The sequence below is a fragment of the Erythrolamprus reginae genome, chromosome 2 (genome assembly GCF_031021105.1).
Source record: "Erythrolamprus reginae isolate rEryReg1 chromosome 2, rEryReg1.hap1, whole genome shotgun sequence".
Classification (NCBI taxonomy): Eukaryota; Metazoa; Chordata; class Lepidosauria; order Squamata; family Dipsadidae; genus Erythrolamprus; species Erythrolamprus reginae.
In genome coordinates, this window is record NC_091951.1 from 179,783,706 (window position 1) to 179,844,653 (window position 60,948).

The 60,948-nt window shown below is 40.9% G+C and overlaps 2 protein-coding genes across 3 annotated transcripts; one reads left to right on the top strand and one right to left on the bottom strand.

The window, feature by feature from the left end:
- Window positions 1-18,344: 18,344 nt before the first annotated feature.
- GLS2 (glutaminase 2) lies at window positions 18,345-55,375 on the top strand. Of its 2 annotated transcripts, XM_070740619.1 has the most exons (18): window positions 18,345-18,640; window positions 23,568-23,667; window positions 25,052-25,173; window positions 26,690-26,819; window positions 28,679-28,758; window positions 30,591-30,754; window positions 34,914-34,972; window positions 36,904-36,936; window positions 38,041-38,099; window positions 38,687-38,753; window positions 39,047-39,097; window positions 41,270-41,446; window positions 45,014-45,145; window positions 47,970-48,062; window positions 49,134-49,195; window positions 49,302-49,378; window positions 51,310-51,373; window positions 54,002-55,375. In XM_070740619.1, the coding sequence occupies exons 1-18, from the start codon at window positions 18,438-18,440 to the stop codon at window positions 54,156-54,158; spliced, it is 1,830 nt and encodes a 609-aa protein (XP_070596720.1). In that variant the 5' UTR covers window positions 18,345-18,437; the 3' UTR covers window positions 54,159-55,375. The 2 variants fall into 2 exon arrangements, with proteins under 2 accessions (XP_070596720.1, XP_070596721.1); XM_070740620.1 differs by lacking the exons at window positions 49,134-49,195; window positions 54,002-55,375.
- A 950-nt stretch (window positions 55,376-56,325) lies between these two features.
- SPRYD4 (SPRY domain containing 4) lies at window positions 56,326-60,493 on the bottom strand. Its single transcript, XM_070740646.1, has 2 exons — window positions 60,375-60,493; window positions 56,326-57,852 (listed from the first exon to the last, which is right to left on the bottom strand). Exons 1-2 carry the CDS (start codon window positions 60,466-60,468, stop codon window positions 57,305-57,307), a joined length of 642 nt encoding a protein of 213 aa, XP_070596747.1. The 5' UTR covers window positions 60,469-60,493; the 3' UTR covers window positions 56,326-57,304.
- Between the last annotated feature and the right edge of the window lie 455 nt (window positions 60,494-60,948).

The window sequence follows — 60,948 nt, forward strand, 5'->3', positions numbered from 1 at the left end:
TACTATTTAGAGGAGGGAGAAGGTCTGAAATTCATATATGTTTATGTTTTGTTTTTAATTTTCTTTTGTTGACATCTGATTGGCTATGCAAGGTTTTTTTGGCTTATGAAAAATGTATAGAGAAAGAAGGAAGCACTTTGGCATAATGGTTAATAAGTTAGAAATATAATTGGTGTTGCACTTTTTGAAGGAACATTAAAGAGGAAATTTAATTAAAAGAAAATGAATGTAACTGGATGACAAAATTAGAAAAAAAAAACTTTTGCAACTTTTTTGATGATTGATATTAGTTACTAACAAAATACTGCATTTTATTCATGGAAAATTAGATGGTACACTGTGTTGTTTGAATGTATGTTGAGAGAAAATTTTAAAAAAATTACCCCCCCCCAAAACAGTCCTTCCTTTCTCTGTCCCTCCATTCATTTCATTCTTCCTTCCTTCCTTCCTTCCTTCCTTCCTTCCTTCCTTCCTTCCTTGTTCCCTCCATTTCTCCTTCCTTCCTTCCCTCCTTCATTCCTCTCCACTTCTCCTTCCCTCCCTCTCTTTCCCTTTTCTTTCTTTCTCTCTCTCTTTTCCCTGTGTTCTTGTCACTCACCGGCAGGCCAGATAAATGGCCTCAGTGGGCCGCATGTGGCCCGCGGGCCGTAGTTTGGGGACCGCTGTCTTTAAAGGGTTTTTAAAGTGATAGCAAGGGCTTGGTTATGGCACCCAATTCTGCCAACACTATTTATCAAATCTCTAAGAACAGTTGTGCCAAAGCAAATCTAGGTAGCAAAAGGTATTAAAACCAAATTTAAAAAATAAACAACTTTTCAAATAAGTTAATGAAACATTAGAAAGATAAAAGCAGCACCCTCTCAACATACATACATACATACATACATACATACATACATACATACATACATACATACAGCTTTCCCATCTGTGACCCACCATCCAAACATAACCTAAAGCTTGGGGGCAAAACTAAGTTTTAAAGGCTTGCTCGAATGAGGTTAGAATAGGGCCCACATAAATCTCATGGGGTAGGGAGAAACCTTCCTTTTAATCAAGATGAGCAGCTAACTCAGGTGTGTGCCTCTGACTCCAAGGTTTATATTTCTGGAGTCAGAATAGCAGCCCTTTGTAGAAAGCTGCTTTTTTTAACTTTTAGAATTATGCTGTGCCAAAGATCCCTAGGTATCCCTAGGTATCTTTTTTCTCAAATACTGTAAGTCCCACTGTATTCAGTTAGCTTTACTAGAAAGCAAATATGGAGATTTATTTATTTATTTAATTTATTTATTAGACTTCTATGCCGCCCTTCTCAAAGTGACTCAGGGCAGTGTATAATGAAAACAATATGTATGAAGAAATCTAATTATTGTTAAAAAGAATTATTTATAGAATTGTAAAAAAAAAAACCTATGCAGTCATTCCCAGTCATTCAATTCAATCATTCACAACATCGGCTGAAGACAATCTTGTCTCTCATAGCCCCCATGCCTGCCGGCAGAGGTAGGTCTTCAGAGCTTTACAAAAGACCAGGAAGGAGGGGGCAGCACGTATCTCCAGAAGGAGTTCGTTCCAGAGGCCCAGGGCCGGGGCCACCACAGAGAAGGCTCTTCCCCTAGGCCCTGCCAAACAATATTGTCTGGCCGACGGGACCTGGAGAAGGCTGACTCTGTGGGACCTAACTGGTTGCTGGAGTGTACGAAGCAGGAGACTTTCCCATAGGTAGTCTGGTCCTAAGCCATGTAGGGCTCTGTAGGTCATAACCAGCACATTGAATTGTGCCCCGAGATCAATTGGCAACCAGTGCAGCTCATGGAGTGATGTTGAGATGTGGGCAGATCTTGGGAGCCCCACAATAGCTCGTGTGGCTGCATTTTGTACAATTTGCAGTCTCTGAACACTTTTCAAAGGCAGCCCCATGTAGAGAGCATTGCAGTAATCAAACCTTGAGGTGATAAGGGCATGAGCGACTGTGAGAAGTCACTCCCAGTCCAAATAGAGCCGCACTGGCGCACAAGGCATACCCATGAGAACACCCCTCTCGCCACAGCCAAGAGATGGTCTTCTAAGCTCAGCTGTGGATCGAGGAGGACACCTCTCTGACTCTCTCTGAAGTGGGTAGAGACACCCCCCCCCGGGTGATGGACAGACAGGTGGACATGTCCCTGGGAGGCAAAACCCACAGCCACTCCATCCTGTCGGGGTTGAGTCTGAGCCTATTAACACCCATCCAGATCGTGACAGTGTCCACCTGCCAACACCAACTGCGATCGGCCAGAGAGGTAGGAGGCAAACCACCGCAAAACGGTGCCTCGGATCCTAACCCTCCCAGTCAGTGCAGAAAGATACCATCGTCGATGGTATTGAAAGCCACCGAGAGGTCAAGAAGCACCAGAATAGAGGATTGAACCCTATCCCGGGCCCGCCAGAGATCATCCGTCATTGCGACTAAAGCAGACCAAAGTATTGTAGGCGGGCCTGAATCCTCACTGCCGAGGACCCAGATAATCAGCTTCATCTAAGGACCGTTGGAGTTGGAGCGACACCATCTTCTCAACAACCTTCCCTATAAAGGGAAGGTTGGAGACAGGATGATAGTTGTTCAGAACAAGCTGGGTCCATGGAAAGCTTCTTGAGGAGGAGGCGCACAACTGCCTCCTTACAGAGAGCTAGAAAGGGCCCCTCCTTCAAAGATGTGTTGACAATCTCCTGGACCCAGCCCCATGTCACCTCCTTGCTGGCCGAAACCAGCCAGGAGGGACACGGATCCAATAAACAGGTGGCGGAACTCACAGCTCCCATGGCCTTGTCCACTTCATCAGGTGTTACCAGGTCAAACTCCTACCATACAACAGGACTACAACAAGCCTCTGTCACCTCGACTGACTCGTTGTCAGCCGATACTGCATTCCATTCGGAGTCAAGGTCTGTCTTGATCTGAGCAATTTTATCTGTGAAAAACTCATGAAAATCGTCAGCCCTACCCTGCAAAGTAGATGATTATAAACTCAGTTTATTATTTATTTATTTATTAGATTTTTATTTATTATAAAAATAATAATATATATTATTATACCAGAAGTAAACCCAGTTTGATACACTGAAAAAAGAGGCACATGTAAGAAACTAGTCTAAGCAATGTTATGCATAATTCTTTGGATTTAATGATGCTAGACTAAAATTATACTCCAATTGGACATGGGCTGTATATTCCTAAGTAAATAAATGACATTCCAGCAATACATGGTTTACTAACTAATCAATGATTGGTTTTTACTCATTAAATTATGAAACTAGCTATAATGGCTAGTTTGCTCAGGATGCTAAACCAAAACCAAATCACTACATTATCAATTAGGCCAACTGATGAATCAGCATTGTGTGACAAATATTGTCAAGTAAATTAGATTAAAGCTGAGTATCTTTGAATACATTTTAGGGGATGAAACATCTCACTGGCCAACTGACTGAATTTCCATTTTTAAAGCCTGCAACTCTGGAGCTGGACAAATTGTTAAGTTTTATAAAAGTGGGACAGGGATTTGGTAGCAAGCATCAGTTTTTATGTTAAACTAAAGCAATACAGTAGCAAAAAGTGGGATATAAATCCTACATATTTACCAAACATGGTTTACTTTCTCCCTTTTTGTAAAGCTTATCTTACAATTAGAAGCTAACTTGCAGACCTCTGTGGTTTGTAGGCCAGAGAGGGTTCTTTCGCAAGACTACAGTTCTCAGTATTTCCTGGGAAGAGAAGGAAATAACTATTAAGTCAATGTTAGCATTTGCATGGCGAGTTACACAAACTTTAATTATACCTTCACTTTTTAAAAAAAAAACACCATTATTTCAGCCTTGCATGACACAGACTCACAAACTAGCCAGCCACATTCCAACCCAGGTTGTTTTATGAATCCAGTCTCTGTGGTTAGGTCATGGTTTGTTGTGTAAGGCAGACACATAAGTTGGGAGAGTAAACCACATCTTTCTTACGGACACCCGTCTGGGAAACTCTGCCCTTTCATTCTTGATTTACGAGACTTGGCTATGATGGTGTAGCCTCGCTGGAAGGAAACTTACTAGGATCTGCTGGTGCTTATTACTTCTTAAGATTTTTTCATGTGCCGTTAAATCGGTTCTGGTGCTGAAGCCAACCTAATCTCTCTAGAGCAGTGTTTTTCAACCAGTGTGCACACTAGTGTGCCATGAGACATGGTCAGATGTGCCGCGAAGCTCAGAGAGAGAAAGAAAGCAAGAGAGAGAGAAAGAAAGAGAAAGAAAGCAAGAGAGAGAGAAAGAGAACAAGAGAAAGAAAGCAAGAGAGAGAGAGAGAGACAGAAAGAAAGCAAGAGAGAAAGAAAGAGAGGGAGGGAAGGAGAGAGAGAGAAAGACATAGAGGGGAGGTAGGGAGGGAGAGAGAAAAAGAGCAAAAAAGAGAGGAAGGAAGGAAGGAAGAGAAAGAGGGATGGAAAGAGAGAAAGAAAGAGGAAGGAAGGAAGGAAGAGAAAGAGGGATGGAAAGAGAGAAAGAAAGAGGAAGGAAGGGAGAGAAAGGGAGTGAGAAATAGAGTGAAAGGGAGGAAGAGAGATTTTTTTTGTCCAAACTTTTTTTAGCCCCCCCCCCCCCCCCCGCCCCACTCACTGTGCCCCAGGGTTTCATAAATGTAAAAAATGTGCCGCGGCTCAAAAAAGGTTGAAAATCACTGCTCTAGAGGCAGTGCCTTGTCCCAAGAAGGTCCTTACTTTTACCTTAAAGGGAAGCCTCCTCCTCCTCCTCTCCTTTTCCCCCTCCTCTCCTAAGAGTAGAAAGGTTGAGATCTGAGCAACCGTCAGGCCAAACAGCTTTTGCTAGCGTCACAGCCTCTAGTTTTCCAGCTGGCAAGACTGTCCATAACTGCAGATGTGTTGGATACCAGCCCAACTCTTCATGAAGGAGGGGGCAAAATGGTTGGGAAACATGTAGCCAGTTTGTTTTGGCTGAAAGACCAGTTTTCTGTCCAGGCAGAGAAGAGAGGAGAGAGAGAGAAGAGAGAGAGAAGGGTGGGTCCTATTTTGAAGTGACCCCAAGTGGTTGACTTCACAATATGTTGCCAGAGATGGGACTTGAAGAAGATCTGGCTTCAAGGGAACAACAGCAAAACAATGGCAAAACCCAGACGTTATTTTATTTAATCCCTCTACAATTGCACTGCTTCCCAGATAAAGGAAATCCAGGCCAGGAGTCACATTTAAAAATATATATTATTGGTTGTCTGCGTTTCTTGGCATGGAAAAGCAAAGGCTGGTATGTGTACTGTATAGGCTTGCCTGAAATAGGGGCAAAAAAAGCAGGCAGCATTTTTTTTAAAGTCTTTTGAAAAATTAAGCACATTGTCAACTTTAGAAGAAACACCTTTCAAATATTTCCTCTTCGGTGCTGTATTGTACCAAATTCTGGAACTCCAAAAGAGGTCTTTGCAGGAGTTGGAAAAAGAGATAAGGATGGCTGGCTATTGTGTCGTAACTCAGTTTTGGAGGCAAAGATCAGCAATCAGGCTGAAGCATAAAAATGAGAATTATCACAGATCATGATATTAAAGTGTATCGGCAGAGACGGGCTGAAAAGTCGACAATTTTAGCAGTTTCTTTGGCCACGATTTGTATATGGCTAAACACATAGCTTGCAGTGAAAAAGTGAAAAGCAGTAATGAGACTTCCTGTTTTCAGGTATATATTTTTAAGAATATATCACAAGAGGAAAAATAGTTGGGAGGGATGGGGGGGGGAAGTGCAGGTTGAGAATTCATTTAAGGGCTGTCCTGGGTTCATCCTATTCAAGAAAAAGAAGAGCTAAGAGATGCTGGCCTTTCAATGCAATTATAGTAGTGCAGCATTGGCTGCATTGGCTGTCAATTGGTTTCTGGACTCAATTCAAAGTGTTGGTGATGACCTATAAAGCCCTACATGGCATGGGACCAGATTACTTATGGGACTGTCTTCTGCCGCATGAATCCCAGTGACCGGTTAGGTCCCACAGAGTTGGCCTTCTCCAGGTCCCGTCAACTAGACCAGTGTTTCCCAACCGTGGCAACTTGAAGATATCTGGACTTCAACTCCCACAATTCCCCAGCCAGCATTCGCTGACTGGGGAATTCTGGGAGTTGAAGTCCAAATATCTTCAAGTTGCCAAGGTTGGGAAACACTGAACTAGACAATATCGATTGGCGGGTCCTAGGGGAAGATCCTTTTCTGTGGGGGCCCCGGCCCTCTGGAATCAACTCACCCAGAGATCCATACTGCCCCCACCCTCCTCGCCTTCCGCAAGAGTCTCAAGACTCACTTATGTTGCCAGGCCTGGGGCCATTAGATTCTTGCCCCCTGGTTGATGAATGGATTGAGAGAAACTGATTGAATGGGAATGACTGGGTTTTCTTAGGGTTTTCAGTTTTAGATTATATATTTAATTAATTGGACCCGGAATGTTATGTATTGTATGTTGTGAACCATCCTGAGTCCTTGGAGAGGGGCGGCATAAAAGTCCAATTAATAAATAAAAATAAAATTTTTCTGCCATAACCTGACTGAATCAGCAACTGAAAAAGGGCAACTGAAAAAATAAATAAAATAAAATAAAATAAAAAATAAAATAAAATAAAATAAAATAAAATAAAATAAAATAAAATAAAATAAAATAAAATAAAATAAAATAAAATAAAATAAAATAAAATAAAATAAAATAAAATAAAATAAAATAAAATAAAATAAAATAAAATAAAATAAAATAAAATAAAATAAAATAAAATAAAATAAAATAAAATAAAATAAAATAAAATAAAATAAAATAAAATAAAATAAAATAAAATAAAATAAAATAAAATAAAATAAAATAAAATAAAATAAAATAAAATAAAATAAAATAAAATAAAATAAAATAAAAAAATAAACAAAACAAAAAAAATAAAAAAAATAAAAAAATGAAATGAAATAAAAAAAATAAAAAAATGAAATGAAATGAAATGAAATAAAATAAAATAATAAAAGCAATGCAAGTCCTTGACTTGTAACCATTTGTTTACTGAGCAAAGTTACAACGGCCCTGAAAAAAGTCACTTATGACTATTTTTCACTCTTGCAACCATTCCCGAATCTCCATGGTCACGTAATCAAAATTCAGATGTTTGGCAACTGGTTTATTTTTATGAGAAAGTGCGCGACACTGTTTCGCTCGATTTGTCTTTATTGGGAATCAGCAACTTCAACAATATAACGGTTTGGCTTCGTGGCTAACACATGCAGCTTGCGGTTCGGTTTTTTTCTTTTTAAAGGGCTTGGTGGTCGTAGGCATGGCTTTGACAGCCATTTGTATTTTCCCGCCTGCAGCTCTGCCAATCACGGCTGTTCTATGCAAATGTACAACTTCAAATAATGATTGACATAACCTATTTACATTGGTACAGAGCAAATTATTTCATTGGCCAGGTGTGATTGGACACACAAGGAATTTGTCATTGGTACATATAGTAACTATTGTGGCAAGAAAAGTCATAAAACACAGTAAAACTCACTTACAACTTCTGGCTTTAGCAACAGCAAATTTGGGCTTAGCTGTAGTTGTAAGTCGATCTGTATTTGTTCATATCATGTCTAAAAGCCCAAGAAACAAAAATCCAAATAGGAGGGGCAAAAAAACCCAAGGATGATTCCCAGTATTTGAGATCTCTTATACACACAGAGACACACACACACAGGTTACAACACACACTTTTTCACAGTTGACCTTTTTCCCTACAGAGGGTTGCAGCCGTATAGATTCTAATCACAGAGAAGAAATGTTGGGTTAGAGAAGTACTGAAGTCAAATCAATATAATGCAACTATGGTTTATTCAATTTGCTAGATTTGCAAGACATACTGAATTATGAAGTGTCATACACTATGTGGGATTTATTAACACCATCTTCTCTCAAAAAAGATCATGGATCTATAATGCACAAAGTTTTGGATTTTCATGAAAAAGTGAAATATGAAGCACTTCACAGGAGCCCGGAAGGAGTTGGGTGGTAAGTAAGTAAATAAGTAAGTAAGTTAGTAAGTAAGTAAGTAAGTAAGTAAGTAAGTAAGTAAGTAAGTAAGTAAGTAAGTAAGTTCGATTAAGAGTAAGTCAGTAAGATTAAGATTTAAGATTTATTAGATTTGTATGCCGCCCCTCTCCAAAGACTCGCAGTAAGTAAGTAAGTAAGTAAGTAAGTAAGTTAGTTAGAAAGTAAGTAAGTAAGTAAGTAAGTAAGTAAGTAAGTAAGTAAGTAAGTAAGTAAGTAAGTAAGTAAGTACGATTAAGAGTAAGTCAGTAAGATTAAGATTTAAGATTTATTAGATTTGTATGCCGCCCCTCTCCGAAGATTCGAAGTAAGTAAGTAAGTAAGTAAGTAAGTAAGTAAGTAAGTAAGTACGATTAAGAGTAAGTCAGTAAGATTAAGATTTAAGATTTATTAGATTTGTATGCCGCCCCTCTCCAAAGACTCGCAGTAAGTAAGTAAGTAAGTAAGTAAGTAAGTAAGTAAGTAAGTAAGTTCGATTAAGAGTAAGTCAGTAAGATTAAGATTTAAGATTTATTAGATTTGTATGCCGCCCCTCTCCAAAGACTCGCAGTAAGTAAGTAAGTAAGTAAGTAAGTAAGTAAGTTAGTAAGTAAGTTAGTAAGTAAGTTAGTTAGAAAGTAAGTAAGTAAGTAAGTAAGTAAGTAAGTAAGTAAGTAAGTAAGTACGATTAAGAGTAAGTCAGTAAGATTAAGATTTAAGATTTATTAGATTTGTATGCCGCCCCTCTCCGAAGATTCGAAGTAAGTAAGTAAGTAAGTAAGTAAGTAAGTAAGTAAGTAAGTAAGTACGATTAAGAGTAAGTCAGTAAGATTAAGATTTAAGATTTATTAGATTTGTATGCCGCCCCTCTCCGAAGACTCGCAGTAAGTAAGTAAGTAAGTAAGTAAGTAAGTAAGTAATGCAGTCCCAGGCTGCATTAATAGAGAGAGAAAATCATTTGAAAATGTTAATACCACTTTATAATGCCTTGGTAAGACCACCCTTGGAATACTTCATCCAGTTTTTATTGCCACAATAGAAAAAAGTTGTTGAGACTCTACAAAAAGTGCAGAGAAGAGCAAGAAAGATGATTGGGGACTGGAGGATGAAACACACGAAGAACAGTACTTCTAGTCTAGTGAAAAGAAGGACCAGGAGAGACATGATAGCAGTGCTCCAGTATCTCAGGGGCTGTCACAAATAAGAGGGAGTCAGGCTATTCTCCAAAGCACCTGATGGTAGAACAAGAAGCAATGGATGGAAACTAAACAAGGAGAGAAGCAATCTAAAATGAAGAACTTTCCTGACAGAACAATTAAATCAGCGGAATAACTTATTCCCAGAGGTTTTGTGGGTATTCCAAATCTAGATGTTTTTAAGAAGAGACTGGGACGGCCATTTGTTTAAAATTATATAGGGTTTCCTGCTTGAACAGGGGGTTGGATTAAACATCTCCAAAGTCCCTTCCAACTCTGTTATTCTGTGCCTGCTTAATTAATTTTTTTCATTTAGTTCCTGTAATTCTGGAGCCCTGCATTGTCCAAACTCTTCAGAACTCTTAATAAAAGATACTTGTCAATTGATTGGGAAGCAGGAGAACTATCACCATCTAGTGGCATGTCTCAACGCAATAGTGAATGACCACACGATTTTAAAAATATTTCAGTGGTTTCAGAAAATGCTCACATCCCCTCCACTACCAGATGTTGCTGAACTATAACGTGTAATCATAACCCCAAACAATATGGACAATGATGACGGATACTGACGTCGGTTTTGTGTTGAAATAGGATATATAAGGAAATAAACACTTAGTTTTATTATGTTAATTCAGACAAGTTGAGTAAAATAGAATTCAAGAACAGTTTTTTTAAACCAGCCAAGAACAGGAGCAAATGGAAGGAGAAAATGGATGTGTGTCAAGATGATTAAATACACACTAAGTTTAAATACGATTTACTTTGTTTTTCCTTTAGCAGATTGTGTGAACCTAACCAATAGTGGATTGAAAGAACATGAGATCACATTTGGAATACTGTGTTCAGTTTTGGAGACCTCACCTACAAAAAGATATTGATAAAATTGAACGGGTCCAAAGATGGGCTACAAAAATGGTAGAAGGTCTTAAGCATAAATCTTATCAAGAAAGACTTAATGAACTCAATCTGTATAGTCTGGAGGACAGAAGGGAAAGGGGGGAACATGATCGAAACATTTAAATATGTTAAAGGGTTAAATAAGGTTCAGGAGGGAAGTGTTTTTAATAGGAAAGTGAACACAAGAATAAGGGGGCACAATCTGAGGTTAGTTGGGGAAAAGATCAGAATCAATGTGAGAAAATATTATTTTACTGAAAGAGTAGTAGATGCTTGGAACAAACTTCCAGCAGATGTGGTTGGCAAATCCACAGTAACTGAATTTAAACATGCCTGGGATAAACAAAGATCCATCCTAAGATAAAATACAGGAAATAGTATAAGGGCAGACTAGATGGACCATGAGGTCTTTTTCTGCCATCAATCTTCTATGATTAAATACAGGTAATCCTTGACTACTATTCATTTAACAAGGCTAAGAGTTATAACAACTTCAGAAAAACTGACCTGTCCTTGAAGATACAACTGTCATCCCACCCCACAATCACACAATCACCATGCAGCATCTTATGGTAATGTGATTGCAATTTGCAACTTACCCAACTAACTTCCAACAAGCCAAGTCAATTGGAGAAGCCGGATTCTCATAACAGTTGTGTGATTCCCTTAACAACCACATGACTCACTTTACAACCACATTAACATTGTTGTACAATTGGGTTTAGTAATGTGATGGCTTGCTTAACAACTGCCTCATTTAGGAACCAGATTTCTAGTCCTGATGGTGGTCATAAGTGGAGGACTACCTGTAAAGCTCACACCATGAAAAGTATGGTCTATAACGCCAGGTACAGCTCTTTAAATCACAGGAGGGATTGGCCATTAATCCTGATTACAAAAATATGTCACACTCAAATAACATTTGAAGTTGTGGGGATGAAATCAGCCCTTGAGCCCAAGTGACCTTGGTCTCTGGCAGCCAAAAGGAAGCAGGGAAATAAGAGATGGGAAAAGGGGGGGAAAGGGATTTTTTAAAAAGACAATATTTATTTATTTATTTATTAATCTATTAATCTATTAATTAATTAATTAATCTATTAATTAATTAATCTATTAATTAATTAATCTATTAATTAATTAACCTATTTATTTATTTATTTATTTATTTATTTATTTGTTTATTTATTTATTTATTTATTTATTAGATTTGTATGCTGTGGCAGTGGGGATGAAAAGGAGGCAGTTGGGCTGCCACCATTTTTACATTAGGTCATCTCTATTTCTGTTTTCCGTCTTATTTATTGATTGATTTGATTTGATTTGATTTGATTTCAATGCCGCCCCTCTCCGTAGACTCGAGGCAGCTCACAACAGCAATAGAACAATTCATAACAAATCTAATAGTTTAAAAGCATTTAAAAACCCCCATTATTAATCAGACATACATACAAACATACCATATATAAATTGTATAGGCCTGGAGGAGATATCTCAATTCCCCCATGCCTGGTGGCAAAGGTGGGTTTTAAGGAGTTTACGGAAGGCAAGGAGTGTGGAGGCAGTTCTAATCTCCGGGGGAAGCTGGTGCCAGAGGGTCGGGGCCGCCACAGAGAAGGCTCTTCCCCTGGGACCTGCAAACAACATTGTTTAGTCGACGGGACCCGGAGAAGGCCAATTCTGTGGGACCTAACTGGTCGCTGGGATTCGTGCGGCAGAAGGCGGTCCCGGAGATATTCTGGTCCGATGCCATGAAGGGCTTCCCCACTGCTAACATGGTTTCCTCAGAAACAGGGGTGAAATCGTCCCAGTTCACTCATGCCTGTCGGTCATCGAAGAGCCGGTTGCGAAGGGAACGTGAGGCTCCGTCCACCTGCCCAATTGGATTCTTTTACCCACTGCATATGCATGGAACGCTTTGTGCATGCGTCGAGGGTAAAAGAACACAAATGGCGGCATCTGGGCAGGTGGGTGGAGCCTCACACTCCCTTTGTGACCAGCTCTCCAGTCACTAGCGAACTGGGACCATTTCACCCAGTGAAGGGTTACCAAAATTTTTACTACCACGCTGTGGCCGTGGCTTAAGCAGGACGCCCTGCATTTTCTTTCAACATCTTTCAGTGGAAATTGGGTGCTCTGGGGTGGAGCTCCATTTTTGCTACCCCACTGCGTGTCCCCCTGTACGGTCAGTAGCCCACCCCTGATTTTACCCCTGCTTTTGAAGCAATTGGTCTATCGACAGAAACCCCCCCCCCCTCATTCATTTGATGTGAACCGTGAAGAGATACTAAGTTTTTTCACAATATTCCTCCCTAAGGACAGAGTTAAGTTTTTGTCCCTGAGTGATTGTAAAGTTATAAACACTGGTTGAATGTCACTAGAGTATGTTGTTGCCCCCAATTTTTATTATCTGAATAACTGTTTATATGAGTAAGCATCTTAAAGAACTGAGACATCTCCCCCTGCCTATGTAGTTTTTGTGCATGATATGACTGTATGTATGTTTTTTATGTTGGGGTTCCTTGCTTTTAGATTTTTAAATGTACAATTGTTATTTTAGATTCTAATTATTCGATTTGTCATTATATATTGTTTTTATCACTGTTGTGAACCGCCCCGAGTCTGCGGAGAGGGGCAGCATACAAATCTAATTAATAATAATAATAATAATAATAATAATAATAATAATAATAATAGTAATAAAGCAACTTAACATAGTATTGGAAATGACACTATTCAGACCGAATTATCTTTTCAGGCATTGACATTTTGATTATAAGCAACTGCAAGATTTTGTGTTACGTTTTAAAGCCAACTCCTCACCCGAACTGTCCTTGTCTTTTGTCTCAATATAGGGAGTCCTTAACTTATGACAACTGAGCCCAAAATTTATGTTGTTAAGTGACACATTTGTTAAGTGAGGTTCACCTCATTTTACAACCTTTCTTGCCACAATTGTTAAGTGAATGACCGCAGTTGTTAAGTTAGTAACACGGATGTTAAGTGAATCTGGCTTTCTCATTGATTTTGTTTGTCAGAAGATTGCAAAAGGGGATCACATGATTCCAGGACGCTATGAATATGAGTCAATTGCCAAGGGCCTGAATTTTGATCATGGAGATATTGCAACAATTGCAAGTCACTTTTTTCAGTGCTGTTGTAACTTTGAACAGTCACTAAATGAACTATTGTAAGTCAAGAACCACCTGTACTGGATATTCAATACTGTAAGTTAAAAAAAACAAAGCTGCTTGTAAAACAATGGATGTTTAGTCTCTAACTTCCCTCTTCTCTGCATCCAAAAGATTTGCAGTGTTTATAAATGTTTAAGCCCTCTTAAAAACCAAACTATAAATCAGAGGTCTTCAAACTTGGCAACTCTAAGACTTGTGGACTTCAACTCCCAGAATTCTCCAGCCAGCAGAGAGAATTCTGGGAATGGAAGTCCACAAGTCTTAAAGTTGCCAAGTTTGGGGACCCTGGCTAAATGTTTGTATTTGCTTTGCTGTATGATGGGCTGTATGAATAGAGCCACTCTTTCTTGAATTTGAATAAGCTTCAATTGTGAACATATGCTGAACAGTTAGTCCTTGATTAGCAGCACATTTGTGACCATGATTTCTGTTGGTAAGCAAGGCAGTTGTTAAGTAAATCATGCCCAATCTTACATTTTTGCCATGGTTGTTAAGCAAATCACTGCATGGGTTATGCAAATGAGGAGGTAATTAAGCAAATCTGGCTTCCCTCATTGACTTTACTTATCAGAAGCCATCTGGGAAAATCACAAATGGGAACAATTGACCCCAAGATGCTGCCACCATTGTAAATACATACTGGTTGCCAAGTGCCTGAATTCTGATCAGATGACATGGAGATGCTGCAATGATTACAATAGCAATAGTACTTAGGCTTATATACCCCCACCCCCCTCGCCTTTCGTAAGCTCCTTAAAACCCACCTCTGCCGTCAGGCATGGGGGAACTGAGATATTCTTTCCCCCTAGGCCTTTACAATTTATGCATGGTATGTTTGTTTGTAGGTATGATTGGTTTTAAAATAAGGGTTTTTTAGTTGTTGTAGTATTGGATTTACATGCTGTTTTTATTATTGTTGTTAACTGCCCCGAGTCTGCAGAGAGGGGCGGCATACAAATCCAAGAAAGAAAGAAAGAAAGAAAGAAAGAAAGAAAGAAAGAAAGAAAGAAAGAAAGAAAGAAAGAAAGAAAGAAAGAAAGAAAGACAGACAGACAGACATACATACATACCGCTTCCCAGTTTTTTCAGTAGAGGTGGATTCTATCAGTTCAGACCGGTTCTATAGAACCGTCAGTAACTTGGTGGTTTGGATCATTGTAACTGGCAGCAGCCTAGACCTTCCCTGCCTGAGTTGGTTCTCTTAGTGGTGCCATAGGCGCCATCTTTGGGTTTTTTTGCATTGTATATGCACCCACGGGGTGCACAATGAGTGGCACCCATGTGGTGCATTCCTGAGCGAACCGGCAGTAGCAGAATATGGAACCCACCCCTGCTTTATCTGTCTGTCTGTCTGTCTGTCTGTCTGTCTGTCTGTCTGTCTGTCTGTCTGTCTGTCTATTGGATTTCTATGCTGCCCCTCTCCAAGGACTCGGGGAGACTCACAACATATAATAAACAATATACAATATCCTGGCTCCAATGAATTAATTAAAAATCTTTACAGCCCTAAGCGCTTTACAGAGTCAGCATATATTGCCCCCAACAATCTGGGTCCCCATTTTACCGAGCTTGGAAGGATGGAAGGCTGATTCAACCTTGAGTCTGATGAGATTTGAACTGCCAAATTGCTGGCAGCCGACGATTAGCAGAAGTAGCCTGCAGTACTGCACTCTAACCACTGTGCCATAGCAGCTCTTCTTAAGGACCAGTCATGTAGTTTTATTGCCATGTTTTATTTTATTCACATTTTATTCACCATTGGATATTATAGAAGTTGTATCTTTCTTCCAATGTTGGGCAAAGTTTATCACTGAAACTGTGTCTTTCTCAGCGTCCCATCCCCCTTTTCTTTTAGTAATTAAAAATACAGTGGAGACTTCTGTATTAACTTCAGAGATCTAAAAGTTCATGTTACAAAATAATTCACCATAATTTGCAATTTGCTGATCACCGGCTGCCAGCAGTTTGGCAGATTGAATCTCAGGAGGCTCAAGGTAGACTCAGCCTTCCATCCTTCCAAGGTTGGTAAAATGAGGACCCAGATTGTTGGGGGTAATAGGCTGACTCTCTGTAAACCGCTTAGGGAGGGCTGTAAAAGCCCTGTGAAGCAGTATATAAGTCTAAATGCTATCGCTATGTTTAGGGATTCAATGGTTTGGCATCCTAGCAACATGGCCTGCCCAGCATGTCTGAGCTTTCATCAGCAGGATGGGAATCAGTGAAGGGCTACCAAAAATTTTACTACCACACTGTGGGCGTGGCTTATGCAGAATTTTCTTTCAACATCTTTCAGTGCAAATTGGGTGCTCTGGGGTGGAGCTCCATTTTGGCTACCCTCCTGCCTTCCTCTCCGCCCCCCATCTGGGCAGAAGCTCACCCCTGGTGGGAATTGATGGCGGGCCTGCTCTGGAGAGGACCTCGGTGTCAAGCACCTTATCCATAGGCTGTAGACTTGGAAGCCGAAAAGCATCTATCAACCTACACTGAGCCAGCACAATAGAGCAGAATCCATTGCCTTCAATGAAGAGACTTTCAAACCTGTAAAGCCGGCTGAATGACTTTGAGCCAGTCACACACACACTCTCTCTCTCTCAGACCAACTTACCTATTATTTTGGGGAAAATACCAGTGGGAAGGAATATTAGGTAAGTTTCCCCACCTGGAGTTATTTATAAAAACAAGGAAAGCAGGATTTTTTAAAAACAAAAGTCTAAAAAGTAGAGAAGTTTTATATATCTATCAATTTCAATTGCTGTCTCTCTACCACTATTAAAATTAGCACTCTATTAATGACTCCTCAGCAAATGTAAGTACAGAAAAAAGAGACAGCTTTATACAAGCTTCCCCCACAACATTCCAAGGAAGTATTCTGTTAGTAGTACCTATAGAATAGAATAGAATAGAATAGAATAGAATAGAATTCTTTATTGGCCAAGCGTGATTGGACACACGCTTGTATTTATTTATTTATTTTATTTATTTATTTATTATTTGGACTTGTATGCCGCCCCTCTCCGAAGACTCGGGGCGGCTCACAACAAGTGAAACAGTCACAAAATCCAATTAATTAAAATAATTAAAGATTTAAGAAAAACCCCATGTAATAACAGACACACACACAAGCATACCATGTATAAATTAAACGTGCCCAGGGGAGATGTTTAATTTCCCCATGCCTGACGGCAAAGGTGGGTCTTAAGGAGTTTACGGAAGGCAGGAAGAGTAGGGGCAGTTCTAATCTCCGGGGGGAGTTGGTTCCAGAGAGCCGGTGCCGCCACAGAGAAGGCTCTTCCCCTGGGGCCCGCCAACCAACATTGTTTAGTTGACGGGACCCGGAGAAGGCCCACTCTGTGGGACCTAATCGGTCGCTGGGATTCGTGCGGCAGGAGGCGGTCTCGGAGATATTCTGGTCCGATGCCATGAAGGGCTTTAAAGGTCATAACCAACACTTTGAATTGTGACCGGAAATTGATCGGCAGCCAATGCAGACTGCGGAGTGATGGTGAAACATGGGCATACCTAGGTAAGCCCATGACTGCTCTCGCAGCTGCATTCTGCACGATCTGGAGTTTCCGAACACTTTTCAAGGGTAGCCCCATGTAGAGAGCATTACAGTAGTCGAACCTTGAGGTGATGAGGGCATGAGTGACTGTGAGCAATGAGTCCCGGTCCAGATAGGGCCGCAACTGGTGCACCAGGCGAACCTGGGCAAACGCCCCCCTCGCCACAGCTGAGAGATGGTTTTCTAATGTGAGCTGTGGATCGAGGAGGACGCCCAAGTTGCGGACCCTCTCTGAGGGGGTCAATAATTCCCCCCCCAGGGTAATGGACGGACAGATGGAATTGTCCTTGGGAGGCAGAACCCACAGCCACTCCGTCTTATCCGGGTTGAGTTTGAGTTTGTATGTATGAGTGGTTCTTTAAATTAGGGTTTTTTAGATTGTTTTTAATATTAGATTTGTTTACATTGTCTTTTTATATTGTTGTTATCCGCCCCGAGTCTTCGGAGAGGGGCAGCATACAAATCTAATAAATAAATAAATAAATAAATTAAATAAATAAATTTGTCTTTGGTGCATATGCTCTCAGTGTATGTAAAAGAAAATATAGATTTGTCAAGAATCATGAGGTACAACACTTAATGCTTATCATAGGGGTCAAATAAGCAATCGGGAAACAATCAAAATAGAAATGTTAAGGATACAAGCAACAAGTTACAGCCATACAGTCATAAGTGGGAGGAGATGGATGATTTATTTATTTATTTATTCATTCATTCATTCATTCATTCATTCATTCATTCATTCGTCCAATACACAAATACATAGGAAGAAAAATAGACATGTAGTAATATATATAAGGGGAAAGTGAACTTAGAGGAGAGGATATATGAAAGAAAGAAAATATATATGATAAGTGAGAGAAAGGAAAGACAATTGGACAGGGGACGAAAGGCACATCAGTGCACTTATGTACGCCCCTTATAGGAATGATGAGAAAAAACTACTAGTAATAGTAGTGCAGACTTAGTAAATAGTTTGACAGTGTTGAGGGAATTATTTGTTTAGCAGAGTGAGGGTGTTCGGGGAAAAAACTGTTCTTGTAGTCTAGTTGTCTTGGTGTGCAGTGCTCTGCAACGAAGTTTTGAGTATATTATTCTATTCTATTCTATTCTATTAGTATATTATTAGTAGTACAGTACATGTATAATGAATCCAAAGCCAATGAAAGATGCCTATATCATAATTTCCCTATATGATGGGGTCTACTTTTAGAAGATCTCCAAAGCGTTGTCTATATTTTTCCTACCCTACCTTTGCAGGAGGGGAGGAAATACAAAGCGCAGCCAAAAAGCCCCTTCCTCCCGCCATTCCCTCATTGGTTCTCTAGAGTTCCTTAAAAATCGTTGTTTCGCTGATTGGCTGGAGTTCCTCCTCGCCCCTCCCTCCCCTTTTGGAAACTGCCGGCCTGATGTTTCTTCCCTTTTAAAGGGGCAGGAGCGGCGGGGGCGGCAGCCTTGCGCTTCATTTCCTCCCCGTGTTACCTTCAAGGTGCGCTCCCCACCTGGAGGAGCCGGGGGCATCGGCCCGCAGCCATGGGCGCTCTCCGGATCGTGACGGGAGCGCTAAAGCCACGGGAGATCCGGCGCCGCTGGAGGAGAGGGTCGTCGGGACACGGTTTAGAGCGGGTCCTTCACGCGGCTTGGGGCAGAGCCCCCTACACCGCCGGAGGGAGAGAGGCGGGGTTGAACGGCCGGCACCAGCAGCCGCAGCAGCCTAAACAGCGCCTCGCTGACCAGTAAGGTCTAGTAGCGCTTGTCACGCTGTAGTTTGGGGGATCTTAAATTGTTTATTTTATTTATTTTTATTTGTTTGTTTGTTTGTTTGTTTTGTCCAATACTCAATAATACACAATGAGGGTTATAGAGGATATCATCAGGTAGAATGTATTAAAGGGAGAATAGAGGAGAAAATAAAGGAGTAAAATATAACTATGAGAGAATAGCAGAAAAAGAGATAGGGATAGAACAGAAGATTTAGGAGATATGGGAGAGACTATAGGACAGGGGACGGTAGGCACTCTGGTGCAGTTATGTACGCCCCTTACTTGGTGAGGTCAACCGTGGATAGTCTAAGGGTGAAGTGTTGGGTGTTTGGGGATGATACTACAGAGTCTGGTAGTGAATTCCACGCTTTGACAACTCTATTACTAAAGTCATATTTTTTACAGTCAAGTTTGGAGCGGTTAATAATAAGCTTGAATCTGTTGTGGGCTCTTGTGTTGCTGTGGTTGAAGCTGAAGTAGTCGTTGACAGGCAGGACGTTGCAGCATATGATCTTGTGGGCAATACTTAGATCATGTTTGAGGTGTCTTAGTTCTAAGCTTTTTAGACCCAGGATTGTAAGTCTAGTTTCATAGGGGGTGTGTATGTCTGTGTGTGTCTGTCTGTCCATTCCCAATGGAGAAATGATCAGTGCCTGGAATGCACTGCCTGACTGTGGTTTCTTCACCAAACCCCAAAAACTTTAACTTTGCACTGTCTACAGTCGACTTCACCCCATTTCTAAGGGGTCTGGAAGGGGCGTGCATAAGCGCACCATTGTGCCTACTGTCTCTGCTCTACTGTCCTGTTGCCTAAATTTACCTGTACTTGCTTTGCTAATGTTTATGTTTATACCAACACCTGCCATCTTTAGAATAGAATAGAATTCTTTATTGGCCAAGTGTGATTGGACACACAAGGAATTTGTCTTTGGTGCATATGCTCTCATTACACATAAAAGAAAATATAGATTTGTCAAGAATCACGTGGTACAACACTTAATGATTGTCATAGGGGGTCAAATAAGCAATGAAGAAACAATATTAATAAGAATCTTAGGATACAAGCAACAAGTTACAGTGATACAGTCCTAAGTGGGAGGAAAAGGATGATAGGAACGATGAGAAAAATTAGTAGAAATAGAAGTGCAGACTTAGTAAAAAGTTTGACAGTGTTGAGGGAATTATTTGTTTAGTAGAGTGATGGCGTTCGAGGAAAAAACTGTTTTTGTGTCTGGTTGTCTTGGTGTGCAGTGCACTGTAGCGACGTTTTGAGGGTAGGATTTGAAACAGTTTGTGTCCAAGATGCAAGGGGTCAGTAAATCCTTTCCCCGCCCTCTTTTTGACTTGTATTTGCTTGACAAAATAAGTAAGTAAGTAAGTAAGTATACGCAAGATCAGTTTATTCATTCATTCATTCATTCATTCATTTATTTATTTATTTGTCATACAAATATAGTATTGCATTGTAGTATGTTTAACATAATACAAGTATAAAGTAGAGATAGAAAAGATAAAAAGACTTTAGGACAGGAACGGTAGGCACAGAGGTGCACTTATGCATGCCTCTTTACTCCTTTAGACTAGTGTTTCCCAACCTTAGCAACTTGAAGATATCTGGACTTCAACTCCCAGAATTCCCCAGCCAGGGAATGCTGGCTGGGGAATTCTGGGCGTTGAAGTTTAGATATCTTCAAATTGCCAAGGTTGGGAAACACTGCTTTACACTTTACTCCCAACCCTTGGAGTGAAGCCTCTTGCCTTGGACTAGCCAAGTTTCTCCGTTTGATAGATCCAGTGGGTGTGAGCCCAGACTTTTTTTTCCTCACATTTCCCCCCCACATTGGTACCCATTGGCTTTCCTGCTACAGGTAGTCCTCAACTTGCAACAGTTTGCTTAATGGCCGTTCCAAGTTACTGAAAAAAAGTGCCCTGTGACCGTTTCCCCTCCACATAGTTACCACCTTTGCAGCATCCCCGTGGTCATGTGATCAAAATTCAGATGCTTTGGCAATTGATCCATGCTTACGACCATTGTTGGCTTCTGCGTCGTGCGATCACCTTTTCTGACAATAAAAGTCAGTGGGGAATCCAGATTTACTTAACCACTGGGTTACTAACTTCTCAGCTGTAGTGATTTGCTTAACAGTTGTGGTGAGAAAGGTCATAGGGTGGGACAAAACTCAACAAGTGTCTCATTTGACATCATTTGGGCTCAATTGTGGTTGTAAGCTGAGGACTATCTAGACTCCGGCTTTATTTATTTATTTCTTCAGTCAAATAAATGAAGTAGAGTGGCCAAGGAGATGGGGCTGAAAAGGAAACCTTGCCCAGAGCAGAGGGTCAGCTTTTTTATTTCTTTTATTCAGTGATTCTTTTTTCTCCATCTTTTTAAAAAAATGCAACTAGAGCTTCATACTGCTTGAGCAGGCACAATTGGAGAGTTTTCAGTCCACGTCACAAAAGAAACATTAAGAAGTCATTGACACTGTCTTTTGGTCGGTGCCTATTGACTTTTTTGGCATTTCATGTTCTATCTATGAATGCTAAGCATCTTTAGTTCTACCAGTAAGAACCGAGGCTATTCCCAGAGGAACTACTGGCTGCCATAGAAACATCCTCTCAGCAGCGGAATTGCTTCTGATCCAAAATGCAACTATGGAAAAGGATAAACAAACTGAGCCTTGGTGCTATTTTATGATCTAAAATATATCAGGCAAGGTTAATACTTTGGGGGATTTTTTTCCAGGGCATAAAATCTCCACCAAGTACTAAACCACAATGATTGTGTTTCTATAGGATTGCATGAGCGTAGGTTAAAACATAGAAATATGTATTTTACTTTTGAATGCCTTTTTCTAACACTCAAATAACATTTGAAGTTGTTGAGAAACATTGGAGGGTTCTTTACACATAATCTTTCTTGTGCCACTTGTTGTGCAAAGCTGTTATTCTTGATATATTGACTTCCTTTTTTCATATTTGATGCGGAATACAAGGTGCTACCTGAATGTTTATTGATTAGTGTGTCCATTGTAAATATTACAGTAGCATGCTTCTTTCTTGTTAGAACCCATGCATTTATGAAAATAATTTTAAATAGCCTTTTTTTGTTTTAAGCTCATTTATTTAGAAATTATTTTTCCTTCAGACTAATTTTAAATAATAAATAGTAAAATAATAGCACCTAGAGATGTTGTTTTTTTCTAGCATTGGAACATAATGAATATTATTCATTGCATAATTTATATCTCTAAAGTTTAATTAGAATCCCAGAATTCCTGAGTCAGAAGTAACCTAGTTAACTTTGACTCCATGAAGTTTCAGTTGTTTATCAAACCTCAAATATTCATTATATGAAAATATTATAATAAATAGTACTTTAATGATATTATATATTATTATTATTATTATTATTATTATTATTATTATTATTATTATGTCAGTACAACACAGCAAACGAGATCACTATGTTGGATTTTGTATTTCATCACCAGTCAGGTGCTTCCCAAGCACCTAGGACTGCGTGATGTAGCGGCGAATTATGTTTGCCGATCCCAGTAAAGTGGCCTTTTGCAATTGATAGATGGAGATTTTGTCAATTCCAATGGTTTTTAAATGTCCGCTGAGATCCTTTGGCACTGCGCCCAGCGTGCCAAGTACCACTGGGACCACTTTCACGGGCTTATGCCAGAGTTGTTTCACCTCGATTTTTAGATCTTCATATTTTACTAATTTCTCTAGCTGCTTCTCCTCAATTCTGCTGTCCCCTGGGATTGCGATGTCAATGATCCATACTTTCTTTTTCTCCACGATCACAATGTCTGGTGTGTTATGCTTCAGAATTCGGTCAGTCTGAAGTCGGAAGTCCCACAGTAGTTTTGCTTGCTCATTTTCGACCACTTTTTCGGGCTTATGATCCCACCAGTTCTTTGCCACTGGTAAATGGTAGTTCCAGCACAAGTTCCAGTGGATCACCTGTGCCACAGCATCATGTCTATGCTTGTAGTCAGTCTGTGCGATCTTTTTGCAGCAGCTGAGTATGTGATCGATTGTTTCATCTGTTTTTTATTAGTAGTAGTATTAGTATTAGTATTAGTATTATTTATTAGATTTTATGCCGCCCCTCTCCAAAGAATCGAGGTGGCTCACAACAATAATAGAAACAATATAACAGTGAAACAAATCTAATATTAAAAATAAAACATATCTAAAACCCCAGCAATTAAAACCATACAAAACATACATACCAAACATAAAATATAAAAGCCTGGGGGAAGTGTCTCAGTTTCCCCATGCCTGGCGATAAAGGTGGGTCTTAAGTAATTTGCGAAAGACAAGGAGGGTGGGAGCCGTTCTAATCTCTGGGGGGACCCCTTGTACAGTCCCATCAACCCTGCTCTAAACCTCTCCTGATGCTGGTGACTGCAACTTCAGTGAGGGGAAATCTACCATACTTCTCTTATTGTCTGAGTACTGAGAAGCAGACCCGTAGGAGCTAATGAGGAGAATAAATTGAGTGTGGCATTATGTTTTCCTGTGGGGAAAATGTTTCCTGTCTCTCTTGGTAGCATGGCTTTAATTTGCCCATATTCTTTTCTTTTAGGAGATACTTCTCTTCCCAGGAATTAATTAATTTTGCTGTGTATAGGAGCAGAGAGACCTACAATAATTCTCCTTTAGGCATGGAAGCTGGTTGGGTGACTTTGGCCAGTCACATTTTCTAAGCTCTAGAGTGGGAAATTTTTAAAAAAATATCCAGCCGCAATGCCCATACATGGTAGATTATGATCTACATAATCTTCAATGAAGAAGGATATATCTTGCTACGGGATGAGATGAGGATGGAGGAGGATGGAGGAAGGATGGTGATGCTACATATGTTGTTCCCATCTTTTTCCAGGGACCTCTCGGTGAATGGGATGCTGCCACGTCTCAGTGATCTGCTCTTCTACACAATAGCCGAAGGACAGGAAAGCATCTCTGTTCATAAATTTACCACTGTAAGATATGTCCTTAAGAATGGCCAGGATTGCTTGGGTGGAAACGTTGGACTGCCATCCTGATTCCTAATACAAATGAATATATTTCAGTGCAAATTTTCCTTTAAATTGGATGTAAAACCTATAACTTTCCATTAACCTAAAAGTAATGGGTATGTTTTTTGTTGTGCATTGCTAATTGCATCACTTCATACAGCCAGCTACACTTTGCTCCTCGCGATTGTATGATTATATTATATGATTGGTAATGCTTTTAAATCACAAATTTTGGTGAATAGGAAAGAAAGATAAGCACTAGATAAGCATAGGACAAATATGGTGGGCATTGGATAAATGTAGAATTCCTGTGAACCTAAATTATGTACAAAATTATGTCTGGGTAGATCCTAAGGATGTGCACAACCTCTGTGTAATCTCCCCAATTCCGCACCCTCAGAAAATAAAATAGATCTCATGGTTTGAAATCCAGTGGTTTGAGCATCCAGTGTGACATCAGACACTGCGAGAAAGCCTTTGTGGTGGAAGGCTGGGCACATCCTTTGCAAAGAACCTTGTCTGCGATGCTACTGTCACAATTTCTATTCCATAGGAAAGAAACATTTTGCAATAATATCTGCTATTCTAATATCAATAGAAATGGAATGCCTGTGGGATTTACCAATACTGTAATACAATTTATTCTCACGGTTAATTTTTCTGGGCAACATGCATAATTTTTCATTGGAGCCTTCAATTTCCTCTTAGTAGAGATCCGTCCACCCTCTAAAAATTTAATTTGATTTAATTTGATTTGATTTGATTTGATTTGATTTAATTTAATTTCATTTCATTTCATTTCATTTCATTTCATTTAGATTTGTATGCTGCCCCTCTCTGCAGACTTGGGGCGGCTCACAACAAAATAGTGACAGTGTATTTATTTATTGGATTTGTATGCCGCCCCTCTCCGTGTGTAACTAGTGTAACTACAGTGTAACCAAAAACAACATGGGAAGTTTTCCACACATGTAAAAGCATATGCATGCATGTACCAAAGTGTAATTAAGAATTCCCCCTTCATACTCCTGAGTTCTAAAGTACTGGTTAATGCATCCAGTTCTAGTAATCCTAATCTTAAACCGTGGTGGCGCAGTGGATAGAATGCAGTACTGCAAGTTACTTCTGGCTGACTGCAACTTGGCAGTTCAAATCTCACCATGCTCAAATTTGACTCAGTCTTCCATCTTTCCGAAGTCGGTAAAATGAGGACGCTGATTCTTGGGGGCCATAGACTGATTCTGTAAACTGCTTAGAGAGGGTTGTAAAAGCAACGTAAAGCGGTATATAAGTCAAACTGCTATTGCTGTCTTGACATATATTCATCCATGACTGGTTCTTAATTCAGGCCTTACAGCGTACTGGCCTTTGGACCTCAGATCCACGTCTTCGGGATTGCATGAATCTGATGCGGACCGCAACCCAAGGAGCTAGCAGTGGCGGAATGCTGAGTCGAGAACTTTTTCGGAGGTAGAAATCACATTGAAGTATCCCTGGTGGTGTTCTGTTTGCTCCTTTGCAAGTGGAGCCTTGGAGCCTATGTTTGTTTAACAAAGCATATCAGCTTCTGCAGGCAAATTTAGTTTTCGTTCATCACATTGCACACAAATTTTGTTCTCTGAAACAATCGCACCCCGATTTACAGGATTCCCTATATATCTCCTGTTTGCATCTCTTCCTACTTTGTTAGATGTTCTTCCCCTCAGCCCACCACAATTTTTCATAGCCTAAAAATGTGAGTACTGTACTACTTTGGTTAAGCAATATACATGCTACAGTGTTTAAATTTGCATGTTCGGGAACAGCAACTGCATAATAGGGATAGTTTTAGAATGTTAAAAAATGTCCAATTATTTTGAAAAACCTCAAGTCTTTATTTGGATATGCTGAATTCCTACGCCATTCTTAACATCTGATTGAATGGTAGCTGCATTTTTAAAACAACATACAGTGATACCTTGTCTTACAAACGTAATTGGTTCCGGGATGAGGTTCTTAAGGTGAAAAATTTGTAAGACGAAACAATGTTTCCCATAGGAATCAATGGAAAAGCGATTAATGTGTGCAAGCCCAAAATTCACCCCTTTTGCCAGCTGAAGCGCCCGTTTTTGTGCTACTGGGATTCCCCTGAGGCTCCCCTCCATGGAAACCCCACCTCCGGACTTCCGTGTTTTTGCGATGCTGCAGGGGAATCCCAGCATCGCAAAAACAAGTGCTTCGCTGGCAACGGAAGTCTGGAGGTGGGGTTTCCAATGGAGAGGAGCCTCAGGGGAATCCCAGCAGCGCAAAAACGGGTGCTTTGCTGGCAACGGAAGTCCGGAGGTGGGGCATCCCAGCGGCGGCGGTGGGTTTGTAAGGTGAAAATAGTTTGTAACAAGAGGCAAAAATATCTTAAACCCCAGGTTTGTATCTCGAAAAGTTTGTATGATGAGGCGTTTGTAAGAAGAGGTATCACTGTACTGTACTGAGTTTTCATGTGGTTTTTTTCAATTGGGCTCTTTGTTAAATGAACCCAATCAGGATGTTTTGTCAGTCATAACATAGCACATTGTTTGAACTCATGTAACTGTGATCCAGCAAACAACCTTCAAATAGGCAAACCATATCACAGTGCAGTATACTATTCAACCAATATATGGGAATGGAAGGTTTATTCTGTGTCTTCTTTTTGCTCTGGACTTCAACATGTGGCAACTACAGACTGCAGGAGGTTATCTTAAAAATAATTACAGAGAAAGATAGGAGATAAATCAGTTAGCATTTCAAAACTGGGAGCTTTTTTAAAAAAAAATTGGCTAACCTGTTAGCTTTAGATGTTCAAAGGGCAAGAAAAGAGAAAACATATTTTTGAGTCATTTGGTTGGTATTTTCAAGGTGAAGGAAAAGATAAAATAGTCATTACAATTTTCATGTCTGCTTAGTCACTAAATAAGACATCTTATCCTATGTGCCATTTCAATGTTTTATCTATAAATTTGGCTTTCAGGTGTGTGAGTAGCAATATAGTTCTCTTGACCCAGGCTTTCCGGAAGAAATTTGTCATCCCTGACTTTGAGGAGTTTACATCACATGTGGAGCAGATCTTTGAGCGTACCAAAGGACTTAGGGAGGGCAAGGTAAAAAGATCTGATTGCACATAGCAGAGGATAAATGATATGATTCCTCTGCTATCTTCCCAAAAAATCTGTATGGAAAGCTCCCCAGTGCTTGAGTAGAATATGAGAGTGGCAGATAAGAAGGCAAAGAGAGTGACTAGCCAGCCTTAGAATTAATGAGAGAGGTTGTCTTATGCAACCTGCATAGGAAAAAGGAACTTGAATACCTCCCCTTAAGTACCGTATTTTTCGGAGTATAAAATGCATCCTTTTCCTCCCTAAAAAAGGCTGATAGTTTGGGTGTGTTTTACACTCTGAATGTAGCTTTTCCCCTCTCCCCAGCCCTAACCAGGTGATAACAATGTTCTCAGCTCTTACCAGCTTGCAAGCTCTTTCATTGTTACTCTTTGCAAATAATGTTTTCCAGGCCCTAAGTCTTTGCAGGTTTTTTTTTCATTGATCTAACTTGCTCCAAATGTTTCTTTCCAGTCCTAACTAGGTGCTAATGATCTCCCCAGCTCTTACCAACTTGCAGGCTCTTTCATTGTTACTCTTTGCAAATAATGTTTTCCAAGCCCTAAGTCTTTGCATCTTTCCATTGCTCTACTTGCACTGATATTTTTTTCCAGGTGCTAATGATGTTCCCAGCTCTTACTGGCTTGCAAGCTCTTTCATTGTTACTCTCTCCGAATAAAGTTTTTTTAAAGTCCTAAACAGGGGATAAAATAATGTGCTGATTAAGGATGCTAGCCAATTGAATACCTGGGAAACAGATTCTTTTCTCTATTTTCATCCCCAAAATTTAGGTGCATCTTATACTCCAAAAAATACGGTACCCCTAACTCTTACTAAAATCCCTGCAAAATGTTTCTCAGTACTGTTGTAACTTTGAACGGTCACTACAAATGGTTGCAAGCCGAGGGCTATTATCATAAAATAAAATAAAACCACCGATGTATGTGGCAGTCTAGGATTTCTTCCTCCGCTGCTGATTTTATTCATTAGCACACTCAGGCAGGCTGCTTCTACCGTGTTTCCCCGAAAGTAAGACAGTGTCTTACTTTTTTTTTATCCCCAAAAGCCCCACTATGTCTTACTTTCGGGGTATGTCTTATATTGGAAAAAACGGTGCGCGCTGGAGTCAGAAAAAGACATAGACAGACGGGGAGGGAGCCGGCCGGCCGGCGAGGCCCGGAGTGCGCTGCCAGCTGGGAAGGAAGGAGGGAGGCGGGCCCCCTCCCCCGCTGCTTTCGCCGCCGCGCCGCTCCCAAGCGCCTTCCTTGCCCTCGCCGCCGCCGCCTTCTCGCTCTCCAGGTCCAGCTAGATGAGAGGCGATGGCAACGGTGGCGGCTGCACGGTGCCCGTTAAGTTACCTCGTTGAGCAGGAAGGTAGCGCTGGAGTCAGAAAAAGACATAGACAGATGGGGAGGGAGCCGGCCGGCAGGCGAGGCCCGGAGTGCACTGCCAGCTGGGAAGGAGGGAGGGAGGCGGCCCCCGCCCCCGCTGCTTTCCCCGCCGCGCCGCTCCCAAGCGCCTTCCTCGCCCTCGCCGCCTTCTCGCTCTCCAGGTCCAGCTAGATGAGAGGGAGGCGGCAATACCCCGTGTTTCCCCGAAAGTAAGTCATATGTCTTACTTTCGGGGTATGGCTTATATTAGCCGACCCCCCTGAAACCCCCGATACGTCTTACAATCGGGGGTGTCTTACTATCGGGGAAACGGTATGAGTTTCAGTTTAATCCCACAATCTCACTGACGTAGGACTAACAGAGGCCGAGGGAAACTTCCTCCACTGCCCTCTGTTAGATGGGCTGCAAAGGGTTAGTTACTGTTTCCTTAGGGCTTGTCCCACATCTGAACAATTTCTCTTTCCCTTTATATAGGTAGCAAATTACATTCCACAAATGGCGAGATCTAATCCAGACATCTGGGGTGTATCTCTCTGCACAGTGGACGGACAACGGTGGGTATAAAGAATCAAGATGCAAAAAGGGTATTTGTATGGGAACATTATAGAGTGGGGAAAATATTTTCCCCAAAACAACAATTCAGCGAGGTGAGTTGGGCTTAGAGAGAGTCACCAAGCCAACTTTCTTCCTGACGGGGACTGAAAACCATCTTGTAGTTTCTAACCGGGCATTTTAACCATCAATGCAAACTCAGTGGGATTATAGTACAGGTAGTCTTATATTTGGGCCCAATTGGGTCCAACATTTCTGTTCCTAAGTGACATGTTTATTAAATGAGTTTTGCACCACCTTTCTTTTCACAGTTAAGTGAACCACTGCACTTGTTAAGTTCGTAACACAATTGTTAGGTGAATCTTCCTTCCTCGTTGACTTTGCTTGTCAGAAGGTTGCAAAAGGTGATCTCATGACACGCATCCACACACAGGGACATTGCAATTGTCATTTTTGTAAAAAATAAATTTTATTAATTTTAATAATAATAACAGATACACACTACAGAGATACGTGCTCCCACCACCCAACATCATTCATTCAGACCCCTCCACCAAAACAAGGAGGTTCTTTTTTATATTATTTTAAACCAAGAACATTACCATATTTACAAATTATAGAATGATTCCAGTTTATTCTTTATAACTTGGTCTCGAATTCTACTAACTATAAAACCTCTAACCCTGTCCCATCTTCCCATCAGTTCTCGTAATTTATTTTCATTAACCACATTCATCTTTATATCCATAATTTCAAACTGAATGTGTTCTGCCATGTACCGGTATCAATTTTGTATTGTCCATTTTGTTACTTCCTTCCAACCTAAAACTATTACCACTTGGGCACTTTCTATAGCTGCTTCTTTAATTTCTCTGAATTCACCCATATCACTCCTTATTACTAATACTGCCATCTCTTTTGTAATCACCCATTTTATGTTAAACAGCCTATATGACATTGCAATTGTCATTAATATGAACCAGTTGTTAAGCATTCCTCGGAGTCCTCGGAGAGGGGCGGCATACAAATCTAATAAATTATTGCTGTTGTTGTTATCATTATTATTATTTTATTATTTTATTTATTTATTTATTGATTGATTGATTAGATTTGTATGCCGCCCCTCTCCGTAGACTTGGGGCAACTCACAACAGTAATAAAAACAGCATGTAAATCCAATACTAAAACAATTAAAAAACCCTTATTGTAAAACCAAACATACATACAAACAAACATACCATGCATAAATTGTAAAGGCCTAGGGGGAAAGAATATCTCAGTTCCCTCATGCCTGACGGCAGAGGTGGGTTTTAAGGAGCTTACGAAAGGCAAGGAAGGTGGGGGCAATTCTAATCTCCGGGGGGAGTTGGCTCCAGAGGGCCGGGGCCGCCACAGAGAAGGCTCTTCCCCTGGGCCCCGCCAAACGACATTGTTTAGTTGACAGGACCCGGAGAAGGCCCACTCTGTGGGACCTAACTGGTCGCTGGGATTTGTGCAGTAGAAGGTGGTCCCTGAGATGATAATAATAATAATAATAATAATAATAATAATAATAATAATTATTATTATTATTATTATTAAAATTTTGATCATGTGGCCATGGGCATGCTGCAATGGCTGCAAGTGTGAATAACAATCATAACTCACTTTTTTCAGTGCCTCTGTAACTTTGAACGGTCACTAAATGAACTGTTGTAAGTCAAGGACTACCTGCATAAGACAAGTGCCAATGTTTTTGGAACAGCATCCCAGCCTTTGCACAAGCATCGGGTCACCACCTCTTTGTCACGGAGTACGAAAGGGCTGATGCTGTTTCTCTCCCCCATCTCCCTAGGCATTCCGTGGGCCACACCAAGGCTCCCTTCTGCCTGCAGTCATGTGTCAAGCCCTTAAAATATGCTGTTGCTGTCAGTGAATTGGGCACAGAGAGAGTCCATCAATATGTGGGCAAAGAGCCCAGTGGGCTGCGTTACGACAAACTCTCTCTCAACGAAGAAGGTGAGTAGTGGAGAGGCGCCCGTGTGCAGAGGAATAGGAGACCACCCAAATATGGACCACCTTTGCAAACCCAGTTGTAACACAAGTACTGTCTTTTGTAAGCCCCTTTGGCAAAAGTCAAAGCCTTACTGTGTGAAACATCGGTATGCCTCCAATATGTGAACTAGGGTGCAACCGCTGTTGAAAGACAAGCCACAGTTTGCTATTGTGTAATGTGTGTGAAATACTTGTTTTAACCTTCCAGGAGGGTAACATTATACAAGCCCTAGTATACTGAAAGGTGGTGTAGAAATGCTTGTCATAAAATATTCCCATGGAAAGTAAGAACTTTTCCCTGAATCTTCTATCCCATTAAAACTTTTCCTCTTTCAGTCCACTTTAAATTCTATGCAAAATTCATAGAACATATGCAAGGGAGAAATGAGAACAGCTCACAAACAACATGTTTATTTTTCTATGGGTTCGATCATTGGGTAGATGTTTAACAGTTCATTGGTCCTACTTCTTATTATGGTTTGTATAGATTAGATTAGATTAGATTTATTGGATTTATATGCCGCCCCTCTCCGCAAACTCGGGGCGGCTCACAACAAGGTAAAAACAATACATAATAACAAATCCAATACTCACCAATCCAATTACAATGTTAAGCTAAAAAATTCATAAAAAACAACCCCAGAATATTAAAAAACACGCATACAATCAATCTAACACCAGAACAACATGTGCAAGGGGGAGATGTTTCAGTTCCCCCATGCCTGACGGCAGAGGTGGGTTTTAAGGAGTTTGCGAAAGGCAAGGAGGGTGGGGGCAATCCTAATCTCAGGGGGGAGCTGGTTCCAGAGGGTCGGAGATACCACAGAGAAGGCTCTTCCCCTGGGTCCCGCCAGACGACATTGTTTAGTCGATGGGACCTGGAGAAGGCCAACTCTGTGGGACCGAACCGGTCGCTGGGATTCGTGCAGCAGAAGGCGGTCCCAGAGATATTCTGGTCCGATGCCATGAAGAGCTTTATAGGTCATAACCAACACTTTGAATTGTGACCGGAAACTGATCGGCAACCAATGCAGACTGCGGAGTGTTGGAGTGATATGGGCATACTTAGAGAAGCCCATAATTGCTCTCGCAGCTGCATTCTGCACGATCTGAAGTTTCCGAACACTTTTCAAAGGTAGCCCCATGTAGAGAGCGTTACAGTAGTCGAGCCTCGAGGTGATGAGGGCATGAGTGACTGTGAGCAGTGACTCCCGGTCCAAATAGGGCCGCAACTGGCGCACCAGGCGAACCTGGGCAAACGCCCCCCTCGCCACAGCTGAAAGATGTTTCTCTAATGTGAGCTGTGGATCGAGGAGGACGCCCAAGTTGCGGACCCTCTCTGAGGGGGTCAATAATTCCCCCCCCCCCCAGGGTAATGGATGGACAGATAGAATTGTCCTTGGGAGGCAAGACCCACAGCCACTCCGTCCTGTCTGGATTGAGTTTGAGTTTGTTGACACCCATCCAGGCCCCAACAGCCTACAGGCACCGGCACATCACTTCCACGTATATTAAGTGAATGGTAGCCTGGGAAAAAAATAGGCATCCTTCATTAAAATAATTGTGATTTTTTTAAAAAAAAATTCACTAAAGCCTTCATAATGGCATATGAAGAGACAATAATTTAAGATCACATTAAAAATGAAAACAAGAGTTCCTGTTATAGTGTTAATAATACCACAACAAGCACTAGCAATAGCCCTAAGACTTACATACAACTTCACCATGTTTTATAGCATTCTCTTAGGGTTTGTAGAATCAACATATTACCGCCAACAATCATTTTATTGGCCTTGGAAGGATGGAAGGCTGATTCAACCTTGAGCCAGTCAGGGTCGAACTGCTGTCTGTGGGTAGAATCAGCTTGCAATACTGCATTCTAATCACTGTACTACCATGGCTTTTTCTCAACTCAGCCAGAAAAGTTGGTCAGTACTGAGGGAGGATTTGGGAATTGTGGTTCCATCTTATTTATTTAAAAACATTAATAAAGCCTCCTATTTTTCAACCAATTCTGGACAGCTCCCAATGAAAAATTAAAAAACATATAAAATCACTTCCAAAGCTATAAAACACAACCAACTAAAACATTAAAAACAACAAAAACCTGGCACCAATCAGACCTCTTGATCAGAGTATCCTTTTCTTTTTGTTAATTTTAAAATGTAAAATTAATGAATTTTAAGTGCATCCCATAAACTGTGCAAGATTGCTGCAAGGTCTATTTGTCTTCCTGCCATCATAACGCTGCTGAGGTTTAGAAATTCTCTTTTTCTCTTCTTAGATTTATAAAGCTGTCAAATTAGAGACACTCCAGGCAGCTTTATTTCTCATTTATTTCTGAGGTAACGTGACTAAAGTGGAACATGTAGGAAGATAATGGACAACTGTTACTTGGCTAACTTCAACACACAGAAATGAATGAATGTATACTGAATAACTTTAAATGGTTTTATCAAAAAAGTTAACCTGATTCTATAGTAGGAATGTCAAACTCAAATCCGTGGGCTGGACCTGGCCCATAGGGCGGGCCTGGAAATAGCAAAGGACCACCCTGTGGTCCTTCTGACAACCAAAATGGGGCACAGTGGGGCTGGGTGTTCCCCCTGCACCCTGTTTATGGCCTGGACAGCCTCCTATAGCACTCTGTTGGCCAAAACAGGGTGCGGGATGGCCACATGCGAACCCCCATGCCCCATTTGGCTGCCAAGGTGCTGCAGGAGGCATCCATCCTGTCTCTTTCCCACCCCTGGCCCGGCGCACGGAGAAGTATTATGCTAATCCAGCCCTAAAAGAAATCAATTTTGACACCCTTATTTTATAGTACAGTGGTACCTCTACTTACAAACTTAATTTGTTCCGTGAAAAGGTTCTTAAGTAGAAAAGTTTGTAAGAAGAAGCAATTTTTCCCATAGGAATCAATGTAAAAGCAAATAATACGTGCGGTTGGGGAAACCACAGGGAGGGTGGAGGCCCAGTTTCCTCCCAGGAGATTCCTAGAGAGGCCCCACGGGGGCTTCTCCCTGCCTTTTCCGGCCCTGTTTCCTCCCAGGAGATTCCTAGAGAGGCCCCATGGAGGCTTCTCCCTGCCTTTTCCGGCCCTGTTTCCTCCCAGGAGATTCCTAGAAAGGCCCCATGGAGGCTTCTCCCTGTCTTTTCTGGCCCTGTTTCCTCCCAGGAGATTCCTAGAGAGGCCCCACGGAGGCTTCTCCCTGCCTTTTCCGGCTCTGTTTCCTCCCAGGCGATTCCTAGAGAGGTCCCAAGGAGGCTTCTCCCTGCCTTTTCCAGTTACAGTTTCGGAGGCTCGGGTTTATAATTGGGAAATGGTTCTTGAGAAGAGGCAAAAAAATCTTGAACACCCGGTTCTTACCAAGAAAAGTTCGTAAGTAGAGGCGTTTTTAGGTAGAGGTACCATTGTATAGTAATAGCCAGTCATGACTTGCGTACCTGGCACTAAACAGAGTCCTAATCCTGTCTCCCTGACTGATGGAGGATTTCCAGGGCTAAAACTCTCAGCCTTCTTCAGATTTGCCCATTCACTTATACCTCCCAAATTCATGATTCCTTTTTCTCTAGAATGTAAACATAAAGGATGTACCCTATATGACCAAGTTTTGATTGGCAGTTCCAATCAAGAGATTCCACTATATTGGGAAGGCCAGTGAGTTAGAGCAGTGGTCCATGAGAAAATTTTGGGGGTCTGCAGAAAAAATATTTGTATTTTTTAATATTGCACTAAATACTGTTTATGGGTTTTTTTTTAAAAAAAAATAAATCTGATTAGTGGTTCACAGGCTTTAAAATTATGCATTTAGTGGTCCCTGATTGAATTGAATCTAATCTAGATCAGTAGTCTCCAATCTTGGCAACTTTAAGACTTGTGGACTTCAACTCCCAAAATTCCTCAGCCAGCTTTGCTTCTCTCTTTGATTAATTTCCAACCATTGCTTCTTGTCCTGCCCTCGGGTGCTTTGGAGAATAATTAGGGGTCCGCAACGTTTAAAATTATGAATTTAGTGGTTCTTGAGGTCCGAAAGGTTGGTGACCCTTGAGTTAGAGAACTGAGGAGGATGAGGATGCAGAATTCAAAGACCCCTGTTTTAATCAATTCCTTTGCATTCAGGGATTCCACACAACCCTATGGTGAATGCAGGAGCCATTGTGGTGAGCTCTCTTATCAAGGTAAAAGTTTCTTCAGCTCTAGTACTGGTATTAGACATGGGCTGGAGTCCCCTGAAACTGGATACAGTTCAGTTTACAGACATTATCATCTCTGGACTCAGTTGAAAAATGCTGGAATGTGGTTTATTTGGTTTTGGCTTAGCTTGAACCTATTAGCTGCTGTCTTTGGTAAACTATGACTTAACATACTGGGTAAATAACTCCCATTGCCATATAAGGGGATCTACATAAAGTGCAAAGTCTATATTGCAATGCACACATTGTCACTTCTACTTCTCCTACCCCAGAAACAACATAGAATACAATACAATACAATACAATACAATACAATACAATACAATACAATACAATACAATTCTTTATTGGCCAAATGTGATTGGACACACAAGGAATTTGTCACTGGTGCATATGCTCTCACTGTACATAAAGGGAAAGATACATTTATCAAGAATCATGCGGGACAACCCTTAATGATTGTCATAGGATGCAAATAAGCAATAAGGAAACAATCAATATTAATATAAATCATAAACATACAAGCAACAAGTTACAGTCATAAGAGGGAGGAGATGGGTGATAGGAACGATGAGAAGACTAATAGTAATAGTAATGCAGCCTTAGTGAATAGTTTGACAGAGATGAGGGAATTATGTGTTTAGCAGAGTGATGGCATTTGGGAGAAAACTGTTCTTGTGTCTGGTGGTCTTGGTGTGCAGTGCTCTATAGCATCATTTTGAGGGTAGGAGTTGAAACAATTTATTTGGACTGTTCCATAAGAATCACTTTTGATATTGTCCTACAAAGCTGAATTCTGGTTCCAACTTATCTCCAGGGTGAGGGATTACAGAATATTTGGGTTTGTTTGCTGCATTCTCATCATGGCAGCTATCACCAATAGGCTATACACCTGCTGTCCCTACAGTGGTCTTCCCATTATGGTTTTCTTCCTTTATCAGAGTTGCAATTGTCCTACTCTCCCACTCTTGGCCAAAGTTGAGGGATTCCTTGTTTCATAGGGTAGAGGCATTTGGAGCTTAAGCCTCTTCTCACCTACCCAAAACTTTTCCATGTCCTTAAAATTGTTACAGGGTAATTAGTCCAGGAAGACACACACCACACGATAAAAGGAAAACCCAAAGGTTTTTATAAACAGAAAAACAGAAACAGCTCCCTTTTTAAATGTCAAAGGGATTTTCTGGTACACACAAGGCACAGGTTAAATGCAATCCAATTGCTCACCCAATAACTGGGAAATTGAGTCCAATTCTAAAGTCCAGAGAGTCCACACACAATCTTGAACAGCACAAAAACCACGATCTTGACGAAACAATGAATCAGATAAACTGCCATGAGGCTAAAACACTAGGTTGCAGTTTTATCTGTAGCACTAATTACAGCAGCCCCACCCAACCACAGGTGGCCTCATTTTCTCTTGTAATAATCCTTCAGTTGTTGTCTCCTATGCATCACTCTACACATGTGTGGATGTGTCATTAATTCTTGTTCAGAATCCAGGGATAATACAGATGATTGATCTCCTCCTGGGCTGTCTGCCAAACTCCCCTCTTCCCTGTCACTCACGCTTCCTCGGTCAGGGGAGGCTTCGTCGGCAGATTCCATCGGGAGCAAAACAGGCCTGCGGCATGTGGATGTTTCCCCCACATCCACCTGCACATTCCTTGGGGCAGGAGCTGGGCCAGAGCTAACCACAACAAAAATTCTACACAAGATGGAACAGCTGTTCTATCCATTTCAAGAGCTGATCTAGACTGAGACCCCCTGTAGCTATCTTAACCAGGAGTTTCAGAATGCATTGCTAAACCTATAACGTATTTCCAACCAATGCTTATATTTGTCAAGATGAAACTGTCTCAAAAGGCATTTGATTCTTTTATCTCTTTTTTTTCCTCCTCCTCCTCCTTCTTCATCAGATGGGCTGCAACAAAGCCGAGAAGTTTGACTACGTGAGTGCGATCTTCATTTCCCTGCTGTGCCCTTTCTCAGGGTTGGAGGAGAAATTGATTTTCTGACAACGCTGGCTGATCGAGTCATTTATCTTGCAACGCAATCCTGCCATTTGATTTAGTCATTTGTTTAAAAATCTCCTAGAGTATTTAGTGGTGAAGGGAGAAAAACAGGCAGAACACAAGGGCGTGCTTTCTGAAATGACAAAAGTGGCAAGCGGTATTTCTGATAGATTCAGTTAGGACGGGGAAGCTGCGGCAGTTAGGCATACGAATATATGACCAGTAGAAAAAGAAAAAAGGGTTACGGAATGTTCTGTCAGGCTCTCTGGTAGACTCCTCCCAAAAATTCACAGATACAAATTTCAGACACACACACGTTTGAAAATTCAAAACAATGTTCTTTATAATGAAAATTCACTTACACTAAGCCCTCTTTGGGTATAGCAAAGAGCACTGGTCTCCAAACAAACTGGTAATTTGTACAAGTCCCTTATCAGTTCTGTGATACTTAGCTTGCAGCTGTGAGGCAATTCACAGTCCTTCTTCTTTCACAAAGTGAAACACACTTTGCTCTGGTTTAGTTTCAAAGTGGGGAAAAATCAGCACACAAAAGGTCAAAGTCAGTAAAGCAGTCATGAAACACAACGATCAGATAATCCTCCACAATGGCCAAACCCACAGGCTGCTCTTGATAGCAGCCTCACTAATCACCACAGCCCCACCCAACCATAGGTGGCATCATTTTCTTTGATAATAATCTCAGTTGTTGTTGCCTATGCATCGCTCTCCGCATGTGTGGCTGTATCATTAACTCCAAGGAGGAGCTAGATAATTGATCTCCTTCTGAGCTGTCTGCTACACTCTCCTCCTCCCTGTCACTCATGTCTTCTTGGTCAGAGGAGCCTTCATCAGCAGATTCCACCGGGGGGAAAACAGGCCTGCAGCATGTGGATGTCTCCCCCACAGTCCTTGGGGCAGGAGCTGGGCCAGAGCTAACCACAACACGGAAAGACTGGAAAAACCCAGATTGAATTTTTTTTAAAAAGAGCTGGGACATAGAAACGGTCCTTTCCAGATGCAGTTTCATTGTTTCCGTTCTAGGTGGTGGATTATTTGAAGAAGATGGCTGGAAACGAATACGTGGGATTCAGCAATACCACGTAAGGCACATGTGGTATGTGTGTGTAAGGGGGGATTGCAGTTAGAAGGCCTAGAACAGTGGTGGCGAACCTATGGCATGGGTGCCACAGGTGGCATGCGGAGCCATATCTGCTGGAACACGAGCCATTGCACTAGCTCAGCTCCAACATGCACGTGTGTGCCAGCCAGCTGATTTTTGGCTCTCACCGTGGCTCTGGGAGGATGTTTTTGGCTTCCAGAGAGCCTCTGGGGGATGGGGAAGGGCGTTTTTACCCTCCATGGCTCCAGGAAAGCCGTTGGAACCTAGGGAGGGTGAAACACGAGCCTACTGGGCCCACCAGAAGTTGAGAAACAGGCTGTTTTTGGCCTCCAGAGGGCCTCCAGAGGGCAGGGGGAACTGTTTTCACCCTCCCCAGGCATTGAATTAAGGGTGTGGGAACTTACGCATGCATGAAAGCGTTCTCGTATGTTCTTTCGGCACCTGAGGAAAAAAGGTTAGACGTATGTCAGGCCTAGAAGTATGTCAGGTTTCCTCTGAATGATAGTTCTACACATGGAAACATCCAGAGGCTGGGAGAAATGAGGTTTTGTGCCCATTTCTTTGCAGGTTTCAGTCAGAGAAAGAAACAGGAGATCGGAATTATGCCATTGGCTACTATCTCAAAGACAAAAAGGTATCGAGAGGGAAGTGGGGAGGGAAACCCTGGGCTTTCTAGAGCAGTGTTTCCCAACCTTGGCAACTTGAAGATATTTGGACTTCAACTCCCAGAATTCCCCAGCCAGCGAATGCTGGCTGGGGAATTCTGGGAGTTGAAGTCCAAATATCTTCAAGTTGCCAAGGTTGGGAAACACTGCTCTAGAGGGTCAGGATAAACACAGCGTTGTTGAAAGAAACCCCTCATGCTACAAACATGCATTTTGCCAAGATCTGACCCAACTTTATTGCCTTTGATTCCTTACTTGGCAGTGCTTCCCACGTGGTGCAGACATGATGGCAGCTCTTGACTTGTATTTCCAGGTAAGTTGCGTTTTGAGCTGGGATATTGGGTCCAAAACAACCCTTTTAGGTTTGAGGGAGGCAAAAAAGTAATCCATTTCAGGATGAATCTTTTTTTTTTAAAGTAAATATTACAGGGGTGGATTGTAGTTTGGTGCTTGTCGCTTTGTTTCTCTTTTTTCCAAACCTATTCCTCTAGATCAGAGGTGAGGAACTCTGGCCCTTTTTTGGCTTGTGGACTTCAACCCCCAGAATTCTGAGAGTTGAAGTCCACAAGTCATAAAGAGGCCACGGTTCCTGCTCTAGATTAATATCCCACAAACGAGTAGTCTTCAAACTGCAGTATGCAAACTGCAACTAAAGAATGTCGCTTGGCGGGACCCAGGGGAAGAGCCTTCTCTGTGGCGGCCCCGGCCCTCTGGAACCAACTCCCCCCAAAGATTAGAATTGCCCCCACACCCTCCTTGCCTTTCGTAAGCTGCTTAAAACCCACCTCTGCCGTCAGGCATGGGGGAATTGAGATCCTCTTCCCCCTAGGCCTTTACAATTCTATGCATGGTATGTATGTATGTATGTTTGGTTTTTTTATATTAATGGGTTTTTAATTGTTTCTAACATCAGACTAGTATTGTACACTGCTTTATTGTTGCTGTTAGCTGCCCCGAGTCTCCGGAGAGGGGCGGCATACAAATCCAATAAATAAATAAATGCCATAATCCCCATCATCCTGAGTTAGTAGATTATTGGCATTGACAATTTACACTGATGCATATGACAGGCATCAGGTAGGGGTGGGCTGCCTGTGGGTACACCTGATTGGCCTCTTCTCCGCGGCTCTGGAGGTACTATGAGTTCGAGCGAAATTATGCTTCTGCGCCCGTGCAGGTAGCAAAATCGTGCATGGAAACGGAGGAACACATGTGCAGAAGCAAAAAACCTCGCCACATGGAGTACCTGTATCTCCATGTGCGATTTTGCTACCTGCATAATTCTGCTCGAACTCACGGTACCTCCATAGCTGCAGAGACGAAGCCAATTAGGTGTACCGGCTAGCAGCCCACCACTGGCATCAGGTCAAAAAGGTTGATTTGGCCAGAACCTGACAGTATCCAACAAGAATGGTGGAAGGTCTTAAGTATAAAACGTATCAGGAAAGACTTAATGAACTCAATCTGTATAGTCTGGAGGACAGAAGGGAAAGGGGGGACATGATCGAAACATTTAAATATGTTAAAGGGTTAAATAAGGTCCAGGAGAGAAGTGTTTTTAATAGGAAAGTGAACACAAGAACAAGGGGACACAATCTGAAGTTAGTTGGGGGAAAGATCAAAAGCAACATGAGAAAATATTATTTTACTGAAAGAGTAGTAGATCCTTGGAACAAACTTCCAGCAGACGTGGTTGGTAAATCCACAGTAACTGAATTTAAACATGCCTGGCATAAACATATATCCATTGTAAGATAAAATACAGGAAATGGTATAAGGGCAGAGTAGATGGACCATGAGGTCTTTTTCTGCCGTCAGTCTTCTATGTATCTATGTTTCTAACCTTATTGTCAGGGTTCTGATCAACGCCCTAATTAAAACATGAATCTCATGCCGGGGTTCAAAAGAAATCCAATTATTTATTAGGAGTGTCATGTCGGCATGATCTAAGTGAAGCCAACTCTGAGCTCACTTAATTCATGCCTTGGCTCTGACCCTGTTGCCCCCTCCCCTAAGGTGTGTCATCGGTCACATTCCCCAACGAAACAATTTCGCGGATTGTAGAAATCACTTCCTCGGGCCACTGTGGATCTCCATGGAGATAGCTTTGATGTTTGCCAAAGTCTGAAATGTGCTTTGTTTTGACTGAGGTGCAAACTCCTCGATACGGCTGCAAGGCACAATTCCCCATCTCCCTGCCTGTGACGACTAGAGAGCAGGTCGGGAAGGCTTCGCGAGTTGACACTTATTCTTTGTTACTTTTTCACCTGAAAAGAGACCTTCACACAATCAGAATTCATACATGCAATCCTTCATTTTTCAAGAAATAATGCATTATGTGTTTTCTCTGTGTTAAACGACATTGGTGTGTAGACCCTGAATTTTTACTCTAAGCAGAGGTTAGGAATGATTTCTGGACTTCTTACTAAGATGTTATTAAAATTAATTTCTTTCTTCCCCCTTCCTCCCCCCTCCCCTTGTGAAGTTGTGTTCTGTGGAAGTGACTTGTGAGTCTGGAAGTGTCATGGCAGCCACACTTGCCAATGGTGGCATCTGCCCTATCACAGGCGAGTGTGTCCTCAGTGATGAAGCCATCCGCAACACCCTTAGCCTCATGCATTCTTGTGGCATGTACGACTTCTCGGGGCAGTTTGCCTTCCATGTAAGTTTCTGTTCTGTTTTGGGCGGGGTTGGAAGAAGACGCAGAGGTGAGCACCCAGAAAAAGGGTGGGACTATTTTCATGACAGCCACTGATCTCGGTGGGAATCCTCTTCTAAAGGCCGTTCCTAGCCATGGGAACGGTCAGAAGAATGAGGTGCTACGGAACATCACATGACCAAAAAAATACCCCCGGAGATTCGAATTGCCCCTACTCTTCCCGCCTTCCGCAAGATGTTGAGGACCTATCTATGTCGCCAGGCATGGGGGGAATAACTATCTCTTCCCTACACCACTGCCTTTTTTCCTGACTGTAATACATGAGAATGGTGTGATTGTGCAGTAATTATTTATTTTTAATACAGTATCTATGGGTTTTAAATTTTGTTTTTAATTTTTATTGGATTTGTGCTCTGTATATTGTATTGTTGTTGTTGTGAGCTGCCCCGAGTCTTCAGAGAGGGGCGGCATACAAATCTAATTAATAATAATAATAATAATAATAATACCACATGTAGATGGAAAACCATCGGAATTGACAAAATCTCCATCTGTCAATTGCAAGAGGCCGCTTTACTGGGATCGGCAAACATAATTCGCTGCTACATCACGCAGTCTTAGGTGCTTGGGAAGTGCCCGACTGGTGATGAAATACGAAATCCAGCATAGTGATCTCGTTTGCTGAGTTGTATTGACATAATAATAATAATAATAATAATAATAATAATAATAATAATAATACCACATGTAGATGGAAAACCATCGGAATTGACAAAATCTCCATCTGTCAATTGCAAAAGGCCGCTTTACTGGGATCGGCAAACATAATTCGCTGCTACATCACGCAGTCTTAGGTGCTTGGGAAGTGCCCGACTGGTGATGAAATACGAAATCCAGCATAGTGATCTCGTTTGCTGAGTTGTATTGACATAATAATAATAATAATAATAATAATAATAATAATAATAATAATAATAATACCACATGTAGATGGAAAACCATCGGAATTGACAAAATCTCCATCTGTCAATTGCAAAAGGCCGCTTTACTGGGATCGGCAAACATAATTCGCTGCTACATCACGCAGTCTTAGGTGCTTGGGAAGTGCCCGACTGGTGATGAAATACGAAATCCAGCATAGTGATCTCGTTTGCTGAGTTGTATTGACATAATAATAATAATAATAATAATAATACCACATGTAGATGGAAAACCATCGGAATTGACAAAATCTCCATCTGTCAATTGCAAAAGGCCGCTTTACTGGGATCGGCAAACATAATTCGCTGCTACATCACGCAGTCCTAGGTGCTTGGGAAGAGCCCGACTGGTGATGAAATACGAAATCCAGCATAGTGATCTCGTTTGCTGAGTTGTATTGACATAATAATACCACATGTAGATGGAAATGAAGCGGAAACAACACTTTTGAAAGTTCCTGTACCGTGCTGAGGCCTATGCCATGGCTTGCCTCATTTAACAAAATGGAGGTAGGCCTCTACTTCCAGCCAGTATTGGGTTCCTACCAGAACGGTGGGGACACCGCACCAGTAGTGGAAATGGAGCTGTGTGCGCAGCTCCAGGTGTTCGGAGGTTGGGCATGTATGTCGGAGAGAAATTTGGCTTCTGCGCATGCGCAGGAAGCAAAATATTGGGAGAGGACACACATGAGAGAGAGATTTCAGTAATTTTTGGCGAAATCATCAAAATCTTGTACATGCACAGAAGCAAATCTTGCTCCAACGCACCCGCATGCCTGCCATTCACCTAGAGCTGCATGCGCATCAGCACCAGTAGCAGCGGTAAGTTGGAACCCCCGCCTGCTTCCAGCCATTCATTTAGTGAATATTCAAAGTTACAACAGTGCTGAAAAAGTGACTTATGACTATTTTTTTTACACTTATGGCTGTTGCAGCATCCCCAATGGTTATGGGATCAAAATTTTCATGCTTGGTAACTGGCTCATATTTATCACGATTGCCATGTCTCACAATCATGTCATCGTCTTTTGAGACCTTCTGACAAGCAAAGTCGATGGGGAAGCCAGATTCTCTTAACAACCGTGTAACTAACTGAACAACTGCAGTGATTCACTTAGCAACCAGGGCAAGAAAAGTCAGAAAATGGGGCAAAACTCACTTAGCAACAGAAATTTGGGGCGCAGTTGCAGTCATAAGTCGAGGACTACTGTAGTTGCCTGAATGCAAATGTCATAGTCAACTAAAACCAAACAAGCCACATTATATCATAGTCCAGTGGTACCTCTACTTAAGAACTTAATTTGTTCCGTGACCAGGTTCTTAAGTAGAAAAGTAGAAGCAATGTTTAAGTAGAAGCAATTTTTCCCATAGGAATCAAAGCAAATAATGTGTGCAAGCCCATTAGGAAAGAAATAAACGCTTGAAATTTGGGTGGGAGGAGGAGGAGGAAGAAAGAGGAGGAGGAGGAAGAAGAGGAGGAGAACAGTCACTGCTGAAGGATGAAGGTGAAGTGAGGGGAATCAAAAAAATCCAAAACTTTAAGGCTTAAAAAAAAAACGAGGGACCCTGAGGTGGCGAGCCTACCTTCTATATATACACTGCGCCAGAGAGAGAAATCCAGGTGGGCGAGAGGGGGAGCGCCATCAAAAGGCTCCTTTGGCAGCCCAGAAAAGCCCGAGATGGCCGGGATTAAAGGGGCAATGGTATGAAACTGGCCGGGCCTTCATGCCACTCTCAAATTTCCTGGGAAACTTTTCCGGGCTGTAGTTCCTAAGTAGAAGATGGTTCTTAAGTAGAGGCAAAAAAATCTTGAGCACCTGGTTCTTATCTATAAAAGTTCTTAAGTAGAGGTACTGCTGTATTTGGTGTGGATTAGATCTAGGAAGGTAGAACCAGCTGCCTCATACTCTTCACACAAATATTCAATATAGTCAGGAGATGGTACAATTTTGTCTAAAGAGGCTTATGTCCATGCTGTAGACTTCTGGTTTGGGGTGGATGGGTGTTGTGTTTGCTGCTATAACCTGCTGAGGCTTGATAGTAGGATACTTCTTGGCTGTTGTTGCTCTCAGTTCAGTGCAATCTCCCTTCTTGGGCACTTGTTTCTTGATAGATGTTCTGTAGAATCTGTCCACTCCCTTAGGTCATCCTGGCATGGTGCTTTGCAAAGGAGAGACAACCAGAAATGCACCATTCTTAAAAATAGGTGTGCGTGTTGCAGACCAGGATTGTGGTTTCAATATTTGTATCCACATCCACTTCTACATTCCGAAATGCTTCTCTCTAGAGCTGTTTCCCTGCTTCATCTGCATGGTAATAGCCACCAGTTTCATTTTCCCAGCCCAGCATGAAACGTAATTTTGCAGCAGGCAAAAGCCCAATTTACACCTGCAAAGAGCTTCCAGAATTAATAATACAACCGGAATATACTGCAAATTGGGTATCTGCTTCGCCATTTTGCAACGATCAACTTTATCTCTTTGTCCCTCAATTGTACTTACTTGGTTTAACGCTGAATAGGAGGAAGAGTTTTGAGATACTTAAAATGTGACTCGTTGTATCCTTCGTGCAATCTCTTTCTTATTACCAGGTTGGTCTTCCTGCCAAATCTGCAATCTCTGGGGCAATCCTGCTGGTGGTGCCCAATGTTATGGGAGTGATGTGTCTATCGCCCCCTCTGGATAAAGCTGGCAACAGCACGAGAGGAATTGGATTTTGTCGGGTAAGTTTCATGAAGCTACAGACGTGCACACTGTATAGCAGCTGCTGCCTGGTGCTTATGTGCACGCTGGGAAGTTGATCTACCAGTTTCCAGCATATGCATGCCACTTCTGGCACGTGTGCCATAGGTTTGCCATCACGGCATTAGACTGTCCCAGGGGAAAGAATACTGTGCATGATTGTGAAATTGATAGCCACATTGTTGTATCTGAAAATCTTTTCCAAGGGTTTAATTTCTCTTCTGCCAAATACTAGTTTATGACTTATTTTTTGATTGCTAAGTTCCTTTACTAGACAGTCAGTCCTAAAAGACAGAAGCTACCTGTCTTCAATTAGTATGAAGGTTGGTTGATTGCTGTGCTTGTAATAGTTTACCCTTATAGCTGATCCAATTTTCTCCATACTCCTTGAGTTTCATTGTCAGCCATCAGAGCAGAGTCATCAACATAGTGCAGTTTATTGAGTCCCCCCCCTTTACTGTACATTAAGCATATAGGGTAAATATGGAGAAGAGACTCTATAGCCATGATGGTGAACCTACAGCACGCATGCCACAGGTGGTATGTGGAGCCATATCGGAGGGCACGCAAGACATTGACCAGAATACCTCCGGGACCGCCTGCTGCCGCACGAATCCCAGCGACTGATGAGGTCCCACAGAGTTGGCCTTCTCCGGGTCCCGTCGATTAAACAATGCAGTCTGGCGGGAGCCAAGGGAAGAGCCTTCTCTGTGGCGGCCCCGGCCCTCTGGAATCAGCTTCCCCCGGAGATTAGGACTGCCCCTACCCTCCTTGCCTTTCGCAAACTTTTGAAAACTCATCTATGTCACCAGGCATGGAGGAATTGATATATCCGTAGCTGCCTTTGATTTTATGGATGATGTGTTTGGGCTGTATGACTGTTTTAATAGGGGTTTTTTAAAGACTGTTTTAACATTGGATCTGTATATGATGTTTTATTGTTGTGAGCCGCTTCGAGTCCTCGGAGAGGGGCAGCATACAAATCTAATTAATAATAATAATAATAATAATAATAATAATAATAATAATAATATTTTTTTATTATTATTATTATTATTATTATTATTATTATTATTATTATTATTATTATTATTATTGCTCTGTGTCAGCTCCAGCATGCATGCGTATACTGGCTAGCTGATTTTTGGCCTTGGGAAAGGCAGTTTTGCCCTCCAGATGCTTCAGGAAAGTTTCCCTGAAGCCCTGGAAGCAAAAAAAAATTCGCAATGGACAAACCGGAAGTTCGGAAAACAGACTTCTGGTTTGCCCATTATGCTGTTTTTTTGCACTCCGGAACGTTCAGGAAAGCTTCTGACGCCCCAGAGTGCAAAAAACAGCACAACGGGCAAACCGGAAGTGCGTTTTCTGTACTTCCGGTTTCCTCACGCGTGGAGGGGTGCACATGTGTGTAGGGAGAGGGAAGGGGATGTGGGCATGTGCACACATGCTAGCACACCCACACACCTCCTTTTGGCACGCCAAGCAAAAAAGTTTCACCATCACTGCTCTATGGCCTTGTTCCATTTCTATATCAATCTGGAGCCAGTCGGTTTTGCCATGTTCTGTCTGGATTGTGGCTTTCTATCTCATATGTATGTTTCACATGAGGTTATGTATTATGATTTGGGATTCCATTTTCCTAAGGATATATTATTTATTTGTTTGTTTGTTTGTTCATTCGTTCATTCGTTCATTCGTTCATTCATTCATTGGATTTGTATGCCACCCCTCTCCGAGGAATATAATTTAAATAGACTTTTTGTAGTCAATGAAGCATGAGCTAAAAGCCAGTTTGGTCTCCTGGTTAAGGTATCAGGATAGAAATCAGGAGTTTGTGAGTTCTAGTCCTGCTGGGTAACATTTGGGACAGGGATTCTCTCTCTTCATCCAACCTACCTCACAGAGTTGTTCTTGTGAGGAAAATAGGGGGAGGAAGGAGTATTAGCTATGCTCACCTCCTTGAATTATTTATTTAAAAAAAATAAAAGTGGCATATACTGTAAATACATAATAGAATGTGTTCTTTGTGACTTCGTGTGGATGTTTAGATTTTTCCAGTGTGTGCCTCAGCAGGATTGCCTCTTGATTCTTAGCTTCTTCTACCTGTCATTTCCCTTTTCACAAATAGCTCCAATCTGCATTGGATGATCCTGAACATTATTTTTTGGCATATGGGCAATTGTTGGCACATTTTATGAAGTCGTCTTTCTTTGATATTGGTACAAGAAGATTGGATCAGTTGGCCAGGGTCTTGTACTTCGCATTTGCTGGCTTGGTTTGGTTAGAGCCAAACTAGAACTGATTGTTTCTCTGTTGTTTGCCACATATCTGTAGGTATTTCATCAACTCCTATTGTCTCTGGACTTGGTTAAATGACCAGAGTGCTGATATGACTTCATCTTTTAATGAAGAGGATTTTTGTAAGCAGGAAATATCTTCTAGTGCAATGATTCTTAAACCAGTTAACCTAATTACTCCTTCTCCTGGTCTCAAATGTCATTACCCTCACACACACACAAAAATCCCCAGATCGTTGTTTTACATAAGCATTTTGCAGCAGGAGTTCCAAACTGGAACATCGAGTCATTAACAAGCAACTACAAATTGTTTCATTACTCCCAGGATATGTTCAAATTAGCCTCTTGGAGGAAAATGCCCAGAGTTTAAGAACCACTGTTCTGTGGCATCTTGGATATTGATGTTGCTTCTACCAATTACTAGAAAACGTTACGGAGTTTATTTTATAACTTTTCATTTCATTCCATTTTCATGCTTTCTCTTGTCTTTTGACTCTTATTTCTTCAGGAATTGGTGTCCCTCTTCAATTTTCACAACTATGACAACTTGCTGCATTGTACCCGCAAAATGGACCCACGCCGTGAAGGAGATGAAGTTAGGGTAAGAGAACAATGGCCCTTGTATTGGAAAGATACTAGAGATTTAAGTGGGCTAGAGTGGAAGAGAAACTCAAAGAACTTAAGAAGGTTAGAATAGCAGAGGTAGGTGAATGGAGAGAAATTTTATCAAGAAACTGATGCACCTGAAGTCCTAGAGAGCACAGAATAAGGATTGCTCTGAGCCGTGATTAGAATGCAGTACTGCAGACTATTTCTGCTGACTGCCAACAGTTCAATTCTCACCAGCTCAAGGTTGACTGAGCTTTCCATCCTTCCGAGGTCGCTAAAATGAGGACTCAGATTGTTGGGGCAATATGCTGACTCTTAGAGAGGGCTGGGAAGCACTGGGAAGCAGTATGTAAGTCTAAGTGTTATTGCTATTGCCAACCTAGAGAGGTGAGGCTCACAGTTCAAGAGGGTTGTATAGATATTAAAAATATGGGAGATCTTTGCCTTCTTGGTTTCAAGAATTCATTCATCCCTCCGTCCATCCAATATGACCACCCACTTTGGATCTCATGTAGCTCTGATTTGCAACCGTTGCTGTGCTCTTGCTGAAGAAGTGGATGTATAGGGGTGCGTTTCCATCCCCAATGCAGTCACATAAACAGTTGGTCATGGTGTACAAGAAAACTGTGAGGAAACAACCAGCACTGCTTGCAATAAATATGTTTTCCTCCATTCTTGTCAACTGGAAACTTCTTTTAGCTGTATTCTAACCCAGTTGTGGAAGATAACAACAACAACAACAACAGAGTTGGAAGGGACCTTGGAGGTCTTCTAGTCCAATCCCCTGCTTAGGCAGGAAAACCTACACCACTTCAGACAGGTGGTTATCCAACATCTTCTTAAAAACTTCCAGTGTTGGAGCATTCACAACTTTTGGAGGCAAGCTGTTCCACAGATGAATGGTTCTAACTGTCAGGAAATTTCTCCTTAGTTCTACGTTCTGAGATGTTTGTTTTGGGGGTACATATTCAGAATATTTCATTATGAGAGTTTTTAGAAGCCTCCCAAATCATGAAGATGAGTTATTGTAAGCCAGATGCACTCAATATATATTATTTTTCAGAACAAGACTGTTGTGAATCTGCTGTTTGCTGCCCATAGTGGAGATATCTCTGCCCTTCGGAGGTCTGACTTTACTTATCCAGGGAAAGAGGGTGCTGAAGAGAGATCTTGAATATAAGCGAAATACGTGAAATTTCCTCCCGTGACCTTTACATCTGTCCTCTTCTAGGTTTGCTCTGTCAGCTATGGACATGGAACAGAAGGATTATGACTCTCGCACAGCCTTGCATGTCGCTGCCGCTGAAGGTATCACGTTCAGGATGAAAATCTGCCATGATTTCAAGGCACCTGCTCTGTATCCACATTTGCACTTCTAGGCTTGCATGGTTTAAACCAGGGGTGACCAACCCTCCAGGTCTGGTACCAGGTTGCGGCATGCCAGAAACCATGCCATGCAAGCAAGCAAGCGAAGCCCCATCTGTGGGATGTAGGCAATATGCCAGATCTATGGAAAAAGGTCTCTCTACAGCAGATCTGGGCAAGATGCGTCCCAAGGGCCGGATGCGGCCCACCTGCTGTCTGTGACCGGCCCGCGGAGGTCGGTCCAACTTTTCTAGATAAGAACCGGGTGTTCAAGATATAATATATAATTTATAATTATATATACAATATATAATATAATATATAATTATAATTTATAATAATTTATAATTTATAATAATTTATAATTATAATATAATTAACTCAGTTCTACCCAATAATATACAGTATTGGATAGAACTGAGTTAATTATATTAGTCCGGCTCTCTAAAACCATCCCAATTTCTCATGCGGCCCTATGGCAAAATTAATTGCCCAGCCCTGCTCTACAGAATGAGTCCCTGGGTTGGCTCAAGATATTGGGGGCCACTGGTTTAAACATCTACCAGACCTTTTATAATTGCTGCTTCATTGGGGCTTATCTCTAACAAAAATGGGGAAGGGGGTTTGTGAAGTGAAGGTAATGCTTTTATTCATGTAAGTTCAATATAATATTGATCCCCCACCATTAACACCACTGAACACCACTGTGTTCAGTTCTGGAGACCTCACCTACAAAAAGATATTGACAAAATTGAACGGGTCCAAAGATGGGCTACAAGAATGGTGGAAGGTCTTAAGTATAAAACGTATCAGGAAAGACTTAATGAACTCAATCTGTATAGTCTGGAAGACAGAAGGAAAGGGGGGGACATGATCGAAACATTTAAATATGTCAAAGGGTTAAATAGGGTTCAGGAGGGAAGTGTTTTTAACAGGAAAGTGAACACAAGAACAAGGGGACACAATCTGAAGTTAGTTGGGGGAAAGATCAAAGGCAACTTGAGAAAATATTATTTTACTGAAAGAGTAGTAGATCCTTGGAACAAACTTCCAGCAGACGTGGTTGGGAAATCCACAGTAACTGAATTTAAACATGCCTGGGATAAACATATATCCATTGCAAGATAAAATACAGGAAATAGTAAAAGGGCAGACTAGATGGACCATGAGGTCTTTTTCTGCCGTCAGTCTTCTATGTTTCTATGTTTCTATTAGTCAGTGTGCGCTTTAAAATAATTTCCAAAATAAAAAAAGATCTCTCTTACAGCGATCATGGGATCTCTAAATGCCCCTGGAGATTCTCAGCCATCCATTTCATGGTTGTCCCAAAGGTGCTTTTTTCAAGAGGCAACTGGACTTTCTGGTTTTTCTTTGAAGACATTTTGCTTCTCATCCAAAAAAGCTTCTTCAGTTCTTCCCCACCATCCAGTCAAAGCTGAAGAAGCTTCTTGGATGAGAAGTGAAGCATTTTCAAAGAAAAACCAGAAAGCCCAGTTGCCTCTTGAAAAAAAGTACCTTGGGGACATGGGACCCCTAATTGCACAATAATTTCCTAAGAGATGGTGTAAGCATTCTGAGAAACATGTGTATCAGAATAACTCTGGATTTGTCAACTCTCCTGATCTTTGTTGCTGAACACCAAGAAATCTGCATCCTGCAATGAGAGCTTACATAACAGCTGAACAGAAACAAACCTTTCCATTCTTGAAAGGTTTGCTGTGACTTTCTTGATAGCCCCCATTCTGCAGCCCTGCACCTTGAAGAACTCTGTACACTCGTAGGTTACGTGTCGCATGATGTGTTGGGAGCTCGTCTTTGGAAAGACGGAGGAAGAGACTCTTTTTAAATTGTTCCACTTGTATGATTCTCCACAGGACATCTGGAGGTTGTGAAATTTCTGGTGGAGGCCTGCAGAGTCAATCCTTTTGTCAAAGACAGGTGAGGAACAAATGGGCCGACAGTTACAGATTCAAGGTCTTGAATTGTAAAATCTTACACTCAGCTTCTCCTTATGCTAAAGACAGGGACCTTATTTGGCATAAGGCAGCTGCCTATAATACATTTCCCCTTTCTCTGTCTAGAACTCCTTGATCAGATCAGTTTCTTATTCTTGTTATTCAAGAGGTTTGCATACTCATAACTTGTTTTAAGGCTGGTTGGCCTCTGTTGGAACAGAACTGTGAACAAAATAAAGTTTACTCTGTTGTGACGTGACTATCGTGACATCTGTGTATACTTACAGGCCTCAACTGTAATTTAGCTTCTCTCTCCTTTCATTGTAAGATAAGGATGCATTGCAATTGAGGATACAGAGTAGAAAGAAGGTTCATATATTGCTAAACTTAAATCTAATTTGTTGTTTCAATTTAGCATCTTCTGTTAATTCAGAGTCAGATTGTCAGTCCGAAGCCATCATGTGAAGTTAGAGAGTTTGGCCTGCCACAGTAGAATAGTATTAGGGGAACTGGGAGGGGTAGTTGTATGAGAGGGAAAGTTACTAGCCACAACAAATTCCTTTCTTAGAGTCTAAGGTCATATTTTGTTCTGCATCAACTGAAGTAAACTGAAGCTGCACGAATCCCAGCGGCCGGTTAGGTCCCACAGAGTTGGCCTTCTCCGGGTCCCGTCGACTAAACAATGTCGTCTGGCGGGACCCAGGGGAAGAGCCTTCTCTGTGGTGGCCCCAACCCTCTGGAACCAGCTCCCCCCGGAGATTAGGATTGCCCCCACCCTCCTTACCTTTCGTAAACTCCTTAAAATCCACCTCTGTCATCAGGCATGGTGGAACTGAGATATCTCCCCTTGCCTATGCAGTTTTATGTATGGTATGTTGTATGTATGATTTTTAAACAATGGGGTTTTTGAGACTTTTAATGTTAGATTTATTATTATAGACTTTTAATATTAGATTTGTCACTGTATACTGTTTTTATCACTGTTGTGAGCCGCCCCGAGTCTGCGGAGAGGGCGGCATACAAATCTAATAAATAATAATAATAATAATAATAATAATAATAATAATAATAATAAATAGGAAGTCGGTGAAATCCCTGCACTCGTGCGGAACTTGTGGGTGTGGGGATGTGGGATGAACCTTAATCTGGGTGGGGAACTGGAAGGAAGTTAGTATCGTGTTGGCAACGGTGTGACCAACATGGCTCTGCTAATAAGTCGAACTTTGGATGAGAGAATTGGACTGGAATCTGATTTATTTCTCAGATACTATCTGGGGCACTGACACGGATGTTGACAAGCCTCGTATTATATTTTTCCCTGGTACATTAGAAACTTCCATAACAGTACTAAAACTATCAGAATCCTTTTGTCAATGAAGTGTTATTACCTGAAATATACTTTTGGGAGAAAGATTTTCACTGAATGTAGAACTTAGTCTTCTACCTAGTGCGTGCAATATGATTTGATACTCCAGAAACATAAAGCCCTACTTATTTTAATAGTAATCTTTATTTTCTAACATAGTACAAAATAATGACATGATCAAAACATTTAAATATGTTAAAGGGTTAAATAAGGTTCAGGAAGGAAGTGTTTTTAATAGGAAAGTGAACACAAGAACAAGGGGACACAATCTGAAGTTAGTTGGGAGAAAGATCAAAAGCAACATGAGAAAATATTATTTTACTGAAAGAGTAGTAGATTCTTGGAACAAACTTCCAGCAGACATGGTTGGTAAATCCACAGTAACTGAATTTAAACATGCCTGGGATAAACATATATCCATTCTAAGATAAAATACAGGAAATAGTATAAGGGCAGACTAGATGGACCATGAGGTCTTTTTCTGCTGTCAGTCTTCTATGTTTCTATCTAGTAATCTTTGTAACGTAGCACTTTGAGGGGGGCATATAAAGTATCTTAGTTTTAAACCAATGTGGAATCTGATCCACAAATACTTTTGATCTGTGTCAAGGTTCTAAGTAATAATTCCATATCAAGCAAAACTCCGAGACAGGTAGATTCCTCGAACAATAGCTTGATTGGAAATATCATATTGGCACAGATCTGGTGAAAACCGACTCTGAAAATTCTGTGGTTTTCACCTAATGAAAGGTAAGTTTTGTCACTTTCTCAAAACAATCACATGGTCCAATCAGTGCGGTCTGGCTGCCGGGTGACATCACTCCGTCTTCCTCTGACCAGGTATGAGAATGTCCTTGGTTCCCAAGAGAAAATATTTTGTTTTGGCTACAGAATCCCAACTATCTCAAATCCCCCTTTCCTATCCTTCCAGTGTGGCAAGTGGCAATACCAAAGCTGCCAAAAATAAGTCAGGTCAGTTAGAGGGTAGACAATGTGCTTAGTTGAGAGAGAGATGATTCAAGCTTTTGATTGTTCCTCAACACTTGGAACAGTCTTCTCCATTCTGGCATCTTCAGCATATGTTGGGAACATAGTTCTCAGGGTTTTTGTGCATTATGGCCTTTGGCTAGAAATTACAAGATTTATAGCCTCACCCCATTAGAGGCCATCAGGCTGAGAAAAGCTGCTTTCAATAGACAATTGCAGTACTGTATACAAATCTTCATTGTTTTGCCTTCTCTGCAGATGGGGAAACATTGCCTTGGATGATGCCATCCAGTTTCATCACTTGGAAGTGGTGAAGTTGCTCAAGGATTATCAAGAAAGCTACATATTGGGTTCTACACAGGCCAAGGAAGCGGCTGAGGATCTTTCCAAGGAGAATTTGGAAAGTATGGTGTGAGAATGGTAGCTTCTATCATTGCTTTGCTATCCCTGCTTTGACTAGTTCATCTCACTTCTGAAAGGAGTGTAAAGAGTAAACATGCTCCTGCTATGGACTTTGAAGAAGAAAAGAGACATATAAAGAGAGAGAGACTACATTCTCCTCATGCCAAACTACTCCCATCTGGTTGGGCAATGCAGAGTTGTATTTTTCCATAACTTTTGTACAAGAGACTCTCTCTGGTGAACCTTGTATGAAAGTTCAGTACTCTCCTTTGACAGCACAAGTAATACAGTATTTATAAAATCCCCAGGAATTGAGTTGGTAACTTTTGGTGAGAAACAAATTTTAGCTGGAGAAAAAGAATGCTCAATTGCCGTCTTAGGTTGCCTGATAAAATCCAAAGTAGCTATCACTGTAAATGCTCAACACATTTAAGGAAAAAGGATTCAATTCCTATCTCCTTCAATTTTGTAACTTAACAAAGCCTCCACAATGAATATTTTTATTTCCTCCACTATGAATCTATTCTCTCCCTTGCCCAACTATTCCAATAGCTATTTAAGCAAGAAGGGAAAACTTACTTGTCTCTAATGTTTTTAAGGAGTTCCGACTTTTGTCTGTGCCCACCTTCAAAAATAGTCAATAATTTCTGCTATTACAGTTTAATTCCCTTTCCTACACCCACACCATCTGAAAAGGCTGCACAGCTATCTCATAATACAGTTGTGGCACTGGAGGGTGTGGAGATAGAACTGTTGCTTTTTAGGGAATTGATTTTTAAAGTTCAGTGGCTGATGACCAAATTAGAAATGTAGTGCAATTCTGATAAGCAAAGTCAATGGGGAAGCCAGATTCATGCAACTGTGTTATTAACTTAACTAAGTGCAGTGATTAACTTAAACACTGTGGCAAGAAAGGTTGTAAAATGAGGCAGAACTCACTTAACAGAAATTTCGGGCTCAATTGTGGTTGTCAGTCGAATACCTGTACACGTTTATCTCAAGCAATTCTTGGCAAGTTAAAGAGATAATAAATTGGTAAAGATGTTAACACTTTGAAATCGAGAAGGCGATTTAATTTCCTCCTTAAAGTCAAGGCTTTAAGGAGGAAAGTAACTTGTAGGGGCTAAGTGACAAGCATTAGGGAGTTTTGAAGTCTCCAATGTCTTCAACATTTGAAATATTGGATAAATATCATAAATAAAAATAAACATCTCTCAAACAACAACAAAATTAGTCCGGTTGCAATGATTCAACTAGACAACTTTCAGACAGCTTACCTGGATGACTGAAAATTTTCATCAACATATCACATGTGCAATCACAACATGACTTCTATGATACTTGCACAAACCTCCATTTTGAGAAAGCCAAACTCAAGGAACTAATAATTTACACAAGCTCCAGAATGGAAAGAAAAATGGTGAAGTAGCTTTCCTACTAATCTACACCACTGATGATGAATCTTTTTTTCTCGGGTACTGAAAGAGAATGCATGTGCACAAAAACACCCTCCCAGAGCTTCTGTGCAAGCCAAAAATCAGATGGCCAGCACACACATGCACGTTGCAGTTAGGGCAATCGTTCACGTACCAGCAGATATGGTTCTGCGTGCCACCTGTGGCACCTGTGCCATAGGTTCGCCATCACTGATCTACAACATTACAGTACTCTCTTGTATTCTGGGTTACTACTTCACTTGTTCACTACTTCACTTGTTCATATTCCAATCAGGCATGTCTCTCCTCCTCTCAAAAAAAATTATCATAGGTATGGGTAGAGGTACTTCCAGATTCAGTCATTACCCCCATATATGAAAAACTATTGCCCAATCCTAAACTACATGCATTTCCACATAGGAAATAAGTCCCCTTGAATTCCAGAGAGCTAGTATGTGCAATCTTGAAATGTCCTAAAAGTGCTTGAAATGGCATATCATTTTTCCTGCACTTCTTTTTTCAGCAACTACCCTGCTGCTCCAGTGAAAGGGTTTACCTATTTTAGAATAGAATAGCAAAATATCTGTCATAAATCAGTCACTATGGAACAGGAAAAACTGAAACCTTGAAACAATACAATGTTTCCAGATTCTAGACTTTTAACAACCGTGTGCATTTTTTAGTCACAAGATTTCCAAAACAGTGAATACTGTATTTGCAATTACAAGTCCAGATAAAATAACATTGTTTTAGATGCTTTTATTTTTACTTTTTACAGTATTATCAACACAGCATACAGAACTGCTGTTGCAACACCCAACATCAAGGAAAAAACCCATTGCTTAAATATTTGTTGATTTCAGCTAATTTTAATTATAGTGATTATAATAAACAGTAGCAAATTCTTTTTCATTCCTTTTTGATGAATATATGTAACTGCAGATGTATATTGGGTTGATTCTTGTTCTTTCAACCAATCCAACACGGGATAATCTGGGCCTGGTATTAATAAAGTAATTCCTACAACATTTATTTGTTTATAAATTCAGAAGAGTTGGATTTTACTGGTCACGACATGCCATCTGCTTAGTTCCAAGCTAATTTTGTCTTCCCACCCCACCAACAGGAGGCAATAGATTCTTTGTGTTAAAAATCATTGTTCTTATCAAAATGGAAATCTTTAAATATTTGAAAACTTGAGCAAATACTTCTAACAGGAAAAGGAAATCTTATATAATTAAAAGGCATAAAATGGTCCTTCTATAGACAGACTGAGATATTGCTTGCTTAAGTTTGATGAAGAGGGGTTAGAGGAACAATCCAAACATATTCACACGGAGATGTCTCCAGAACTTTCTTAATGGAGCCCACTGACAGGAACAGAATTTGTAGAGGTCTACCTCAAGGCAACTACTCTTCATGGTATTGACTTTGGCTCTTTGACAGTCCTAAGACAGAACAATTTATGGAATGGTTTTGCAACATAGTGGAAGAATGTCCTGACTCCTGCAGAATTAGAGGCATATGAAGTAAGGTATCAAATGGTGCAGCTGATCACACAAGCAATCACTGCTTTAAAAAAAGCTCATTTTTAAGCACCCCTTTCCTGACAAAACCAAAATAGCAGTGCAAGATAAATATGACACAAACGATGGCAAATTTCATTCGCAAAAGGCAAAGAAACAGAAAAGAAAATCTTAGTATCAGCATTATTGAATAGATTTCAACTTTGCTTGAGCTTCTCAGGTATATCCAGGCCTGAGTGGGTGAGCAATTGACCATCCCAGAGGGCAAAGGCCGGCACCAGAGGACCTCGGAATTCTGGCGACATAGTGTGGATAAACTTGTGTTGTTCTATATCAATCAAGCTGAATTTTTTGCGGTCATAGTCCAAGAATAGGCCAACTTTTTCTGGATGGCCAATTTTAGCGATTGGAGAGTTTTCATTAGCAAACATGGCATTCCAGCACTGATGTCCATAGGCAAAGACCCAGGAATTGTCATCCATTCCTATGCACACTTCCCGGGGGATGTCCACTTCTGCCACCCCAATGCGGAACTGTTTTGATCGTTTCACAGTCACTTCCCAGTAATGGCAGCCCCTGGAGATGGTGGTGTCACCCAAAACTACAGCCCAGTCTCTGAAGCGTTCAGGGTTTTGAGATACTCTGGTGGGGTCAATCCCCAGCATACGATACAGGACCCCAGTGTTCTTTTTGAATAGATCCAAGCTGCTGTGGGCTGTTTTCTCATCTAATTGGAAACAGATCTCTGAAATAAGAAAAATATGTATAAGGACCAAACTTTTGCCTTACCCTTTATATGTGACTCCTTTGTTCTTAAGAATTGTCTTCCTAACTAAATAAACAATTTACCAACTCCTGTTGATAGGCCACATTTCTATTAATCATTCAATAATGTTATATTTTGGCTAACCAGCCTTTGCAATCTGGTATTTTCCAAATGCTTTGAGAACCCCTTGTATTCCCAACTAACACTGCCAAAGGCCAAGAGTTCTAGCCGCCCCGAGTCTACGGAGAGGGGCGGCATACAAATCTAATAAATAAATAAATAAATAAATTCCAGTTCAAAGTATCAGGAAGGTATGGGACTAGGAAAACTGTAATACACAATGATTAGTTTACCAAAAGCATCTCTTTCATTCAATTTAATCTACTTATTGTTGTTTGTTGTCATTGTTATATTATTCTTATTTTTCTTATTCTTATTATTTATATGCCGCCCCTCTCTGAGGACTCGGGGCAAACTTACAGCATATAAAAAGAACAATACAAAATCTGAAATTCAATATTAAGCTAAAACTAACAATCTAAAACCCCAATTTAATTTAAAAAACAGTCATTTCTAACAGACCAAACATTTAACTTAGCTGGTTCAAATATATTTTTCTTTAAAATTATGCATCCCCACTTTGTAACGAAATTATTTCATTCCATTTAACTTAGCTGGTTCAAAAATACTTTTCTTTAAAATTATGCATCTGCACTTTATAACGAAATTATTTCAGAAAAGACTTGCTATAATATGTACATATGTAACCAACATTTAAAAAGATTTAATAATTAAACTTATGCCAAATATATTTGAAAATGGCCTCTAGCTAAATGGCAATACATTAATGGCAAGCTTTATCAAAAACCTGTATTTCCCATAGAATTGATTCCCACAGGTGCTGCATTTATACAGTATACCAATTTGGAGGGAATTCAGTATTTTGAGTGGAATGTCCATCTGTGCCCAAATCTTACATAAACAAATTTACAAAACTTGTATGCTGACTGAATGATTCTTGACAGCTCACAATCCAACAAGTGAAATGTAGAGCAGAGAAGTGTAGTCTATGAAAACATAGCAGTACTGTATTGAGAAGCAATGGCAAGACATTCATTATCTGATAACAATATTTAATATTTAAAAAGAGTTACAGTTATATCTAGCAGAATTTCACCTTTGTCACCAAATAAATAATTTTATTTAGCAAATGAAATGTTATGGATATCTACATTACAGATGAAATTCTTTGCGGTTTATAACACATTACAAAAAAATAAAAGAGAACAGTATCAACAAAACACTTTAAAAATTGTAATACAAGGACTACTCATGGACCATCTAACATTCTGCTCCAGTGCCCTGAAGCACATCCAGTTCTGAGATGCTTTACTAAGATGGCCAATCTAATTTTGGAGAAGTTCATAATTATAATGTAAATAATTATTTTTCGATGTCAGCATATATAACAATGAAAGATTTTTAAAAAAATAATGGAGTAGTAACCAGTCACTGACAAAATAATAATGTATAATACTATTAGTAGTATTATAATTCCAGGATAATTTTTGAAGGCTATCCTGTATGTTAATTGAGAATAGATCTGCCAATTGTTACTGATTCTAAAATTCTGTAGAATCAAAAAAAGGCAAAAAATGTTACTCATAGCAATGAGCTAGATTATAAAAATACAGTGGAGCAAAATATAAATAAGTGAACCATTGGTAAAACAACAAAACCAGAAAAAATTAAATTGCCCTCCTGGATAATTTTCTAGTGCATATAACGAATATAATGAACTATATGGGAATAGAAAGCTGTCAACGAAGAGTGTAACACCAGAAAGCTTTAAAAACATGTTTAAGTATCACTCTGGCTTATTGCATACATTTAATTAAATGCTTTAATATTCATACAACCTCTCTAAGCAACCTTACTTTGAAACTACGGTATTTCAATGAAATGGTTATTATGAGTGGGCTCTGTTTACGCTGAGGATTTGCACATTAACTTGAAAAACACATTTTCTCAAACTAGAAAAACCGGTGCTCTTTTTCCCTTTGCTTATTTAATCCTGGAGCTCTGCCACTAAATCCCGCTACTAAAAGAAGTAAACTGACATTGGACTCAACAAAAATTACTGTTGGATCAAATCCTTCAATTTCCAAAAAGTATCAGGCTTGTAAAAGATCGGATCCAACTAGCAGGGGGGGGGGGGGGGAACCATCCATGCATCCTCAACGTAAATCTTGCAAACTTTAAACAACAGCGTGACTGGAAAATTCAACAGAAAACGTTTTGTCTGAAGAGATTTTTATTACTGAATTTTTACTACTCCCGAACTAGTGAAAGGCATAGAAGCACTTTAAAATAAATCGGAGTGCCAAATACGCGGCCAAAGTTTTGAAGGAACGCAAGAATCCGTGGAAGTGTTAGCTGCGGCGTCAGCCGCTCACTGCGACGATCCAGTTTTTTATTAGGCAAAGGACAAAATTTTCTACCTCTTCGGAATATCTGGCGGCATCCGAGGCTGCACAAACCCCAGCCCTGACCTCTCACGCCTGCAAGGATGGGCGCCGCCATCTTGGGATTCATAAGTCACGTGAACCTGGCGGCCTGAAGATAAATAGGGGAGCCATCTTGGAGGCGGGCATAACTGAGCCAACCTATAGATGACGACCGCCATCTTGAAATTCAAAGGGCTGGACGGTGGATACGGAACGCGTTTTAGGGGGCCGCCATCTTATTTTAGGGCGCGGCATCTTCAGAAAACATCCCCGCGGAGCCATTTTAATCCGAAAAGAAGCTTCTTTTCCAATGGACCATCAGGCATCACGTGCCTACATCGATTAAGCGCTCGATGAATGGCTTGTAAAAGTAGGTCGGTTCGTTGTGTGAAAGAAGAAAACAGTCCCTAGCCACTTTGAATCCACACCCTACCTTAAAAATGCAAAGTTGGGAGTTTTGTCACATTTTCATTAGACAAAATGATTAAAAATGTAAAAAAGGACAATGAAAGAAGAAGAGACCATGCTTCTACGGTTTGGAATACAGGGAATCCTCAACTTACGATCG

What these genes read in the sequence shown, in the direction of transcription:
- GLS2 (XM_070740619.1), top strand. Translation starts at nt 18,438, where the DNA reads ATGGGCGCTCTCCGGATCGTGACGGGAGCGCTAAAGCCACGGGAGATC. An exon ending in TGGTGAGCTCTCTTATCAAG is followed by an intron (nt 34,973 to 36,903) that starts GTAAAAGTTTCT and finishes CTTCTTCATCAG; the next exon opens with ATGGGCTGCAACAAAGCCGA. An exon ending in AATCCTTTTGTCAAAGACAG is followed by an intron (nt 51,374 to 54,001) that starts GTGAGGAACAAA and finishes CCTTCTCTGCAG; the next exon opens with ATGGGGAAACATTGCCTTGG.
- SPRYD4 (XM_070740646.1), bottom strand. Translation starts at nt 60,468, where the DNA reads ATGAATCCCAAGATGGCGGCGCCCATCCTTGCAGGCGTGAGAGGTCAG. An exon ending in CCGCCAGATATTCCGAAGAG is followed by an intron (nt 57,853 to 60,374) that starts GTAGAAAATTTT and finishes TTCTTATTTCAG; the next exon opens with AGATCTGTTTCCAATTAGAT.